This window comes from Microcebus murinus, chromosome X, assembly GCF_040939455.1.
Source record: "Microcebus murinus isolate Inina chromosome X, M.murinus_Inina_mat1.0, whole genome shotgun sequence".
NCBI lineage: Eukaryota > Metazoa > Chordata > Mammalia > Primates > Cheirogaleidae > Microcebus > Microcebus murinus.
Window position 1 is genome coordinate 79,810,665 of NC_134136.1, and position 71,466 is coordinate 79,882,130.

General features: G+C 53.3%; 1 protein-coding gene across 1 annotated transcript; it reads right to left on the reverse strand.

Moving 5' to 3' along the window:
- Window positions 1-18,132: 18,132 nt before the first annotated feature.
- CRLF2 (cytokine receptor like factor 2) lies at window positions 18,133-52,786 on the reverse strand. Its single transcript, XM_012763651.3, has 8 exons — window positions 52,607-52,786; window positions 32,937-33,039; window positions 31,276-31,436; window positions 28,908-29,041; window positions 25,486-25,648; window positions 24,408-24,522; window positions 22,833-22,917; window positions 18,133-19,700 (listed from the first exon to the last, which is right to left on the reverse strand). The coding sequence occupies exons 1-8, from the start codon at window positions 52,692-52,694 to the stop codon at window positions 19,434-19,436; spliced, it is 1,116 nt and encodes a 371-aa protein (XP_012619105.2). The 5' UTR covers window positions 52,695-52,786; the 3' UTR covers window positions 18,133-19,433.
- Window positions 52,787-71,466: the final 18,680 nt, after the last annotated feature.

Genomic DNA, 71,466 nt, shown 5'->3' on the forward strand with positions numbered 1-71,466 from the left:
CGGCTGCGGGGCCACAAAACCGAGGGCGACCTGCAGACACGCTGTGAGTCACCAAGGAGTTTGCTCAGAGCAGCCCAACACACCCCAGAAGGGCCAGGAGACGGGGGGCGCCTGGAGGAGAAACACAGCAAGACGCGCAGGGGCTCGGGGCCCCGGGTCTGTGACAGAACTGTCACGATCAAGCCAGCCCTGGCCACGACGCTCCCCTCTCCCCTCCCCGCCGCAGGGCTCAGACTCCGGTTCACGGATGTTTCCAGAACGGCAGGGGGCAGTGTAGACCCGTCGGGAAAGCCAGACTTTAAAAAAAAAAAAAAACAATTTAAAAAGTTTAGAAATCATGATCCCACCGCCCGGATGCACACAGAGAAAATCTCGGGGTGGAACACAGAGCTCCCCGAGAGAGAGAGAGCTCAATTGCTCGGCTTCCGGAAGCTTCCACAGCCGGGCGCATCCCCCTCTCTGATCACCCCCGGTCGGGCGGGTCAGATGTCTCTCTACCGTATTTCTTCTTGCTTTAGAGAATTCTCCGTGCACGCCTGGATCACTGTTTTTTTTTTTTTTTTCTTAGAAAAAAAAAATTATTTGATGGTTTTATTATTTGCAGAATTATTTGACTTTCCCTCGGGGGAGGGGGTAATTTTGCAGGGCGATTTTATTTTATTTTATTTTAGAAGACACTTAATCGTCCTATCAATTTAAATCCATTTTTTCCATTTATTTTTAACAACAATTATAGTTAATCACAATCATCGAATTTCAAATATAATTCCAGAGGTGTTGGAATTTATTTTTTTATGTTGCAAATTCTAAGGCTTTTTCTTTATGTTGCAAATTCTAAGGCTTTTTCTTTATGTTGCAAATTCTAAGACTTTTTTTGTCCAAATCAATGCATCCATACAAGATAATTCCTAAACTACAGATGTAAGTGGTTTTGCTAAAGCTAATTTGCACTCCCCGTAATCTTTCTTAATATCTCCCCCATTGAAATTGAAACTGCTCTTAGAAATTCTAAATTGGGATTGAACAGGCATGTCTGATTATCTGTGATGATGTAAATTATAATGATTTTTGATTTTACAGTTCTCTGAGAGAAACGTGTGTGCGTGTGTATGCAGAGACCCTGACCCTACGGGGCAGTGGGGCCTCACGCCCCTGCTGTGACTGGCATCCCAAGAATGTCCCCAAACTGCAGGAGGTGGCAGAGACTTCAATGGGATCAAAGTGGGTCTGGAAGCTACACAAAGCCTGAGTGAGGGAGGCCTTAAAACACCCCTAGGGGAAGCAGAACACACAAAAGTGAGACCCTTTGGCAGAGGGATTGTTGAGCGGAAGACAATTGAGAAATTGTAGGCACAAGGAACTTGTCGCCACCCCGATTTAGCCAAGTCTGGTCACAGCTTGTGTCTCACCAATGACTGAGGCAAGGCAGAAGGGCCTGGTTTGGGGTCTAGAGGGGAAAACAAACAAACAAAAACCCCATAGGTTCTTGTTTGGAATGGAAAGTCATTATAAAAGCCAAAGGGACAAACTGGTGCATACCTCTATGCAAAGTGACATGGAGATTCCTCAAAGAGCTACAGGCAGAATTGCCACTCCATCCAGCAATCCCGCCACCGGGCATCTACCCAAAGGTAAAAAAGACATCCCATTAAAAAAAACGGCATCTGTAGTCCACAATTCACAATTGCAAAGATGCAGAAACAACCCAGGTGCCCATCCATGCATGAGTGGGTTAACAAAATGTGGTCTATGCACACCATGGAGTTCTACTCAGCCACGAAAAACAACGGTGATCTAGCACCTCTTGTGTTATCCCGGATGGAGCTGGAGCCCATCCTACTAAGCGAAGTATCCCAAGAACGGAAAAACAAGCACCACACGGACTCACCAGCAAATTGACCAACACGTAACGTGCACGTATGGAAGTAATAACATTCATCGGGTGTCGGGCAGGTGGGAAGGGGGGAGGAGGGGGTGGGCAAATTCACAGCTAACGGGTGCAACGCACACTGTCTGGGGGACGCACACACTTGTAACTTAGACTCAAACGGCACAAAAGCAATTCAGGAAACCAAAATGTTGGTGCCCCTGTAATAGTCTAAAATTTTAAAAAAGAAGAAGAAGAAAGAACAGAAGAAAAGCAGAGGGAAGTGCATTAACGTGTGCATTTTACACGTGCGTGCAAGTTGCCCAGGGAATGGGCAGTTCTCCTGCAAGTGGCTTGGAATTCCAGCTTCTACTGAGTCCAAAGCAAGGAACGGGCGATGTTTAGACCAGTGACAAGATAAAGGGAAAGGACTTGGAGCCTCCAAGGACCAGCACGGTGGGGGGAGGTAAATTATACAGCAGAGAAAGGGTGCTCAGTGAAGCTTGCGGATACTCCACCCTCTGGGACCATCATCTCCAAGGGGATAAAGTCCAGAGCCGCCTTCCCGGGTTAACCTTTGACGCCCCGCGTTGGAGACGGGGCCCGGGCACCTTCTGTCTCTGTGAATGCAGGTCCTGCTTTTAGGCAAACGGAGACCCGGGGCGCGGGTCTCTTTGGAGGCTTTGCGAGTCGCTCCTGCAGGTCCTGAAGTCACACAGCACACACGTGTCCCGGGGTGGCTCGGCTCTGATGAACAGACTTCCCTGTCTTAACGTGAAACATCGAAAGCCTTCAGACAAACCTTCACGCGTTCTTTAACCGACGACAAGTCTAAAGAGTCTTTCAACCCACCTGTAACCTGTAATCCGCCCCCACTTGGAGATGTCCCGCCTTTTTGGGGGCCAAAATCTATGTCCACCTCCCACGGATCGATTCCTGACTTCACCTGTGACCCCCCGTCTCTCCCCGAAACGTGTGAGACCAACCTGTGACCCGGCCACGCCCAGTCCACCTGCTCAAGGCTTCCTGGGCGGTGGCTCCGGGCCACCCAGGTGCTCGGATTGTGCTCGGAATAAACCTGCGTAAATTATTTTACAGCGTGTGGCTTCTTGGCTTTCCACCGGCATGCCCCACAGTGGAGGAAATGAATTGAGACCTCAGTCAGTCGGGGAAACTGAGGCTCGTGGGGGGTGTCCGCAAGAAGAGGGTCCAGCGATTCTTGGCGTCTCTAAGCGCCGGCCTGGGCCCTGCCTCCGTGACCACCTGTGACGTCCCACGCCCCGCAGAGAGGGAAGAGTTGGAGAGAAATGCTACAAGCTCAGGCGAAGGCAACCCCAAAATGGGCCACTTTGGCAGAAGCATTGCTCGGAGCCGAAGACAAGTGAGGAAAAAAAAAAAAAACAGAGACCAAAAAAGCTCTCTGTGCTTCCCACCGCCCATTTGCAAAAACTCAGGACATAAATTTTAAACGTGAGTTTTCCCTCCCGCCCTCCGAGGGCACCAAGAAAGGCAGAGTCCGTTCGGCGGCAACCGGGCAGCAAGCTTGAGCTATTCAATAACCACACTTTGTCGGCTACAGATTTCCTTTCCTGCCATCTGCCCTGCAGCCGGAGACTCGGTGTCCCTTTCCCGTGTCCTGTCACTTCCCCCAAAAAAGGGAGCTTCAGATGCTACAGAAGCTGGAATTAAAAGCTGCCTGGCTGAGCCTGGCCCGTTCCCCCGGGCGTCCCGCGTGTGCTCAGAGAGCTCACGCGTGCGTTCAGCTTCTGTTTGTTTGTCGCCTTGTTCGTGTCTTGCAGGGGGGTCTGCAGGCGTGTCCACAGCCCCTCTTCTTCTGGGTGGGCGTTGCCGGGGTGACTGAGATCCGGCCGAACACCCGTGCCCGGGAGGAAGCCGGGTCCCCGCGGGCGCTGGAGCTCAAGTGTCGCTCCGTTTTGTTCTCTGCACGGGAGGAAGTGAAATGAGACAGGGGAAGGCTGGGCGTCCACGGCTTAGCTGCAGCGCTGAGCTCACGCCTGTCTGCTTCCAGCAGCCTCTCGGGGGCAACCGGCATCCGTGGGCTTCCCTGTCTCCGATCTTTGTGGCTTCCGGGATGGCCACAGCCAGGAGACAGAGCGTGAGCCGTACACCCTGCAGGGGCAGGGAGCTTGTTTTTCTCTCTGCCCTTCTGAGTCCTCAGCTGTGACAGACCACGTCACGGCCCGCCTGAAAATCGAGAAGAAGGGAATGGATTCTGCCGGCACCGTGGGTGAGCTCACAAGTGGGTTGTCACCTGCACCTTCTAGCAAGGAGCCCGGCCCCCGGGGACACCTGGATTTCACCTGCATGGACAGAGCTTGAGTGGAGATCCCGGCTCAGTCTCGATGTGGCTGTGCATACCTGCTGGGGAAACGTGAGATTTAAAGGGGGGAAAAAAAAGAAAGAAAGAAAGAAAGAAAAGCTGAGTTGTCATCAGATGCTGGTAAGTTGGTGGCTGTTTGTTACGCAGCTTAGCTAGCTGATACAAGGCTTACCTTGCAGTTTGCGTGCAAAAATGTCCAGGTGGGATAGACACCTGCCGGTCAGTAGGAAATGACTTAGACTTTTGGGGAGGAAATAGGAAACTCTATGGATGGCATTGGAATGCAGAAAGACTGTTTAAACATAGAGCAGAAGTTCACTCTAGGCCAGGTGTGGCGGCTCACGCCTGCAATCCCAGCACTCTGGGAGGCCGAGGCGGGAAGATTATTGCTTGAGGTCAGGAGTTCGAGACCAGCCTGAGCAAGAGCGAGACCCTGTCTTTACTAAAAATAGAAGCAATTAGCCAGGCATGGTGGTGCATGCCTGTAGTCCCAGCTACCCAGGAGGCTGAGACAGGAGGATCGCTTGAGCCCAGGAGTTGGAGGCTGCAGTGAGCTAGGCTGATGCCAGGGTATTCTAGCCTGGGTGACAGAGTGAGAGTCTGTCTCAAAAAAAAAAGAAAAAAAATTTCACTCTGTATAGGGAAAGGCACTTGCCAGGCAAGGTTATATCACAGTTTCCCCAGATTTCAGGAACTTAGACCTTGATCCACCTTCTAGAGAAGGCAAATTAGTCTTAAAAAATGTGTGTGTGTAGATACCGTGTTTCCCCAAAAATAAGAACGCCCCGTAAAACAAGCCCCAGCAGGATGTCTAAGCATGTGCACAATAGAAGCCCCACCGCGAAAATCAGCCCTAGTGACAGGCATGGCTATGAAAATCAACCCTAGTGGTGGGCGTGGCTATGAAAATCAGTCCTAGTGATGGGCGTGGCTATGAAAATCAGCCCTAGTGATGGGCGTGGCTATGAAAATCAGCCCTAGTGGTGGGCGTGGCTATGAAAATCAGCCCTGGTGATGGGCGTGGCTATGAAAATCAGCCCTGGTGGTGGGCGTGGCTATGAAAATCAGCCCTAGTGGTGGGCGTGGCCATGAAAATCAGCCCTAGTGATGGGCGTGGCTATGAAAATCAGCCCCGGTGATGGGCGTGGCTATGAAAATCAGCCCTAGTGGTGGGCGTGGCTGTGAAAATCAGCCCTAGTGGTGGGCGTGGCTATGAAAATCAGCCCTAGTGGTGGGCGTGGCTGTGAAAATCAGCCCTAGTGGTGGGCGTGGCTATGAAAATCAGCCCTAGTGATGGGCGTGGTTATGAAAATCAGCCCTAGTGATGGGTGTGGCTATGAAAATCAGCCCTAGTGATGGGCGTGGCTATGAAAATCAGTCCTGGTGGTGGGCGTGGCTATGAAAATCAGCCCTAGTGACGGGCGTGGCTGCGCAGCGCGTCTGCACAACCCGTGCGTGTCGTCGTGGAGCGGGAAAGAACACGAGCAGCCCTTCTCATCCGCCCCATCGTGGTGACAGCTGCTGTCCCAGAGGTGACCGGGAAGGTGCGGCAGCCCCACCTACAAGGTCGGCTCCCCCCGTCAGGTCCCGGCCGTCCCGTGCGTGCTGCAGGCTGAAGCTTGAGGGGAAAAATGACACATCCCCTGAAAATAAGCCGTACTAGGGTGTCTTCTTGAGGAAAAATAAATATGAGACCCTGTCTTGTTTTCGGGGAAACGTGGTGTATACGTGCATGTATTCCATCACTCGGGGGCAGTGGAGGCCACGGGTGCAGGTAACCAGTCAACACCGTGCAGATTTTATGTGCGAGAAATTCCAGAGCCGGGCGTGACCGCCACAGGGTCCCTAAGACAGGGAGGGTGCGAGATGAGGTCTAATGACCCGCAGAGAAACACAATCTTCCTATGATGGATTTTATGACCCTTTCCCGCCGCCACCGCCACCACCAAGGGGTTTCGGACGTAATCGGGAGCCCACGGGCCACACAGACGCCTAAAAGGGTCTCCACGTCTCCTGACCCCCAAACCCCGGCGGCAGGCAGGGCGGGAGGCGGCCACCCAGATTCCAGACGCCGGCCCGGTCTGCCGGCCCGGGGGGCTCAGCCCCTCTTAAACCGGCCGTGTTTCTGGCAAGCGTATGAACGCACGCTGCTGCCTGGCCTCTACCCGTTCTTCTCGTGGGACTCCTGTTTAATTGAAGAACTCGTGAGAAAGGAGGAGGTGGTGATGCAAACGAAATGTAGGCTCTTTTGTTGTTGCTTTTTGAGGCAGAGTCTCGCTCTGTCACCCGGGCTAGAGTGAGTGCCGTGGTGGCGTCAGCCTCGCTCACAGCAACCTCAGACTCCTGGGCTCGAGCGATCCTCCTGCCTCAGCCTCCCTCCCACGTAGCTGGGACATACAGGCATTTGCCACCACACCTGGTTGATTTTTTTTCTATATATGTTTTTAGTTGGCCAATTAATTTATTTCTATTTATAGTAGAGACGGGGTCTCGCTCTTGCTCAGGCTGGTCTCGAACTGCTGACCTCGAGCGATCCTCCCGCCCCGGCCTCCCAGAGTGTTGGGATGACAGGCGTGGGCCACCGCGCCCGGCCTAGATGTTTTTACAATGTCGTTTTCCGTAATACCAGGAAGCACCTTGCAATGCCTGGCAAGTGTCTGCACGGAGTATTATTATTATTATTATTATTATTATTATTATTGAAACCCTACTTGTTTCTTCGGTGTGATTTAAGCCTCCACACAAAGCGGCTCTCCCTGCTTTTGCCTTGTGCGGACCGGGGCAGATTTCGCCTCTGAAACGCGGAGGCTGTTTTTCGTTAAAACGAGCACTGATTTGCCCTGGGCTCTTTCTGAGCGTCAGGCCTTCAGGGCTCAGTCCTGAACTCGCCTCCGTGCTCGGTGACTGCAACGCACCAGGGCGCCCTCGTTCCGAAGCCACTCTCGGCGGACTCCGGGGTTAAGCTAACGAGGGGATTTTTAACCGGGGGGTGCCGGGAGCCGGGTTTCCCGTTGTGGGAAAAGGAGAGCAAACGCACGGGAACCGGGAAGGGGAGAACGTGCCCCGGGGTGACTCGGGCTGGAAACGGGGCCGTTATCGGTGTAAGGAGGTTCCCGGGGCTGCTGTGGCCACGTGCCGCCAGGCGGGAGATTGTCCTCTCCCGGTCTCCGTTTGTCTGCTGCCCGCAGGCCGTGCAGGGCCAGGTCCCGGGGGCAGTGCCGTCCTTGGCATTTCCGTGCAGCCGTGGAGCACGGGGCACAGCCCGCCACGGCCTCCACCTTCAAGTGCAAATCTCCTTAGGAAAGGAAAACTGACCTCCAGGTTGAATCCGATAGTTGTGGTAGGGCCCAGGGCCTCAGACACCAGGCTCACGGCTGAGCATGAAAAAAAAAAAACCCAAAAAATTCTGTCGGTATTTTACACAAATGGAGCCCTATGACACGTGACCTTTTACATCTGGCAGGACCTCGAGCCTCATCCCTTTTCATGGCTGAGTAATATTCCACTGTGTGGACGGACTGTGTTCCATTGCAGCAGGTGTCAGAGGGTTTTTTTCCTTTTCCTGGCTGCATAATATTCCACCGTGTGGACAGACTGTGTTCCATTGCAGCAGGTGTCAGAGCTTTTTTCCTTTTCCTGGCTGCATAATAGTCCACTGTGTAGATGGACCATGGTCCATTGCAACAGGTGTCCGGGCTTGTTCCTTTTCCTGGCTGCGTAATATTCCACTGTGTAGATGGACCATGGTCCATTGCAGCAGGTGTCAGGACCCCTTTCCTTTTCCTGGCTGCATAATATTCCACTGCGTAGATGGGCCGTGTTCCATCGCAGCAGGTGTCAGGGCCTTGTTCCTTTTGCTGGCTGCATGATATTCCACTGTGTGGACGGACCACATTCCATTGCAGCAGGTGTCAGGGCTTGTTCCTTTTGCTGGCTGCATAATATTCCACTGTGTGGATGGACCATATTCCATTACAGCGGGTGTCAGAGCCTGTTCCTTTTCCTGGCTTCATAATATTCCATTGTGTGGATGGATCACTTTCTGTTGCAGCAGATCTTGGAGCTTGTTCCTTCTCTTGGCTGCATAATATTCCACTGTGTGGGCGGACCATGTTCCATTGCAACAGGTATCAGAGCTTGTTCCTATTCCTGGCTGCATAATATTCCGCCGTGTGGCCCAGACCACATTCTGTTCACCTGTTCATCCGTCCATGGACACTAGGGTTGCTGCCACCTGTTGTCTACTGTGAATAACACCACCAGGAAGGTTCATGCACAGGTGTTGGCGGGTTTTTTTTTGGTCTTTCTTTCAGGGCTTCATTTGTTTTTTTTATTTCAGCACATTCCAGGGGTAAAAAATATTTAGGTCACGGGTATATCGCCTTTGCCCCACCCGAGTCAGAGCTGCAAGCGTGCCCAATTCCCCCAGACGGTGCACACGGCACCCGTTAGGTGTGAATATACCCGTCCCACGCCCGGGAGCGAGGACCCAGGAGGAAGCAGCCCTGAGACACCCGGATCTGGGACTTGCAGCCTGCAGGGTGGCAGAGAATAAATTCTGCAACGTTGTCAGAGGGCGTTTCTCTTTCACATTGAATGTTTTCATCCCCCCCAAAATCCACGTGTCGAAACCCTCACCCCCGGGGAGATGGTGTTGGCAGGTGGGGCCTCTGGGAGGTGACGGGGTCCTGAGGGTGGAGCCTCACGGATGGGACCAGGGTCCTTATAATAAAAGGGGCCCCAGAGAGCTCCCTCGCCCCTTCCACCACGTGAGGACACGGCGAGAAGGCGCCGCCGTCTGTGAGCCAGGAGGTGAGTCCCCGCCAGACACGGCCCCCGCCACGCCGGGATCTCGCTCTTCTGGCCTGCAGAGCTGCGAGCAATCAATGTCTGTTATTTAATCCACTCAGGCTGTGGTGTTTTTGTCACAGCGGCCCGTAGGATGCAAACGCATGTGTCCAGCCCAGCGGCGACTCCGGGGCAGACTTCTTCACCCCGAGTGGCGAGTGTCCAATCCGGCAAAACCCACTCGCGGCGTCTCTCGGGAAAGCCTGACGCCTGCCCCGTTTGTCGGTCTGGATTCTGGAGAATGCTGCCTTCTCTGCCTGACCTAAAGTCGCAGAAGGTCTCGTGAAGGAGGCGGAGAGGCTCTGTCCACCCCGGGGACGGGAGCCAGGGACCCCAGCCGCCCGCACGGCTCAGGAAAAATACCTCCGCGACGCTCCCGGCCGAGGCCCCCAAGCACGAAAGGCAAACTGAGCAAGAGGAAAGCATCCCCACTTTTGCTACAGAGACACTTATTTTATCGGGCGTGGGCAGCTTTGGGAAGGGGAGGAAGCGCTGAAGCAATGGGGAAAGCTTGCGTTTTTACGCTTCCGGTGACCGAGGCGTCCGGGACAATTTTCCGCTCCCTTCCTTAACGGCGGCGTGACTGCAAACTGGCGTGGACTGAGCCACAGCGGGGCGGCCTCTGCCTAGATTTCCGTTGTCTCGTGCACAAAATGCAGAACGGCGCGACTAAGCGACCGTTGAGTAACGGGCGCCGGCCCGGACCTCACTCACGTGCAGACGTTGTAACCATTTGCTTCTGTGACATAATATAAAAAAAATAATAATAAATTTTTAAAAAGCCACCAGGTTGCGAGCCCCGTCTTGCTCGGAATTTGGAGGCGAGCCCTGTCTCGTGAGCCTGTTTTGCAGTGGTCCCCGTGGGAAGTGTGATTGGAAACACGGGGCGCCATCTCAGGGGAAGGGCCGGGGTTAGGGGGGGAAACAGAGGTCCCCGAGGTGCCGCCCACAGGCTACCGGCAGCAGCGGCATGCCTTGGAAACTGAGGCAGGGGGATTTTCTCAACTCCACCCCCCCTGCTCCCCTCTGCACCTGCTGAGTCAGAGATTCAGGGGCGGGTGGACGCCCCTCCCACCCCCAGGGACCCAGCGCGGTCCAGAGCGTGACAGGCCGTGCTCGGGGCCCCGGCGCACGCGGAGAAGAGAAACAGGCGTGATTCGAAACGCCACAGCTCTGTTCGGGAGCGAAGAAGAGATGAGAAAATGAATGAAATAAGTACCACGCCCTGGGCGTAAAAAATGACAGCTGCGAAGGAAGGGGCTCCCGCTGGCGTTTTGGGGCAGATTTTTCTCTCGAGGCTTGTGGGCGATTTTTGAGGCTTGGCAATTGCTCGTTCAGATAGGAGGGTGCATGTTAGCGACCCTAAAGGCAACGGAAAACCCCCGAGATTCCCATCTCTGCTACGTTCAGGCACAATCAGCCACGGATTTGGAGACGGCGTCCGCACTCCCAAGCTACTGCCGAGCAAATACTTGCCACACGGCACCGCTTGCAAATCACATCACACACATAACAGATAATGGCAGACATACGTGCACACGGCACATATGAAATGCACGCCGCGTGTAACGGCAAAAGGTACAAAGTGTCTCGTGTGTTGCACGCTGTACAGCTCAGCGCCGCGTGGGCTTACCTGTTTCATTGTATCCGCAAGTCGAGTTTATTATTAACAACGTAGCGTTCTGCAAACAGAGAGTGAATGTTTCCTTTTGTAGGCGTGAATCTGTGGGTTCGGAAACGGATTTTATCTTACAGAACCTACGGGGAAGGATCCCGACTCACCCCCACAGCACGGACCGGGCACCGGCTGGAAGATCGAGGGATTCGGTGACAACTTGCGGCAAAGAAATGAGGATCGGACCGGGCTCCGGGCAAAGGGCTCTGCAGATGCACGTGCCCGTTTAACCCGAGACCACGGGGGCGCCTGTCTCCTTTCCTGCCTCTGGCAGCTCCCAGCGGCGGTACATCTGCACACGTGCCCAGAGCCCAGGGGCTCAGAGAGGTCAGGACGCCGCCAGAGGTCACACAGCGCGGCGGCGTGCAGCGGGGGTGAGCCTCGGGTGTGCGCCTGGAACGGACCTGGGAGATTTTTCCACCTGCCTTTTCAGACGGACGGGGCTCAGGGCCGGGCACAGGTGCAGGCTGCCGGCTGGGGTTTGCAGCTGCCGGCTCTCACATCCGATCGCCGCAGATGATTGTCACCGGGGGGCATGGCAGGGACCCCATCTCGCCATCCCTGGGGACAGGCGCCCCGAGGGAGGAGAGGTACCATCGGTGACTAACGCCTCCTGGGCTGCGGCCGCCGGTCTCCACGCATCCGAAACTGCACTCCGCGTGCAAAACACACCGGGGGGAGGTTCCCCGGGATGCGTAGACGTCACAGCCGGCGAAAGCCCACGCTTTGGAGCCCCCGGCTGGTTTTCCGGTCCCCTGGCTCTCTCAACTTCCTCTTCAGAAATTCGGCGCCCACGGGACGCCGGGCAGGAAGCCCCCCTGTGAACGGCGTGCTCGGGGCGGAGCTCTGCGGACTCTGGGTGTTGCAAAGGGTTTGCCAGCAGTGGGGGGCTCAGTGATGTCTTAGGCAAGCCCCGAAACGGCTGCCCGGTCACTCTGGGCATTCGGGCAAAGGTCACGGAGGAGGAAGTCCCGAGGGGGGCTGCCCCCTCTCTCTCTCTCTGAGACCCCCAGGGTTTTCCACCCAGGGAAGGCGGGTGGGGGGTTTTAGGAAGCCGGGACCCTCCTAGAGAAAGTCGGGGTGCCCCTGACAGATGGGTGCTCTAGCAAGAAGCCGGGCACGGTGGCCCAGGGTAACCGCCCGTTCAGGTTTCCCAGGACGGAAGGGCTCCAGGTTCCCCCAAACCCCAGCCCCCCAAGAAGCTGTGGGGACGTCTATCCACAGAGCATGTGCGTGCAGCCGGCACAGATCTTCCTGGGGGAGATCTCCCAGCCCCATCTGGACCTGGGCACTGAAAGAAGTTAATCTGGCCGGGCGCGGCGGCGGCGGCTCACGCCTGTCATCCCAGCACTCTGGGAGGCCGAGGCGGGAGGATCGCTCGAGGTCAGGAGTTCGAAACCAGCCTGAGCAAGAGCGAGACCCTGTCTCTACTAAAAAAAAAAAAATAGAAAGAAATTAATGGGCCAGCTAAAAAATATAGAGAAAAAATGACCCAGGCATGGTGGTACACACCTGTAGTCCCAGCTACTCGGGTGGAGGCTGAGGCAGGAGGATTGCTTGAGCCCAGGAGTCTGAGGTTGCTGTGAGCTAGGCTGATGCCACGGCACTGTAGCCCGGGCAACAGAGTGAGACTCTGTCTCAAAAAAAAAAAAAAAAAAAAAAAAGAAAGAAAGAAAAGAAAAAAAAGAAAGTTAATCTCCGGCCCCAATGAGGGTGCTCCCTGGACCCCCAAGAGCAGCCCCTCCCCCTGAGACAGTGGTGCCCACTGTGCCATCACTGAGGCGTGTCCCGTGGCTGTCTTGACTCGCAGCCCCAAACTGGGTGGTTTGAGCGACAGAAAAGATTCTCTCACCTCTCTGAAGGCTCCGGGGTTGGGGAGCCAACAGCCGACAGCTCACCCACGAAGACTCAGGTGGGCCCTTCCCCTGGAACATATGGAACTCGCCTGGTGCCGGGCACAGCTGTGCCCGGGCCGGGATCGCAAGAGAGAATTGAGCGAGACGGTGTTGCAACATGCACGGGGCTGGCGGGTGGACAGCTGCAGCCGGGGTCTTCCTGCTGCCGCGGCCAGAGGGTGCTAACGGTGGCTAAGCCGCTGAGGACACGGCCGTGCATTTTTGCAAGCATGTGAGCATGCGTGTGCATGTGCGTGCATGTGTGTGCGTGCATGTGTGTGCATATGTGTGCATGTATGTGGATGCACGTGCAGGTGTGCGTGCATGTGTGTGCGTCCATGTGTGTGCATGTGTGCGTGTGCATGCGTGTGCATGCATGTGCGTGTGTGTTTGCACATGCACATTGCACACCCCTCAGTCCCAGGCATTTGGACAGCGGAAAAGGGGTCCTCAGAGCTTTGCCACCTCAGCCGAGCCACCTGGAGACCTTGCGTCCATTCCGTGTGCAGCTTCCACACCCTTTTTATTGGAGGGGATGGAAGGGAGCCAAAATTGTCCCCCAAACAGCCCCACGCCCTGCACCCCTCCCGCGGAAATGCACACGCTGTTTGTACTCACTTCAAAGGCCGTTTCCCCTGGTGCAACAAGCCCCACACACGCCGGGATCTCACCTGCGCGGAGCCGCGCCCGGCGTTGGAAGGCGGGCGCCCCCACGCCTCGGTCCACGCCCGCACACGCTGGGCTGCCGCCGGGCAGAGGCGCCGAGCGCGGCGACCGGGAGAGTCTCGGGCTGGGAGGGAAGGGCGGGCTTGTGCTCAGGGAGCTGGGCGGCTCACCGCAGCAGCAGGGCCGGCCCCCTGAGCCTTCCCTGCAGGGGGGACAAATGCCGCCCGCTGCCGCCTGCGTCCGGTTTCCTGCTCGAGTTGGCGTCTCCCTCCCTCCCCTGTGAAAAGTGGCGTTCGCGGCAAAACGAGAGGACTGGGAGCAGAGCACGCGTGTGCATGCACAGACAGGCATGTGCTCCCTGAGGCCGCGTGGTCCCGTGACTTCAAAGTGCATTTCTCACTGTCGCCCCGCCTTGTGACTAAGCAGAAGCCGTCACGGGCTGAACTGTGGCCCCTCAAATGTGCAGATTGGAGCCCGGACTCCCAGGATTTCAGAGGGCGGCCGTGTTTGGAGGCAGGTCTGTCTTTAGAGAGGTGATTGAGGTAAACTGAGGCCACCAGGGTGGGTCCCGCTATACAACAGGACCGGTGTCCCTATAAGCAGAGGAGACAAGGACACAGTCACAGAGGTTTGGCCCCGTGAGGACACAGGGAGGGGACGGCGTCTACACGCCCAGGAGAGAGGACCCAGGAGGAAGCAGCCCTGAGACCCCTGGATCCGGGACTCCCAGCATCCAGGACTGTGAGGGAACAAACGTCCGTAGTTTAAGCCGCCCGGTCTGCGGGGCTGTGTTCTGGGCACCAGAGCTGACTATTATAATTTTTTGTTTGTTTGTTTTTGAGACAGAGTCTCGCTCTGTTGCCCAGGCTAGAGTGAGTGCCGTGGCGTCAGCCTCGCTCACAGCAACCTCAGACTCCTGGCCTCAAGCGATCCTCCTGCCTCAGCCTCCCCCCGAGTAGCTGGGACCACAGGCATGCACCACCACGCCCGGCTGATTTTTTTTTATACATATATATTTTTTTAGCTGGCCAATTAATTTCTTTCTATTTTTTAGTAGAGACAGGGTCTCGCTCTTGCTCAGACTGGTCTCGAACTCTTGACCTCGAGCGATCCTCCCGCCTCGGCCTCCCAGAGTGCTAGGATGACTATTCAATAGCTGATCACAAAAACAGAGGTCAAACTATAGATCGTGGTGGGTGGAGCAATGGACGGGCAGACCCGGCAGGCCTCAGCCGGAGTGTGGGGAGCTCAGAGACCGGGAGCGGCAAAGCCGGAAGGGGTCTTGGGTTGCACTTGCACCGTGCCATGCCTGTCAGGCTTTGCTGTTGCCGTGAGTGATGAGACAGAAAGCTCCCAACACCTGTGCACAAACCAGCTCTGCACCCGGCAGGGGTATGCATGCCTTCGTCTCCAGGGCAGCGCCTGGCATCTCTGTCTCTCCAAAACGGGGTGACCCCAATGCCCACACCTCTCCATGGATGTGGAAAAGACCAGCCACTTTTCAAACACCCCACACGTTGCGTTTCCCTACTAAGCCCCCCCAAGGCTGGGGCTGAGGCTGTGATTATATAATGGGCACTGCAGGTTGCAGATATTTAAAATAGAACTCCGCAAATCCATCATCAAGTGAGCCAGCCGCTAGCTGGGTGCGGTGGCTCACGCCTGTGACCTCAGCACTTTGAGAGGCTGGGGTGGGAGGATCGCTTGCAGCCAGGAGTTTGAGACCAGCCTGGACAACATAGCAGGACCCCATCTCCACGAACAATTTAAAAAGTTAGCCAGATGTACTCGGCAGCAAATTGGTATTAAATGATCAGCACGAAAGTGGACACATAGGAATTACATTTATTGGGTATTGGGCAGGTGGGAGGGGGGCAGGTGTACACATACATAACAAGTGAGATGTGCACCGTCTGGGGGATGGTCACGCTTGAAACTCAGACTTGTGGGGGGAGGGGGGCAAGGGCATTATACGCAACCTTAAAATTTGTACCCCCATAATATGATGATATTTTTTAAAAAGTTAGCCAGGTGTCTTGATACACACCTGTAGGGGCAAGGGCATTATATGCAACCTTAAAATTTGTGCACCCATAATATGCTGAAATTTTTTAAAAAGTTAGCCAGGCGTCTTGATACACACCTGTAGTCCCAGCTACTCGGGAGGCTGAGGCAGGAGGATGGCTTCAGGCCAGTTTGAGACCAGCCTGGACAACATAGCGAGACCCCCATCTCCACAAAAATTTTTGAAAGTTAGCCCAGCCTGGTGGCGCCTGTGGTCCCAGCTAGTGAGGTCTCTTCCCCTGTTTCCATAGTTCCTGCATAAAAATCTCCTTTTACGGCGTTGCTGCCCGGCTCTGCCTCTCCTTAAGAATCATCTACTCGGTCTGTGAGCCCCAGGCCCTTCCTTCCACAGGTGTGTCTCGGGCGGCCGCTGAGCACACGAGGAACTGCCGATATTTCGAAGGATTTCTGAATCCCGGTCTCAACGAGACTTCCGACTGCGTTTAAAGCGCTTTGCTATGGAAAGGTCAAGGCCACCCTTTTCCTGAACTATCTGCAGGGGAGGAAAGATTGCATTTCCTCACCTGTCGCCAGGTCTGCAGCGGAGGCCCCTAGAGCAAAAGGCAAGAGCGGAAAGCACGCATTTGTGCGTTTGGTAGAAGTTTCGCACGACACGGAGGCCTCCCAGGGAGGTGAAGGCCCAAAGGGAAAGGAAAACTATGCATTTTTGTGCTCCTTGTGGCAGAGTGTGGACAGTCATGCAGAAGTGCCATTAGACTCGGGGCGCCTGAGCTCGCGGGAAGGACCGTGGGGGCCCCGGCCAGGCCTGTGTGGGCAGACTCTCCGTGTCCCGGGTCCCCAGAGATGAGAAGGCCCCTCTCTCCGGGTGCAGGGAGGGAGGCCCTTCTCTGGGGAGGGTCTCGTGGCAGCTTCCGGGCAGGGTCCGAGCGCCCCTCCTGGGTGTTCCGGCCTCCTTAAGGGAGAAGGTCAGGGGACCTCTCCTGTTTCTGCCTTTCTCTCAAACGCCAAGGCACCATCTCTGGGGTGGTGAGTCCTGAACCCCGTTAATTCACTGCCACGGAACGGGTGCACCCACGGCCAAGCCACTTTCCCGAAACGGGACTCTGTGAAATGTTTGCAGGGCACAGAAAAGACACGTCCTGGGTCCACATGTGCCGCCTGCCCAGAAAAATCCGCTTCAGCGAGCTGTGCTCCAGGGTGCCCCCCCTCAACACCTTCTGGGACTCGGTTTGACCTAAAGGCACAGCCCGAGGGGGACCCAGGCGCCTCTGGTGGCCGTGGAGCCAGGCGTCCGGGCTGATGAGGGGAGGCTTGTGGGTGGCCCGTAGCGGGGTGCTCGGGGCAGGGAAACGCCAAGGGGAGCCTCCTCCCCAACTCCACGTATGCACATATGCACACATGCATGCATATACACATGCACAGGTGAACACATACATGTACATACACAGTGCATTGGTGCACACATGGCATGCACGGGTGCACAGGTGCACACATGTGCACATACACGCATGCATGCACATGTACACATATATGCATGTACTTGTACACGTGCATGCCCACACATGCACCCACCCACTTGTACACATGCATTCACATGCATACATGCATGAACGCACATGCACAAACACACGTGCACATGTACATGCATGCACACATATACACACGTGCACATGTACATACACACGCACATATACGCATGCATGCACACACATGCGCACACACAATGCACATGCATACATACACACATGCACAAACACAAGTGCACACATGTACACACTCATGCACACATACACACATGTATGTATGCACACAATGCACATCCATACACACATGCACAAACACACGTGTCCACATGTACACACTAGTGCACACATGCACTTGCACACACACATGCATACATGCCCGCACACGCGTGCATGCATACATGCATGTGTACACATGCATGCATACAATGCACATGCATGCATACACACATGTACACATGCACATAGCCATATTAAGGCAGATCCTGAGAACGCTTCTCCCATGTCTCACAACCCGGGCACGTTCCCAGAGAACCAGGAAGCCGCCTCCGCAGTGTGCTTACAATCCCTCATCTGCCACTCTCCCAGGACTCACGCTGGCATCCGGCCCCACGTCGCAAAACCTAAATCCCAAAGATGCGAGAAGACGAGCAGTCTCTCCCTGAGCACATGGACGGCACGAGTGGTCTCCACCCGGCCGCATAAAAGGGTGCAGCCGTCTCAGCCGACTGCCCGGAGGAGGGGCGGGGGAGCCCGGTTTCGTGGCGTCTTCAACGACGAAACGTTTTCTTTCTCTCCCACCTTCGAGGCGGGGTTATCCGGGTTGGGGAGCGGTTCTGTGTTTCCTCCTATTTCCCCAAGGACAGCACCGGCTCACCCACAGGGGGGCTGCTCGAGCCCCAGCGATCGCAGCCGCAGAGGAGAGAGAGAGAGCAGTCAGCCCCGCCCCTGCTCAGAGAACCCAGATCTCCATTGCCCAGAGACCCTCAAGTCTCGGGGTACGGGGGGAACTGCCACTTCGCGCTATCTACGGGGGCGCCAGTAACCCACTTAGTATCTCCAGGTAGTATCTCAGGGGGGCGCCCCCTCTTCTCTTCGCGTCAACCACAGTGACACAAAGCACAGGGCCGGGGGGAGAGGAGTTCCCGGTAACCGCAGGGAGAGTTTTCAACCTCGAATATTCCGCCAGGCACAGGGCGACCTTACGCACCTGGACGTAGGAAGAGAGAAAACCGAGCCACCTGAGCAGCACGCTCGGAGCCTAGCGTGGACGCAAACACCCAGACTCTTAAACATTTGAAAGAGGTTTATTCTGAGCCGGATGGGAGGGCCACGGCCCGGAGCCACGCCCGGGGATGCCTCCAGCGAGGGTTTTGGTTTCACAAACGTTTCAGGGAGAGACGGGGGCCACAGGGAAAGTCGTGGATCGATACACGGAAGTTGCGTGTGGGTTTGGCCTCAAAAGGGGGCACGTCTCGAAGTGGGGGGCTTACAGGTTACAGGTGGGTTCAAAGACTCTTTGAGTTGCAGTTGGTTAAGGACATGCAGCTTTGTCTAAAGGCTTGGGGATGTTTTAAGATAAGGAAGTCTGCTCATCAGAGACAAGCCACCACCGGACACGCATTTGCTGTGTAAACTGAGGACCTGCAGGAGTGGCTTGCACGGCCTCAGCCGGTCACTGAGTCACCGAGGATGTCCCCAAGAAGGGAGGGGCGAGAAGAGGCAGGTCTGACCTCCCTCCTCCTGGCCAGCGACTCGGTTTTAGGGCGTCCCCTTGGCCAGGAGTGGGGTCCACTCAGGCAGTTTTAGCTGCAGCTCACGGCCCCGATGACCCCCATCTACGTTGTCACTTCCGCCCGGACAATTCCCTTGAGCCGTCTCTCCTGTGGACAAAAAAAAGGACACCCCCCCCCAACCCCGGGCCCCCCGGATTCCTGTTCCCGGGCAGAAATGCAGCCTCTAGTTCCCAAGAAGCGTGGGTGAGGAATTCACGGCACGACTTGTAATGTGTTTCGCCCCTTTTTCTTTTCTTTTCTTTTTTTTTTCTGTTTTTTTTGTTTTTGTTTTTGTTTTTTGTGTTTTTTTGGAGACAGATTCTCACAATGTTGCCCAGGCTAGAGTGAGTGCCGTGGCATCAGCCTCACTCACAGCAACCTCAAACTCCTGGGCTCAAGCGATCCTCCTGCCTCAGCCTCCATCCTGAGTAGCTGGGACTACAAGCATGCGCCACCACACCCGGCTCATTTTTTTCCTATATATTTTTAGCTGTCCAATTAATTTCTTTCTATTTATAGTAGAGACAGGGGGTCTCGCTCTTGCTCAGGCTGGTCTGGAACTCCTGACCTCGAGCGATCCTCCCGCCTCGGCCTCCCAGAGTGCTGGGATGACGGGCGTGAGCCTCCGCGCCCAGCCGTGTTTTGCCCCCTTTTTTCGACTCTGGTCTCTGAGGATCGCGGGCTCGAGCATCCTCCGTCCTGGAGGGGGGCTGGGTCCGCCCGTCGGTGGCTCCTGGGGTTCCTGGGACCTCCGGGCAGGTCCCCACACATCCACGCGTGTGCCGGCGTGGGCCCTGGGCACTGCTGCATACCCTGATTCACAGCATCACGTAGGAGCCGTCACTCATCACAAACTCGAAGCCCCCCAGAGAGACCACGGGCCCACTCTGCGGGGGCCGGCGAAAGAGCTGGGAGCACCCTCCGGGGGGCTGTCCCTCCTCCGAGCTCCGGCTCAAGCTGTCCAGGGCCGTGGCGGTCTTGGCCACCTGCACGACCAGGGCCTCCTCGGGGCCGCAGTCCAGCTCCCCGCCGCCGCTGCCCGTCCTGGGCAGGTGGGCCACATTCTGGGCGTCTTTCATCCACTCCTGCCGGGAAGAAAGGTTCCGACTCAGCCCACCCCGGGGGGGGAAAGACGCAGGGCGGAGAACCCACCCGGGCTTCCCTCCGGAGCGGCCGGCCCCAACCTCTGGGGCACCCGGGGGACCCGCATCGCGGAAGACCGGTTTTCCGCGGGGTGGGGCGTGGCGGGCGGTTTCAGGCACGTCCGTCCGCGTTTACGGAAGCAGCCAAACCTCTCCTCTAAGGGTCGCCCGGATTTTTGCAGCTGCTCCCCAGCTCCACCTCGGATCACCCCCCACCCCCACTGGCTGACGGAAGGGACCCCCTCGTGGGCAAAGGAATATCTTAGAGCAAAATTGCCTGCCAGGGGGAGGGAGGTCAGACAGGCCTCATCATGCCCCCCTTCCCTTCTTGGGGACGTCCTTTGTGACCGATTGATTGACAGGCCTAAGGGTTTGCAAGAGGCACCTTGCATGGTCCTCAGTTTATGCAACAAACGGTGGCTTACCTCTGGTAAACAGTTTACGTTAAAACATCCCAAGCCTCTAGACAAAGCTTCACGTCTTTAACCAATTACAATCCGAAGAGTCTTTAAACCCACCTATATATAACCTGTAAGCCCCCCACCCTGCTTCGAGATGTCCCACCTTTTTGGGCCAAACCAAGGTCCGCCTCCCACGTATTGATTGACGGCTTTACCTCTGACCCCTGTCTCTCCCTGAAATGTATAAAAACCGAACCGCGACCCGGCCACGGCGAGTCCGCTTGCCCAAGGCCTCTTGGCGGTGGCTCCGGGTCTCGGTCCTCACATTTGGCTCGGAATAAACCTCTTTAAAATTATTTTGCAGAGTTTGGCTTTTTTTTTTTTTTCCCGTTGACCCAGGCATTAGATTCTCATAAGGAGCTGGCAACCTGGAGCCCTGGCGTGCGCAGTTTGTATAGTAAGTAGGGTTCGTGCTCCCCTGAGAATCTAACGAGCAATAAGAGGCGGTGGTGTGGGTGCACAGGAGCCGCTGTAAATGCAGGTGAAGGTTTGCTCACTCACTGGCCACGCACAGCACAGTGTTGACTACAGTCGACAGCCACAGACAAACGCGCACAGCCCAGTGCCGGCTGTAGTCGACAGCCACAGGTGAATGCGCACAGCCCGTTTCTGCTATAGTCAACAGCCACAGATGAACCTGCATGGCCCGGCATCGACTGTAGTCAACAGCCACAGATGAACCCACACAGCCCGGCGTCGACTGTAGTTGACAGCCACAGATGGACACGCACAGCCCAGTGTTGACTGTAGTTGACAGCCACAGATGGACACGCACAGCCCAGTGTTGACTGTAGTCGACAGCCACAGATGAACCCGCACGGCCTGGTGTCGACTGTAGCCGACAGCCACAGATGAACCCGCATGGCCCTCCGTCGACTGTAGCCGACAGCCACAGATGAACGTGCACAGCCCGGCATCCACTATAGTTGACAGCCACAGATGAATGTGCACAGCCCGGCGTGACTGTAGTCCACAGCCACAGATGAACGTGCACAGCCCGGCATCCACTATAGTCGACAGCCACAGATGGACACGCACGGCTGCTTTAGCCGACAGCCGTGATATGACTTTTCTAATTTTTCACTTACCAAAATAAAATTGTGAGCATTTAAAAACAACGTCATGAAAACATGCATGTCTGTGTTACCTGTTCTGATATTTACATGACAAGCAAAGCTGCCTGTAAAGTGAAACAAGCTTCCGGTGCTTCCAAGCTTCCCTCATCACACAAGAGCAAGACGGACGCGTCGTCCATGCACAGCACAGACCGCCGTGCGGACTGCGAGTGCCGGCCGTGGGCGAGGTTTTGTGGTGGCCAGTGAGCACCGTGCCCAAAGGAGTTAATAGACAACCTCAGATACCCAGTATTTCCCCCAAACTGACCCCCGTCCTAAGCACAAACAGCCTTTCTCTTTGTCTAGCCTCCTCTTCCCACTTCACTGCCCTTTGTTGAAATGATCTATGAGGCTCAACCTTCTGTTTGGAATTCCACTTTTTCTTTTTTTATGTGAGGGCACACAACATCAATCTTTCCCCCCCTGTTAATCTGTCTTTTTGTCCATTTAATTAGCAGGCCCCAGTCACTGAACCTAAGAGGGCAGGAAAAAAGGCAAAGGCTTTGTTTTGTGTTCTCTTTTTCCTTCCCCTGAACTTATTTGGAAAAAGGGGTCATTGAGGATGTAATTAAGTGACGGGTCTCAAGACGAGACCGTCCTGGATGAGGGAGGGCCCTAAATGCAACGACAGGTGTCCCCATGAGAGATGGCAGAAGGGACGCAGACGCGGAGGAGAAGCCACGTGGAGGCAGACGGAGGAGGCAGAGGCGGGAGTGAGGCTGCAGCCACAAGCCCGGGGACGCCTGGAGCCCCCGGGAGCCGGGAGAGGCGGGAAGGAGCCTCCCCTGGAGCCCGTGGAGGGAGCGCGGCCCCGAGACCCCCGCGTCCCACACTCCCGGGCCCCGGGACCGGAGTGGGCAGGAGGACAAACTCCTTTTGTTTTAAGCCCCCCCTGGTTTGTGGCCATTTATGAAGCAAGCCCAAGGAAAGTCAGAGGAGTTGATTGACATTGCAGTGTGCGGGCCACGCCTGGGTCTCCCTGCCCTGGGAGGCTTCTGGGCGCTGGGCCCCTTCCCCACTGGGTCCCCCCAAGACAGACTCCAGGCCTCTCTGCCGGGTCTCCCTGCGTGAAATGAAAGAACGCCGTGGACGTGGAGGTGGGCGGTCCGTTCTCAGCCGAGCAACAGCGGAAGCTCAGCTGCATCAAGACTTCCTGGGGAGATGGGCTGATAAGCCGGGAAACCCCGAGATGCGGGGCGGGCCGGGGGGTCCGATCGCCGGGGCTGACTTAAGGCGAAGCCCCCGAGATGCACTGAGACCCTTGTGGCTCCTCTCTCTCTCTCTCTCTCTCTCTCTTTCTCTCTCTCTCTCTCTCTAAACAACGGACAAAACCGTGAAGCTGCTCCTTCCGTATAAAGGCAAAGCTCGCAGAGGTCTAAAGGTGCAGCAGGCAGGGTGCGCTCTGTGCTGCGAAATGTTCCCGGGCCGGGGGTGGGGGGGACAGGAGGGCGTGACAGGTGCACCTGCTTGGTGCAAGAGGCACAGGAGAGGGGCGTTACCTGGAAGTTTCCTTGGTGCTGCTCGAAGAGCCCGGAGAAGGAGGACTTGGGGTCGGGCACGGTGGGTACCAGGAGATTCCTCACTCTGCAAGACACGAGGGCGGCGGGCTGCTCGGGTGGGCTGCAGCCCCCCGGGGCAGGACCTGTGTCCCCAACCCCCCAAGTGCCTCGGGGACCGGCCTCCGGGTCCACATGGCGGCCCCCGCTGCTAACCTCCAGGAGATTATGGGGTGACGGGGTCAGAGCCACGCCGTTGGCATGATACTGGCTGTCACTGCACCCCATGCGCTAAACCTGCTCCTTCCTCCCGTCCCTGAGGCAACCCCATGCATCGGTGACTCGCATCTCAGCTGGTTCGAGGCCCCGGCCTCGACTGGGAGGAAATCAAATGAAGCGTCTCTGAGCCGTGTCAACCTATGACGGGGCCACCTCTGACATGGCTTAACGCGGGGGCTCAGCTCAGACCCCCCAGCCCCGTGCCAGCTCCGGACGGGAGGTCCCGGCTTCTCGCTGCCTCACTCCAGCCGTCGCTACGGAAACCTCATCCTGAGCAAACAAAAGTGGTACCCACCAGGCACCTCTGGGCACCCAGTGCCCGGGCGCAAATTGGTTTCCGCAAAGATGGGATTCGAGGTGGTGAAATTGTCGTGTGGGAGGTTACCGGAAGAAGCTAGGTTTGGAAAGCCGTCTACCACCTCAGAGAATATGATTTTATTTTATTTTTGCTAGGCCTACAGGTGGATTTATGAAGCTAAACATCCAGGTATAGGTCTAACAAAGACGGTGTTAAATCTTGCGCTATTATTCTCACTGTCCTCGCCATATCGCCTGGGTTTTAACGGGTCTTGGTGAAAGTGAAAAGGTGTTTTTGTTTTTTTGTCTTTTTGAGACACAGAGTCTCGCTCTGTCGCCCGGGCTAGAGTGCCGTGGCGTCAGCCCAGCTCACAGCAACCTCAAACTCCTGGCCTCAAGCGATCCTCCTGCCTCAGCCTCCCGAGTGGCTGGGACTATAGGCATGCGCCACCATGCCCGCCCGGCTCACTTTTTCTATATATTTTTAGTTATCTGGCTGATTTCTTTCTTTCTTTCAATTTTTTTTTTTTTTTTAGTAGAGATAGGGAGTCTCGCTCTTGCTCAGGCTGGTCTCCAACTCCTGACCTCGAGCCATCCTCCCTCCTCGGCCTCCCAGAGTGCTGGGATCACAGGCGCGAGCCGCCCGCCGCCGCGCCCGGCCTCAAGTGAGAAGGTGTTTCATGCATCTGTTGCCCCCACGATGCCAGACTGATGCCACGCGGCTCAACGGGGGTCTTCCCGGGCCGCGAGGTGGGTTTCCATGGCAACGTAGCGCGTGCAGAAGCAACTTTTCCTAGCGAATGCTCCGGGCATCTCTGCACCTTTTGTATCACGTCCTTGTCGAGTTTCGTGCAGGGTGTGTGGCTGGCAAAGTGGACATTGCCAGTGGGGGCGGCCAAGGCTGGGGAAGTGACCGCAGGGGGGTGACTCCCTCTCCTCCCACTTGGGAGACCCGCTTAGCGGCCCACGCGTGTGTGGCGTGGCTACAAGGCGTGTCCTTACCTCCCCAGCTTCCACAGGGACAGCAGGACGAGACACAACGTCAGCAGGGCGACCAGGCTGCAGATTAAAATAAATCTGGGGAATCCGGGGCTGAAGGGCACGTCCGGGCACAAATCTGAAACGGAACGGAATGCCTGCCGTCACTTTTCGGCGTGGTGTAGTAGACGCCACGCCTACTCACACACACCCAGGTTTTTTGTTTTTGTTTTGTTTTTCCACTTTGTGAATGCCGGTGTCAGCAAAACTTTTTTTTGTTGTCGCTTTTAATTTTTTTTTTTATTATTTCAGCATATTACGGGGTGCAAAGGTTTAGGTTGCATATACAGCCTTTGCCCAGCCTGAATTTATTGCAGTGAGAAATATCCTGGAAAGAGAAGCAACGTCTCTGGGCAGGAATGCGTCCTGCAGCCACTGCCAGGGGGTATGGAGGGCTCAACACACACACACACACACACACACACGCACACACACACACACACGCACACATACACACGCTGCCCCTGGGAGCTCCAGGTTGCCGGGGGGGTCTTTGGGGAATATCGGGGCTTCGTTTTGGTTATCAGTGGCTTTGCACGTTGCATTGCTTCCTCCCCCCTCAAAAAGAAAAAACAAAAAGGGTATGTCAAAGTCCTAAATCTGGAACCCGTGATGCAAACTTATTTGGAGATAGCATCTTTGCAGATACACTTTAGATGCACATTAAAGTGAGACCATCCCGGATCAGGGAGGGCCCTAAATGCCGCGACAGGCATCCTCTTGAGAGACACGGCAGACGTGGAGGAGAAGCCACGTGGAGGCAGACGGAGGAGGCAGAGGCGGGAGTGAGGCTGCGGCCACAAGCCCAGGGACGCCTGGAGCCCCCGGGAGCCGGGAGGGGCGGGAAGGAGCCTCCCCTGGAGCCCGAGGAGGGAGCGCGGCCCCGAGACTCCCGCGTCCTACCCTCTGCGTCCAGCCCCCCGTTCCGGGAGAGACGCCCCCGCCGGGGACCTCGGGAAGTCTCCCGTGTTCTCAGGCAGGACCCCGCCCCATCGCCCCCTAAGCTCAAGATGCCACGCCTGGGACATGGGACGACCCTTACCACTGGGCAGGCCTCCATACCAGCAGGACACCTCCGACCAGTCCCCGGGGTAGGAGTCGGGGCCGTAGGCGGCCTCCATGGTCTTCACCCTGGCCCGGAGGCAGTAGCACTTCTCAGCATCCAGACCTTCTATGTGGACATTGCAGGTTTCCTCCTCCTTGGACTGGGGAAAGACAGGCACACGCGTGCGCAAGCGTGCACGGTGATTAGTGACTCAGTGACAGCGTGCAGACTTTGTACCTTAGACGCCCAGGAGCTGGCTGAAGTTCCCTGGATCCGGGCACTCACAGAACATTCCCCGCTCTGCCCAGGTCTTTATGCCAAAAAACGGCGATGGCGACGGACTCAGCAGCGAGGCAGACACAGGTGGCATGGGAAGAGGAGGGGAGGATGCAGACACGCATGGGGAGGAGAATGGCATGACAGGCTCTCACACCTACAGCCCAAGCGATGCCAACTCGAGTTGGCATCTTGAGTTCAGACTTCTGGGTTCCCAAACTGTGACAGCGCGAAACCTTGCATTACCTTAAACCACCTACTATGTTTCCCCAAAAATAACACAGGGTCTTCTATTTAGTTCTCCTCAAGAAGACACCCTAGTACGGCTTATTTTCAGGGGATGTGTTTGTTTTTTTTTTAAGGATGGTGCAACCTTCTACATTTATTCAAACAGAGTGAAGTCGTCTTCTTCTGGAACATCATCCTCACTCTCCAGACCCCGAATCCCATCCTGAATGTCTTGCGACTCTGTTTCCTTTGGAGCCACCGGCCCCGATCTCTCCTGTGGAGCACTAGAGCTCTCACGGGGCGGATGAGAAGGGCTGCTCGTGTTCTTTCCCGCTCCGCGACGACACGCATGGGTTGTGCAGATGCGCTGCGCAGCCACGCCCGTCACTAGGGCTGATTTTCATAGCCACACCCACCACTAGGGCTCATTTTCACAGCCACGCCCATCACTAGGGCTGATTTTCATAGCCACGCCCATCACCTGGGCTGATTTCCATAGCCACACCCATCACTAGGGCTGATTTTCATAGCCACGCCCATCACTAGGGCTGATTTTCATAGCCACGCCCATCACTAGGACTGATTTTCATAGCCACGCCCACCACTAGGGCTGATTTTCATAGCCACGTCCACCACTAGGGCTGATTTTCACATCCACGCCCACCACTGGGGCTGATTTTCATGGCCATGCCCATCACTAGGACTGATTTTCATAGCCACGCCCAGCACTAGGACTGATTTTCATAGCCACGCCCATCACTAGGACTGATTTTCATAGCCACGCCCGTCACTAGGGCTCATTTTCACAGCCACGCCCAGCACTAGGGCTGATTTTCGGGGTGGGTCTTCTACTGAGCACATGCTTAGACATCCTGCCAGGGCTTATTTTATGAGGAGGTCTTATCTTGGGGAACCACGGTAGTCAGTGAGGAATTGATACAGCAGCCTCTGGAGAGCCACACAGTTACAAGGCCACAACAGGTGACATGTCTTGTTGTGTCCTTGCGTCTCAAGGGGAGTTATTAGGGCCTGGGTCCCCTCTGGGTGGTTTGAGTAAAATCCATAAGCGGAGCTTGGAAACACATGCCTGAGTCTAGCGCCCTGCTGGGATGCACCTTCCCCGAAGGATGTCCCTGCCCTAGTTACCGTCCCCATGGGCCACCTGCCTGGGAAACAGCTTCCCAAACGGCAAGGTGCCTTTTCCCCGAGCTCCTTCCCTCCACGAGTGGCCGGTTGTGTCCCAGAGGAGGGGGGAGGCAGGCGGCCGAAATCAGAGGGAGTGAAACGTAAAAAGAGGCGAGATGCTTGAGCAAACTGCAACCTGTCCCCCGGAGCTCAGGTCTCCAAGAAACGGTCCCAGGTGACTTGCAATTCACGCCGACAGCTTTGTAGGGGGTGGTGCCCACACAGCAGACCTGACTTTCGGGTGGGTTTCTTCTTCTCCATGCACGACCCACACTTGCCTTCCAAAGCCGAGGACTCTGCCTTTTGCGTAACTTGAGTCGTGCAAAACCAAACCCGTGCCAGACACCCAGCGAGGGCAGGCTGGGCCGTCCGTACGTGGACAGAATGAGGGTCTGTCTGTGGAGAGCTGGCAAGCCTGGACCACAGGTCATGAGGCTACCCCACCAGGCAGTAGGTGAGGACATGAGTTCAAGATCCCTCTGGTCCGTGATGCACTGCTTACGTGTGAACACTTTGAGTTAGCTTCCTTAATGGTATCACAAGAGCTCAGGGCATGCCAGCACTCCACTATATAGGGAATCAACATCTCCCACAAGATGGAAGATGTAGGATGATCACAAATATGCACAACCTAGCTGGTGTTAGGACTTGAAATACAAGAGGATCCAGTCGCAGTAGACCGGAGGAAATGGGTCCAAAGAGTGAAAGAGAAAGCATAACCCTTACCCTAACCCTAAACCTAGCCCTAATCTTATCCCTAAGACTAACACTAACACTAACCCTAATCCTAACCAGAACCCTAACCCTAACCCCAATGCTGACCCTAACCCTAACTTTAGCTCTAGCCCTAACCCTAACGCTAACCATAACCCTAAGCCTAAGCCTAACCCTAACCTTAATCCTAAACCTAACTCCGTTATAACCACTGGGGAGTGTTGTATTGTGTGCAGCCAGTCAATGGCCAGATATGGTTGTACAGTGTGTGACTCTGTGTGTGTGTGTGTGTGTGTGTGTAGGTAGAAAGATACATAAGATAAAGAGACAGAGAGAAAGAGAGATAGAGAGAGAGACAGAGAGAGAGTGGCAGAGAGACAGACAAACTGAGAGAGTGAGAGAGACAGAGAAACAGAGAGAGTGAGAGACAGAGAGAGACAGAGAAACAGAGAGAGAGACAGAGACAGAGAGACAGAGAGAGAGAAACAGAGACAGAGAGAGACAGAGAAAGAGACAGAGAGAGATAGAGACAGAGAGACAGAGATAAAGAGACAAAGAGACAGAGAGAGACAAAGAGAAAGAGAGATGGAGAGAGAGACAGAGAGAGAGGCAGAGAGACAGACAGAGAAACTGAGAGAGCGAGAGAAAGAGAGAGACAGAGAAACAGAGAGAGTGAGAGACAGAGACAGAGAAACAGAGAGAGAGAGACAGAGAGACAGAGAGAGAGAAACAGAGACAAAGAGAGACAGAGAAAGAGAGAGATAGAGACAGAGATAGAGACAAAGAGACACAGACAAAGAGAGACAGAGAAATACAGAGACAGAGAGTGAGAGAGAGAGACAGAGAGATACAGAGACAGAGAGACAGAGAGAGAGGGGACGGGGGACCGGAACGCAGGCAGGCAGGCAGACATGGAGAGGAAGCCGCAGCCGTGGGCAGCGCCCGCCCCAGCGCTCACACCCCGGGGACCCCCACTCCCCCCGGTGGCCCTGAGCGCCGCCCGACTCCCGACCCACCTGCCAGGCGGCGTCGAAGTTGCTGCGGAGCTGGACCTCGTAGAGCAGCCCGCCGTGGGCCAGGCCGGGGCAGGTGACCGCCACCTTCTCCTGCTGCCACTGGAAGCTCAGGTTCCTCGGGGCGCCGGGCTTCACTGAGAAGGGGACGGGGCGGCGCGGTCAGTCACCCCCTGCCGCCGTGCCTGGCGGGGTTCGGGGTTGGTGCCTCCCCTCTCCCCCCCCAGCCGGGGCGGAGGCGGGAGGAATGTCCCGGGGGGCCCTGAGGTCACACGGGGTGCCACGGACAGAAACCGCGTGGAAAACCCGTGTGTCTGCCACGGTGAGACCTGTGTCCCCCTTATAAGAAGAGCTGCGTGTGTCACAGCTCTAACTCCCTGTATCTCGGAATATTTAGAAATGGGGTCCGCTGGGCACCCTTGCTGGTGGGAATGTCTTCGCCGGAGACTTCGAGAAACGTGTCGGTATAAATTCTGACACTGGACCGGCTTGGATTTTCTGGGGGAACCCCCTACCCCCCCATAAAAAAAAGCTGTTATGGCCGGGCGCGGTGGCTCACGCCTGTAATCCTAGCTCTTGGGAGGCTGAGGCGGGCGGATTGCTCAAGGTCAGGAGTTCAAAACCAGCCTGAGCAAGAGCGAGACCCAGTCTCTACTATAAATAGAAAGAAATTAATTGGCCAACTGATATATATATAAAAAAAAAAAATTAGCCGGACATGGTGGCGCATGCCTGTAGTCCCAGCTACCCGGGAGGCTGAGGCAGAAGGATCACTCGAGCCCAGGAGTTTGAGGTTGCTGTGAGCGAGGCTGACGCCACGGCACCCACTCTAGCCTGGGCAACAAAGCGAGACTCTGTCTCAAAAAAAAAAAAAAAAAAAAGCTGTTATTAGAACACTTTCAGGAGAATTAGAGAAACACGGGTATTGCAACGGAAAAAATAAATAAATAAACAGTGGCATGCAAAATGGTGACTCTTCACTAAAAAAATGCCGGGTGATAATATTATAGAGTACAATATCAATTTGTAAACTATGTATGTTTATAGAAACAGTTTTGTAAACTAAATATGTTTATAAGACAGAATATATGTTTTATGGGTCCTAAACAGGCCCATGAAACCTTACTCTTTTTTTTTTTTTTTTGAGACAGAGTCTCCCTCTGTTGCCCAGGCTAGAGTGAGTGCCGAGGCGTCAGCCTCGCTCACAGCAGCCTCCAACTCTTGGCCTCAAGTGATCCTCCTGCCTCAGCCTCCCGAGTAGCTGGGACTACAGGCATGCGCCACCATGCCCGGCTAATTTTTTGTACATATATATTTTTAGTTGGCCAATTAATTTCTTTCTATTTTTCGTAGAGGCAGGGAGTCTTGCTCTTGCTCAGGCTGGTCTCGAACTCCTGACCTCGAGCGATCCTCCCGCCTCGGCCTCCCAGAGTGCCGGGGTGACAGGAGTGAGCCCCTGGGCCCGGCCAAAACCTTACTCTTTAGCAAAGTTTTAATGGTAGCTCTCTCTGCGGCTAGGAAAATGTAAATTATTTTATTTTCGTGCTTATGCCTGTATACACACACACACACACACACACACATATATATGCACTTATTGTGTTGTGTTATTTGCTGTTCCCTGTCTGTTTGAAATATTGCATAATAAAAATAGCATGTGGGAATATGAGCGCTCTCTGGGATTTCTACTCAATTTTGCTGTGAACTTAAAATTGCTCTAAGATAAGTTTTATTGGAAATATATAAAAAATAAAAAATAAATAAAAATAGGATCATTAGGGGCGTGATGAGTTAAGGTGAGATCAGTGTCGTATCAGGAAAACAAACCCCTCAGGCAGATTTGTTTAGAACATCCAACGGTTAAAATGGATTTGAGGGCGCGATGGGTCGTACTTGTGATCCCAGCACTCTGGGAGGCCAAGGCAGGAGGAGGATCACTTGAGGCCAGGAGTTTGAAACCAGCCTGGGCAACATAGTGAGACCCCCATCTCTGCAAAACATTAAGAAAACTTCGCCGGGCGCGGTGGCTCGCGCCTGTAATCCCAGCACTCTGGGAGGCCGAGGCGGGAGGATCTGTTGAGGTCAGGAGTTGGAGACCAGCCTGGGCAATATATCGAGACCCCCGTCTCTACCGAAAATAGAAAAATCAGCCGGGCGTGGTGGTGCATGCACCTGTAGTCCCAGCTACTCGGGAGGAGGCTGAGGCAGGAGGATCGCTTGAGCCCAGGAGTTGGAGGCTGCTGTGAGCTGGGATGACACTACGGCACTCCAGCCTGGGTGACAGAGCCAGACTCTTCGTAGTCGGGGCCAGAGAGGGGGACCCCCGTTTCCGTGGCGCCCTGGGGGAAAGAGCTGGGGCCTTGGCACTTACGGTAGAAGCTGGCCCACTGGCTGTGCGTGAACAGGGCGTGTGTTGCATTCCTGATGGAGAAGTGCAGTACTCGGTCTTGGAAGTCCAGGATGCAGCCGGCAGTGAGGCCGCGCCGAAGAATGTAGTGGGTGCATTGGCCGTACGCCTCCCCGCTGTCAAATCTGGGGTACAACACACGACCGTTGAGCCACAGGGCGGCCTCCAGAATAGCATCTGGACGCGTCCGACGGCCACCCCGTTCCCCCCACGTCTGTGGCACAGACTCGGGTCCGGGTCCCTCCTAACTGCCTTGAAGGCTCCTTCCTTACAGCCCGAGCAAGGCGTGGCCCTAACAGAAAAGCGTCCCCTCTTGCAAATGCCAAACCCCCGGCATGTCTCCTGCTGTGGGTGGCACGGTGGCCCTCCAAACGGCATGCCCCAATCCCACGGGGGACTTTATTTGGAAATAGGGTCTCTGCAGATGGGATTAGTGAAGGATCTAGAGATGAGACCACCCTGGATTGGGGAGGTCCCTAAATGCAGCGACAGGTGTCCCCGTAAGAGACGGCAGAGGGGACGCGGACGCGGAGGAGAAGCCACGTGGAGGCAGACGGAGGAGGCAGAGGCGGGAGTGAGGCTGCGGCCACAAGCCCAGGGACGCCTGGGGCCCCCGGGAGCCGGGAGAGGCGGGAAGGAGCCTCCCCTGGAGCCCGTGGAGGGAGCGCGGCCCCGAGACCCCCGCGTCCCACACTCCCGGGCTCCGGGACTCGGGGAGGGGGTGAATCTCCGCGGATCTAAGCTGCCTACTTTGTGGTACTTTCACAAGCAGCTTTGGCAAACTAATACAGGTGTGATTTAGTCTGCAGAGGAACGGAATCTCTGATTTAGGGAGATTTAGGGAGAGGGGCAGGACCTTGAACAGGGACATGCCAAGATCATGCATCCTTCTACTGCTCCTTTGCAATACTGAGAAGCTCAGCACCGGCCCGAGACCGGCTTCCGAAGCAGCACTCACAGCCAAGCGGGGACTGGCCACCAACACTCGCCCACGTTGCAGAAGAGAAAACTGAGACTTGCGAAGAGCTCAAGTGAGTCGTGTGTGTGTGTGTGGCCGGCTGGAAAATGCAGCACTTTCTTTTATCTTTTTCCCTGCTGTGGGTGTTATTTTCCGAATGCGTTCATCTTGAGATCGCCCTGTGCTTTTTTCCTCTTTCCGGTTTATCTCCCATGCTATCAAACTGACCACGCACGACACAGCTGCTGTCTGCAGAATCCGGAGGAAACCGGCTGGGGAAACCCTCACCCCCACGTGCCGCTGGGGGGGGGTGCAAGGCAAGGAAAATAAGCCCACATGAGGCAGACACACGTGGCTGGATGGTGGCCGCCCGTACACACGTGGCGTGAACGTGTTGCTCCTGCCATGTTGCAGACGGCTCCGGCTCTCCGTGGACACCCTGGAGAGACCCCGGCTGAGCTTGAGGGCGGCTCAGGCGTCTCTCACGGGGGGGGGGTGAGAAGGTTTGGGGAACCGTGGCCGTGGTTGAGGTGAGATCCGAGGACCACACAGAACTCACACGTCCGCACTCCCCGGAGTTCCGGCCACTCCCGACGGCTCACGTCTCCCCCCCAGGGAGAACTTTCCCTGCACGGGGGCGCCGGGCCCGCGTGAGGAGGCCACTTACGTGTAGAAGAAAGTGAGGTTCTCCCCGGAGGGTTCGCTCGCGTTCCACGTAACCCGCACGGTCTCGAAGTTGAAGCAGATGATGTGAACCTGCAGCGCTTCTCCTGGGCGGGAAGAGAGGCGAGAAAGTCTATGCAGAGGCCACGCTGAAAAGAGCGGGGGGCGAGGTTTCTAGAGTGAGGTCAGGTGCTCTGGGTGCAAGAACGAGAGCGGAGTGCTGTCAAGGCATAGAGGGAACCAAGGTTTTCGCCGACTGGTTAGTCAGTGATTGCTGCAGAAAGAGCCACAGGGTATATGGCGAGGCTGTTGAGAAAACTCAGTTTCCCTGAGAGGTCATTCCGAGGGGCAATTGCAGCTTGCACAAGGTCATCGTTCAGTGCGATTCGCAGATGTGAGCTCCCACCGAGTGTCCAGTGACAACCATCTTCTGTGGGCCCATAAAGGGACGCAGGGCATTGTCCCCAGCGACCCAGGTCACTGTCTTCCTCAGAACACCACGCTTGCACCCGGGAGAGCATTTGAAGGACCAGGGAGACCTTCCGTCTCTGCTTCCCAAGTTACTCGGATTTTAATAGGTTTGATCTTCCGAGAGACCCAGGCGTATTGGTTAGTTAGTGGGTATATTCTAGGGTTGAGCAAATACGTGCTGATCATTTAGGATAATGGCAGCCAAGTGTGTCGTTGTCAAAGAAGGGAGTTACAGATTTGGAAACAGGGAAGGCCGGGATGAACCTTGTGGAGGCGGGTTAGAAGAGGAGGTCTCGGGGTAGAAGGATACAGGTGGACATGATGGTTACAGATACAGAGAGATATGTTAATAGATAGAATGGTGGACAAATGGATGAATGAATGGATGGATGGATAGATGGATGAATAGATAGGTGGATAGATGGGTGGATGGATAGGTATATGAATGGGTGGATGGATGTGTAGGTGGATTGATAGATGAATGGATGGATGGATGGATGGATGGATGGATGGATGGATGGATGGAGAGATGGATGGGTGGATGGATGGATGGATGGAGAGATGGATGGATGGATGGATGGATGGATGGATGGAGAGATGAATGGGTGGATGGATGGATAGAGATGGATGGATAGGTGGATGAATGGATGGATGGATGGATGGATGGACAGATAGATGGAGAGATGAATGGAGAGATGGATGGATGGGTGGGTAGTGGATGGATGGATAGACAGATGGATGGATAGATGGATGGATGGATGGATGGACGGACGGACGGACAGACGGATGGATGGATGGATAGATGGGCAGATGGATGGATAGATGGGTGGATGGATGGGTGGGTGGATGGATGGATGGATGGATGGATGGATGGATGGATGGATGGATAGGTGGATGGATGGACAGATAGCTGGATGGACAGATTGTTGGATGGATGGATGGATGGATGGATGGATGGATAGATGGAGAGATAGGGAGACAGAGATGAGATAGATTAATGATATGAAAATAGAGGTATCTCTACACACACATATATACATATACATATGCACAATTTCTAATTCTGGCCATTCAGAGGACCCCACGAGGAATAAGCATGCATTATTCATATAGTTATTTCTAAACACACTTCATGAAAAGGGATTGGAGCCTCTGGCTGGAATGGCTAATCCAGGGCTGGCCAGGGAAAGTTCAAAGTGAGCCTGTGACATCTTTTTCTATCTAAGGAATTGCTCAAATAATGATGGAAACATGTTAAAAAGAAGCAAGAATCAGTATGCATCACCCAAATCTAGTGGCCAACTCGGAGTATCAACAAAATAATAATAGTGATAGATGATAATTCATAGAACAAAGTAGGAAATGATGAATGTAATATAAATACAACCTTGATATAACATACTGGTGTAAGTAAATGGATGAATAATGCAGACTGGCACTAATATAAATAAGTTAGTGAATAAATACTATTATATGATAGGATATATAATATAATATGATAAGATATATAATAGCTACATTATCTACAAGAGCCCTATTCCTCACCATATGTAAAAATTAACTCAAGATGGATTAAAGACTTTATTAACTGTAAGGCATGAAATCATAAGAACTCTAGAAGAAAATGCAGGGAAAAAATCTCTTCTAGACATAAGCCTAGGCAAAGAACTTATAAATCAAGTGTAGAGTGCAGTAGAATTAGTAGAAAACTGCACACCCTGACCCCAACTCTTGAGGGAAGGTCTCAGAGCTGGATGTCTTACCCTCAGGGTATTTATGGGGTGACATCCCATCTCCTGGTCTGGGATTAACCATGTTTCCCCATCGTGGCTCCTCAGCCATCTATATTTAACCCATTTTCAATCCATGAGTGGACTAATAAAATGTGGTCTATGTACACCATGGAGTTCTACTCAGCCACAATAAACAATGGTGATCTAGCACCTCTTGTATTATCCTGGATGGAGCTGGAGCCCATTCTACTAAGTGAAGTATCCCAAGAGTGGAAAAACAAGAACCACATGGACTCACCATCAAACTGAAACCAACCAATCAGCATTCATGTGCACATGTGGAAATAACACCCACCAGAAACCAAGCAGGTGGGAGGGGGAGGTGGGGACGGGTAAATTCGCACCTAACAGGTGCAATGCACACTGCCTGGGGGATGGGCACACTCACAACTTTGACTCAAACAGTAAAAAAATCAATTTATGTAACCAAAACATTTGTACCCCTGTCATATTCTGAAATTACAAAAAAGAGAGAGAAAAACAAATTTAACCCATTTTCCAGAACCAACCTCATGTTCCACGAAAAAGCCTTTCCCGAGACCTGCAGGCGATACCCCTTTTTCCCTTTCTGTTCACCAGGCCAAAGACCATCTCTACTGTGGACGCCAGCAGAGACCACCCAGACGGGAGCAAGCAGAGGACGCCCAGTCAGCAGTGGCTCTACCCAGGGCCTTGGCCACTGTCACTGGCATTTGGCAGAGACCCAAAGGCAGGCAAAATGTTGAGAACATTTACTGAGAAGACGCGGTGAGCTCCCAAATGGTTGCAACCAGGTTGTCAAAATGTAGGGTATCGAGAGACTGAATATACGGAGAAACAGCTCAAAAAATAATAAAACCATCTGCAGCCACCAGCCCAGGGCACCAGTCCATCATCTTTCATGACCAGCCCAGGAGATCTGCCCATCATCTGCAGCCACCAGCCCAGGAGACCTGCCCCTATCTGCAGCTAACAGCCCAGGAGACCTGCTTGTCACCTGTAGTGACCAGCCCAGGAGACCTGCCGATCACCTGCAGCCACCAGCCCAGGAGACCTGCCCATCACCTGCAGCCACCAGCCCAGGAGACCTGCCCATCACCTGAAACCACTAGCCCAGGAGACCTGCCCAGAAGACCTGCCCAGGAGACCTGCCCATCACCTGCAGCCACCAGCCCAGGAGACCTGCCTGTCACCTGTAGTGACCAGCCCAGGAGACCTGCCGATCACCTGAAGCCACCAGCCCAGAAGACCTGCCCATCATCTGCAGCCACCGGCCCAGGAGACCTGCCCACCATCTGCAGCCACTAGCCCAGGAGACCTGCCCATCATCTGCAGCCACCGGCCCGGGAGACCTGCCCATCATCTGCAGCCACCAGCCCAGGAGACCTGCCCCTATCTGCAGCCACCAGCCCAGGAGACCTGCCCCTATCTGCAGCTAACAGCCCAGGAGACCTGCCCATCACCTGCAGCCACCAGCCCAGGAGACCTGCCCATCACCTGTAGCCACCAGCCCAGGAGACCTGCCTGTCACCTGTAGTGACCAGCCCAGGAGACCTGCCAATCACCTGAAGCCACCAGCCCAGAAGACCTGCCCATCATCTGCAGCCACTGGCCCAGGAGACCTGCCCCTATCTGCAGCCACCAGCCCAGAAGACCTGCCCATCACCTGCAGCCACCAGCCCAGGAGACCTGCCCCTATCTGCAGCCACCAGCCCAGGAGACCTGCCCCTATCTGCAGCCACCAGCCCAGGAGACCTGCCCACCATCTGCAGCCACCAGCCCAGAAGACCTGCCCATCACCTGCAGCCACCAGCCCAGGAGACCTGCCCCTATCTGCAGCCACCAGCCCAGGAGACCTGCCCCTATCTGCAGCCACCAGCCCAGGAGACCTGCCCACCATCTGCAGCCACCAGCCCAGGAGACCTGCCCACCATCTGCAGCCACCAGCCCAGGAGAGGAAGTGTCAGATGTGCCCAGAGTGACCTGTTGGGGTAGGGAAGCTGGAAGTGGCCCCCTAGGAATGGGGTGTCCTATGGGATTGGTTAGGGAGAATATTTGGTTTTCTCTGGCTGGTCTCACTTGTTGGAGGCGGGGATAAAAATTAGGGAAGGTGTCAGTTATTTAGTCACGTCCTGGCCTGTTGGATTGATCATTTCAGATGTTGTTATTTGGCTTCCTTGGTTATCACTGGAGACAGCAGTCTGCATTATAATAGGCGGGTCTCCTGGGCAGGTCTCCTGGGCTGGTGGCTACAGGTGACAGGCAGGTCTCCTGGGCAGGTCTCCTGGGCTGGTGGCTGCAGGTGATGGGCGGGTCTCCTGGGCAGGTCTCTTGGCTGGTGGCTGTAGGTGATGGGCAGGTCTCTTGGGCTGGTGGCTGCAGGTGACAGGCAGGTCTCCTGGGCTGGTCACTGCAGATGATGGGCAGGTCTCTTGGGCTGGTGGCTGCAGGTGACAGGCAGGTCTCCTGGGCTGGCCACTGCAGGTGGTTTTATTATTTTTAGAGCTGTTTCTCTGTATATTCAGTCTCTCGATCCCCTACATTTTAACAACCTGGTTGCAACCATTTGGGAGCTCACCGCGTCTTCTCTGCACCCTTCACGACCAGTGTCCTTGCTCTCGTGTTCTTCCTCCAATGTGGTGGACATCCTGAACCATCCCCCACACCCAGCCCTGCTCTGAGCATGGGAGAAATGTTCACAAAAGACACACTGAATGGGGAAAAAATGGGAAAACAAGGGTGCATGGAGCTCTTTGGTCAGGACCTCCTTATGAGACTCTGGGTCTATCCCAAGTTCTGGAATCTGAGGGTCACATGGGGGGGTGTATATATTCTTTGAATGCATAAGAAGAAAGTCCTTCTGGGGGCCTGAGGTGTATGTGCCGGCTATGATTCACAACACGCCTGACCACGAAATAGACCGTATTAAGCTTGAGCCGCACCTCTCTGACGTAGGGAGTGGAGCTATCACCGAGAGGATCCCAGAGTCTGGAAAGTTCTGGCCTTTCGAAGAGGAACTTAGTCTTATGTACCCCTCATTGTGCACGCCCACCAGGCTCTGGAGGAGGACGGGGGTTTACAGCTCAGCGAGCACCGTGTCATATCTGTGGAAAATGTCAGAGAACATCTCATCGATAAAGCATGACAGCCGTGTGCTCCAGCAAGAGAGCAGAAGTGTTCTTGTGGTTAGATGTCTCCCCCGCCACGATGAGTCAGCAGCTGGGGCGGGAGGCAAGTCACTCAGACTTTAAAGAGAGAAAGAAAAGGAAGTGGCTGGGGTCCCTGTTTTTTGCTTTGCTAACTGCTCAGAATGGACTCAGCCATTTCTGCTGAGCCATTTCTGCTGAGCCACTGATGTCCACGTGGAGTGGCATAGGTGAGGAGCCACCGATGTCCACAAGGCTTGGCATAGGTGAGGAGCCACTGATGGCCACATGGAGTGGCATAGGTGAGGAGCCACTGATGTCCACATGGAGTGGCATAGGTGAGGAGCCACTGATGTCCACATGGAGTGGTATAGGTGAGGAGCCACTGATGTCCACATGGCTTGGCATAGGTGAGGAGCCACTGATGTCCACATGGAGTGGCATAGGTGAGGAGCCACTGATGTCCACATGGCTTGGCATAGGTGAGGAGCCACTGATGTCCACATGGCTTGGCATAGGTGAGGAGCCACTGATGTCCACAAGGCGTGGCATAGGTGAGGAGCCCCTGATGGCCACATGGCTTGGCATAGGTGAGGAGCCACTGATGGCCACATGGAGTGGCACAGGTGAGGAGTTGAGGAGTGTCATTGGGGTCCTGAGTTGCACCATTGGGGGGAGGATGGGAGCAAAGGTTTGCAGGGCTTCCCGCCAAGGGTACAAGAAAACACTTTTAGGTAGCACAGTCTTGATCCCGCCGGGACCCCTGTCACAATCGGGCCCCAAAGAGGGTTGGAGATTACCAAGGCACTTGCACGGGTCCAGGTGCCGTCCAGGACGCGGAAGGGGCGTGCCTACTCACCCACCTTGCCCTCACCCCTGCCCCGCACCTAGAAAATCAAAATCCACAATAAGAGGCTTAGCTCGCCCGGCTACAAACAAGGGGAAAGGCCTTTTCCCCCTCCGTTTTCTTGGAGGACTTATTTTAGAAAACTCGTCGCTGTAATTACTTTTTCTGCATCACTTAGGAATGTCCGGTCAGTCCTTTCAACAGTTAAAAACCTTTCGCCGGATTTAGAGCCCTGCAACGTCTTTCTCTGGGAACTAGGGACCTGCCGGGCATGTCGGGGAAGAGGGGACCCCACCTCCCAGTTCCTGGGGGTGAGACCTCACTCAATTGGACCCCGGTTCCCAGTTGTGAGCCCTCCCTTCACAGAGACAGACGCCTGGTCTCTCATTTGTAGAACGTCAACTAGTCCCCGCAGTCTGTCGCAAGGGTGACCAGGGGAATGTAGGATGAGCTACGCGGGACAACGGGTTGACAGGTCCCTTTAGGTAAGGACTAGGTAGCGTTTACCCTGAAACCATGAATGGGAAGGGCTGTGTCTGCTCAAGCTGTCCGAAACGGAGAGATTTCTCTCTCTGGCGGGTCACCCGTGGCGAGCACCCCATTCTGTTGTGATGCTCACATTGAAGCTTAGGACCGAATCACAGCCCCCAAATCCGGCTTCATAACGCCAGCGTGCGCCACCCCAAAATATGACGACCGGGGAGCAGGCTACGCCCACCACCCCACCCCACCCCGGGTAGACCTTTCCGACGTATTTTGAACCGGCTATTCTGAGAAACTGCAGGCAGAGGAGCGGACCGGAGGAGCCCTCCTCTCGCAAAAGAAATTTGTATCTACAAAGGAAACCGACATTCGTGACATTATCTGTATCAGGAAGGGGACAACTTTTTGTTTCCTGAGAGACTGCTCATGTGCAGAGCGAGGAAAGTCTTAGTCACCGTGTAAGTCCACCCCTGTCCCTTTCCAGAAATCGTGTGCACCCCCAGAAGCTAGTTCTTGCTGTCCTTTTTCTGTGGCTCGGGATGTTATTTATGGAAGCTTCAGTCCCCTGGCCGGTTTTTTTCAGGCTCGTGTATTAGTGGGAATCCCAGCTGCGTGCACGTAATTAAAACAGGTGTTCTCCTGTGAATATTGGTAACGGCGATTCAATCTGTAGCCCCGGCAAAGGACCCAGCAGGGGGGAGGGAAGCTGTTTTTTGGGTTTTTTTTTTTTTTTCTTCCCTACACGTATTGGACAATAAATTTTTTTTTCACTTTCTCTCTTCTACCTTCGCGGGGAGGATTTCTAGGTTTCCAGGAGATTTCGCTTTGGATTCTCTTTCCCCCGCGGCATAGGAAACACTCCCGGCTGTGTAGGAGTTACCCATCCCCCTGGGCTGCCCTAGCCGCCTACAGGGTGTCAGCATCCCCGGGGGTGACATGCCCACGGAAAACCGCCGCCTGACTCGGGGCTTCCACAGTGCCCGTCTTTGAACCTCAGCTCCTCTGTGAGAGGAAGGTGGGTCGCCAGACCGGGTTCTGCCCGCGGGGCTTGGGGGGTCCCTCGGAAAGCTCCTGTCGATTCTACTGGACGTTAGGAAGTCGTTTGGAAACTTTTAGGGGTGGAGGTGTGAGTGGCAAATGGCACCAGGAAACCTGCAGCCCAGCACAGTTCTGGTGGCAGAAGCTGCCAGAGGGGAGAGAGACAGAGACACAGAGAGACAGAGAGAGACAGAGACAGAGAGACAGAGACACAGAGAGAGACCAGACACAGAGAGAGAGACACAGAGTGAAGGACAGAGAGACAGAGAGAAATACAGAGGCAGAGACACACAGAGAGAGAGACAGAGACAGAGAGAAAGACAGAGACACAGAGAGAGACAGAAACAGAGAGAAAGACAGAGACACACAGAGACAGAGAGAGAAAGACAGAGACACAGAGAGAGACAGAAACAGAGAGAAAGACAGAGACACAGAGAGACAGAGACAGAGAGAAAGACAGAGACACAGAGAGACAGAGACAGAGAGAAAGACAGAGACACAGAGAGACAGAGAGAGAAAGACAGAGATAGAGAGAGACCAGACACAGAGAGAGAGAGACAGAGTGAAGGACAGAGACACAGAGAGACAGAGAGAAATACAGAGGCAGAGACACACAGAGAGAGAGACAGAGACAGAGAGAAAGACAGAGACACAGAGAGACAGAGAGAGAAAGACAGAGACAGAGAGAGACAGAGACAGAGAGAAAGACAGAGACACAGAGAGACAGAGAGAGAAAGACAGAGACAGAGAGAGACAGAGACAGAGAGAAAGATAGAGACACAGAGAGACAGAGAGAGAAAGACAGAGACAGAGACAGAGAGAAAGACAGAGACAGAGAGAAAGATAGAGACAGAGAGAGACAGAAAGAGACAGAGATAGAAACACAGAGACAGAGACAGAGAGAGACAGAGACAGAGAGAAACACAGAGACAGAGAGACAGAGACAGAGAGGAAGACAGAGACAGAGACAGAGAGACAGAGAGAAAGACACTGACACAGAGACAGAGAGAGACAGAGAGATAAAGACAGAGAGACAGAGAGTAGAGACAGAGAGATTGAGAGAGACAGAGACTGAGAGAAAGACACAGACCAACAGAGAGAGACAGAGATAGAGGGAGAGACAGAGATAGAAAGGAAGACAGAAACAGAGAGAGATAGAGAGAGATAGAGACAGAGAGATAGAGAGAGACAGTGACAGAGACTGAGAGAAAGACACAAACCAACAGAGAGAGACAGAGATAGAGGGAGAGACAAAGACAGAAAGGAAGACAGAAACAGAGAGAGATAGAGAGAGACAGAGACACAGAGAGAGATAGAGACAGAAAGAGAGACAGAGATAGACAGAGACAGAAAGACAGAGAGAGAGAGAGAGAGAGAGAGAGAGAGAGAGAGAAAGTAGAATGGTGGTTTCCAGGGGCCGGAGAGAAATGGTTTGTTTGCTGAGCACAGAATTTCAGTTTTGCAGAATAAGAGGCAGGCGCTCTGGAGACGGTGGCGGGGCCGGCGGCACGACACCTGAACACGCCTCCCGCCGCTGAACCTCGCCCTGAAACACGGCGGCTAAGCAGGAAACCCTTGCACCGCGCGCACGCCATCGCAATTACTTTGACAAGCGTAAGCCGCGCCGTTTTGCTTTCTCAAATCGTTATTTAGAGACAGGATTGTGTCGTGCGTGGGGAGACACCTGCTCGCACCCCGGACTTGGGGGTGTTAAGAAACACGCTAAGAGACCGTGGAAATGCGTTTTCCCGCCATCCGAAAGTCGTCTCTGCGGGGAAGCAAGACGCGACCTGTTCGTCCGTGGAATATCACGCAGCCATGAAGAGGCGGGAGCTCTGGCTCCCGCTTTGACGTGGGCGAACCCTGAATAGGACACCACGCTCCGTGACAGCAGCGGGACTGCCGCAGGGCCACGTGCCCCGAGTGGGGCTCCCTTTCTCCCGAAAGGCCCGAGGCCGGCAGATCCACAGACACGGAACGCGGGTTCCTGCCTTTGAAACCGCCCTTTGTAACACGGGCAGAGGCCCACGCGGTGGGAGCGTCGGTTCTGCAAAAGGCGCGGTGGCGCGGCCAAAACACCCGTGCCACCTGCCACCCAGCCCCGGCTGGCCGTCCTGCAGCTGAGGAGCCTCGAGCTGATGTTCACGGAGAGTCTCGGCCTCCTTCCTTGCTCCCACGGGTAACGCCACCCTCGCGGACCCCGAAACCGGCTTCTTAGGTCTCTTCTAGAAACCTGCGTTTCGGTGCGCCAGCCGACCCGCCCGGCGCAGCGGACCCTACCAAGGAACCGACTTAGCGCGAGCGGACGGTTTCTGCCGCCTGACCCGCTGAGCTCACCCCTGCCCGTGGGCTCACGGGACTGCCTCACCCCCTTTTCCCAACGCCGCCGCCGCCACGGGGCTGTCTTTGGAAATCCCTTCTTCTTCTCCCCAACGCCCGGGGAGGCGGATTCGAGAGCTTCCTCCCCTGGGTCTCACGTGGCACCTGTGAGACGAAGCCCTTTCCCTGCTGGGACGTTTGTCGGCTTCCTCCGGAGCTGCGGGGAGGAGGGGGCCTGGCCCTGCGGTCTCCCTGGAGGAGGCGGCGGGAGGGGGTCTCCTTTGGGGGCGATGAGAATGTTCTAGAACTAGGGAGAGGTTGCGGGAGGGGGCAGGGTTGCACCGCTCCGTGAACACAGCAATCACCACCAAACGGCGAGTTTCAAATGGACGGATCGTGTGGTGTGGGAATTTTAGCCCGATGCACCTGTCGCCAAAAAAATAAAGATAAATTCACCTCCTGTTTTACTGGTTATTCCTACCCTGGGTTTTTGTTGACGTTTCACTCCTAACACAGACTTTGTCTTCTTGGGGGTAGTTTTTGGTTTTTTTGGTTTTTTTTGTTGTTGTTGTTGTTGTTGTTGTTGTTGTTGTTTTTGAGACAGAGACTCACTCTGTTGTCCAGGCTGGAGTGCCGTGGTGTCAGCCTCGCTCACAACAATCTCAAATTCCTGGGCTCAAGCAATCCTCCTGCCTCAGCCTCCCAAGTAGCTGGGACTACAGGAATGCACGCCACACCCGGCTAAATTGTTCTATATATATTTTTAGTTGGCCAATTAATTTCTTTCTATTTTTAGTGGAGACGGGGGTCTCGCTCTTGCTCAGGCTGGGTTTGAACTCCTGACCCTGAGCGATCCTCCTGCCTCGGCCTCCCAGAGTGCTGGGATTACAGGGTTGAGCCACCGCGCCTGGCCTTTTTTTCTTTCTTTTTTTTTTTTTTTTTTGAGATAGAGTCTCACTCTGTTGTCCGGGCTGGAGTGCCGTGGCGTCAGCCTAGCTCACAGCAACCTCCAACTCCTGGCCCCAAGCGATCCTCCTGCCTCAGCCTCCCGAGTAGCTGGGACTACAGGCATGTGACACCATGCCCAGCTAATTTTTTGTATATATATATTTTTTAGTTGGTCAATTAATTTCTTTCTATTTTTACTAGAGACCGGGTCTCGGTCAGACTGGTTTCAAACTCCTGACCTCGAGCAATCTGCCTGCCTCGGCCTCCCAGAGTGCTGGGATTACAGGCGTGAGCCACCGCCTCCAGCCATTTTTTTTTTTTTTTTTTTGAGACAGAGTCTTGCTCTGTTGCCCAGGCTGGAGTGAGTGCCGTGGCGTCAGCCTCGCTCACAGCAACCTCAGACTCCTGGGCTCAGGCGATCCTCCTGCCTCAGCCTCCTGAGTAGCTGGGACTACAGGCATTCGCCACCACACCCGGCTAAATTGTTCTATATATATTTTTAGTTGGCCGATTAATTTCTTTCTATTTTTAGTGGAGACGGGGTCTCGCTCTTGCTCAGGCTGGGTTTGAACTCCTGACCCTGAGCGATTCTCCCACCTCGGCCTCCCAGAGTGCTGGGATGACAGGCGTGAGCCACCGCGCCCGGCTGAGACTGTATGTTCTAACGCTGACACGCAGGCTCGTAACTGTGAAAACAGAGGCTGCCGTGGGCAACATCTCGGCATCTCACGGGTTCACACACAGGGAAACCTCCGGCCTTGTGTGAAAAATGTTTTTCATTCTGTAACTCTCTCCTCTTCTCTCTCCCTGTCTCTCTCTCTCTCTTTCTGCAAAACAGGTCGGTTGCAGGAATTTTGGAAATGAACAAACTTGCATGCTGTGGGTGTCAGATACAGGCAGGTGCATCATTTCAACACAAGGAATTTCCTTCTAAATTTAAATATGTTTAAATATCTGCGTGTGTGTGGGCCAGGCACGGTGTCTCACGCCTGTAATCCTAGCACTCTGGGAGGCTGAGGCGGGCGGATTGCTCGAGGTCAGGGATTCGAAACCAGCCTGAGCAAGAGCGAGACCCCGTCCCTACTATAAATAGAAAGAAATTAATTGGCCAACTAATATATATATATAGCAAAAGATTAGCCGGGCATGGTGGCACATGCCTGTAGTCCCAGCTACTTGGGAGGCTGAGGCAGGAGGATCGCTTGAGCCCAGGAGTCTGAGGTTGCTGTGAGCGAGGCTGACGCCACGGCACTCACTCTAGCCTGGGCAACAAAGCGAGACTCTGTCTCAAAAAAATAAAATAAAATATTTAAAAAAATTTTAAAAATAAAACAATAAAAAAAAAATCTGTGTGTAGAACAAGTGATTAATCACAGTAATTTTTCTTTTTAACAAGCTTGGGAATGCCAAGAGACTGTGCACCCCAGCAGTGTTGGGTATTTTGGTGGGGGCAGGGGGTATCTCGGCGTGAGGTCACGTCAAAGTGCTCCCCGGGAAAAACCACAGAATGCACGAGCTATGTCATTTCATTCTGACTCCCCACGTCCCTGCATCTCCTCTCAGGATGAGACGCCTTAAGCAGCCTTTGCAATGACACAGAGAACAGGAATATCTCTGAATCAAACCACGGGCTTCATCCAGTCTTCAATAGCTGAGCAGCACCAACTGGACGCCCGGGTCCAGACGGAGGGAGCTAAAAATGGGAACTGTGAGGTTTTCTTCCCGTACGTTCTCTTTCTCCTTGCGTCCTTCTCTCCTTCCCGACCGGAACTGGGTGACCGAAATGATCGCCACGGCGACGCCATGGTGGCTCTGCCCAATCCTTGTCGCCACTTATCTGCCCGAGTTTGGCAGCCGGGCAAGCCCTTCCTGGGCACCCAGCCCCGCCGTGAGGGTCACGCGGAACATACCAAGGTTCCCCGAAAGTAAGACGGGGTCTTCTATTTATCTTTCCCCAAGAAGATACCCCAGGGCTTATTTTCAGGGGATGTGTTATTTGTTCTAAGTACTGTACAACCATCTACATTTATTCAAATATAGTCGTCTTCTTCTGGAACATCATCCTCACTCTCCAGACCCCGAATCCCATCCTGAATGTCTCAGGACTCTGTTTCCTTTAGAGCCACTGGCCCCGATCTCTCCTGTCGAGCACTAGAGCTCTCACGGGGCGGATGAGAAGGGCTGCTCGTGTTCTTTCCCGCTCCGCCACGACACGCATGGGTTGTGCAGACACGCTGCGTAGCCACGCCCATCACCAGGGCTGATTTTCATAGCCACGCCCATCACTAGGGCTGATTTTCATAGCCACGCCCATCACCAGGGCTGATTTTCATGGCCACGCCCATCACCAGGGCTGATTTTCATAGCCACGCCCATCACCAGGGCTGATTTTCATAGCCCCGCCCATCACAAGGGCTGATTTTCATAGCCCCGCCCATCACTAGGGCTTATTTTCATAGTCACGCCCACCACTAGGGCTGATTTTCGCGGTGGGGCTTCTATCGCGCACATGCTCAGACGTCCTGCTAGGGCTTGTTTTAAGGGGAGGTCTTATTTTCGGGGAAACATGGTGCATCAAACTCCAAGTAGATCCTATAAGGAGGTGTGAGTCTCCCCGGGCTGTGGTAACAAGCCAGCACAGACTAGGGGCTAAAATAATAAGAACGTGTCCCGTCCCGGTCCCAGAGCCCGGGAGTTTGGGACGCGGGGGTCTCGGGGCCGCGCTCCCTCCACGGCTCCAGGGGAGGCTCCTTCCCGCCTCTCCCGGCTCCCGGGGGCTCCAGGCGCCCCTGGGCTTGTGGCCGCAGCCTCACTCCCGCCTCTGCCTCCTCCGTCTGCCTCCACGTGGCTTCTCCTCCGCGCCTGCGTCCCCTCTGCCGTCTCTCACGGGGACACCTGTCACTGGGTTTAGGTTTCACCCTAACAACCTGAGCTTGACTCATTACATCTGCAAAACCCGTCTTTCCAAATAGATCGCACTGGGGTGTTCCAAGAGACATCATCTGGGGGGACAGACCCAACCCAGCCAGGGGTGCTCGGGATGGGGGCAGACTCACCCCCAGGGCTCCCTGCCAGGTGGGGACTTGGTGCTCAGGGTGAAAGGCCGGGTCGAGGGGAGCCCTCTCTTCCTCCTGCCGGGGTGGCTGCAGACCTCCCGGCATTTCCCTCGGCGCCCAAAGCTAACTCCAAGCAAGGGACCTCGTTTAAGAAGCACCTGAATGCAACCTGCGGAGACGCCACCGTCACCTGGGACAGGTGTCTCCTCCCCACCTGGAAGGCCGTTCCGGCTCCACACCCCACCGCTCTGGCTATCCACACCCACGCCGGCCTCCCGGGGAAGCCGAGGGCTGAGTTCTCAGGGGGTCCTGGTGGCGGTTCCCGCCCTGTGACCCCACACACACACACACACAACCGTCCTCCCCTGCAAACTCTGACGGGCTCGGGACATGGGACGCCCCGAGCTGGGTCGCCTTGGCATTTGAGAAAAATAGAAGCTGGAAAGTCCCCTGACTTTGCCCCTGAAGTATGCCATGCACCCTCCCCTGCCCTTTTCTCTTTTGAGGTTTTCTTCTCTTCCCCCGGGTCAGGGGTAGGTGGAGGGAAAAGGCAGTTTTCTCCCCCCGGGTGTTGCGATCGATCATCTCAGAGGCAGGGATGGTAGTCGCCTACGTTTTGCAGCTGGGCTTTGGGGACCCAGTCAGATCCCCGAGATCACAGAGACTCGGGCAGGTGGTGGCTCCCGGCTTGGGCCGGGGGGCAGGGGGGTGCTGAGCTCTAGAGCTCCCAGCTCCCGGGAGAAAACACCCCCCCTTGCTCAGCGTGCAACGCCCTCAGGCTCTGTGAGTGCCGGCAGGGTCCCCCTGCCCAAGCCTGTGCCATCTTCTGCTCCCACCTTGTCCCTATTAATAACATACCCGGCCGGGCGCGGAGGCTCACGCCTGTAATCCCAGCACTCTGGGAGGCCGAGGCGGGAAGATCGCTCGAGGTTAGTAGTTCGAAACCAGCCTGAGCTAGAGTGAGACCCCGTGTCTACTAAAAATAGAAAGAAATTAGCTGGACGACTAACAATATATAGAAAAATTTAGCCGGGCATGGGGGCGGGTGCGTGCCTGTAGTCCCAGCTACTCGGGAGGCTGAGGCAGGAGGATCGCTCGAGCCCAGGAGATTGAGGTTGCTGCGAGCGAGGCTGATGCCACGGCACTCAACTCTAGCAGAGTGAGTGACAGAGTGAGACTCTGTCTCAAAATAAAAATAAATAAAAATGACATACCCGCCTGCCCTCATTTCTGGGGGGTGCCCCTTTGCAAAGCGCAAACGCAGGGACACCAGACCACAAGCCAACACCGGCGGCCGCATCCGTGAGCGTGGATGGGTACTTGGAGAAGCCGGTGGTCTGAGCCTGAGATGTGGCCGCTCCTCCCCTCCCTGCTCCAGCCTGCAGTCTGTGACTGCCCTGATCCCCTCTCTCCTCCGAGGTTCCCCCCTGTTTTTATTTCCACGCCAGCCCGGCATGCATTCACGGCTCGCTTTGGGCGAGCACCTCGCCGGCCGGACAGAGCGAATGCCCAGGTGGGAATATTTGGGGAGGGGCAAGTGCGGTCACTGTGTCTACACTTCTGTCCGGCTGGAAATAGGTCCATTCTGCGGGGCCCCCAGGCTCCGGCCGGCTACACCGTAGGCCGGCTGTTCCCCGCCCCACCCCACCCCGGGGTGATGCATTTGTGGGTTTAGGACGGGCACCCCAGGCTGAGGGCAGGGCCGGGACTTTTCTTAGGGACTTTTTTTATTTAGGGCCGTGAACCCTCGGGACCTGCTATTCCTGGGTGCTTAGTGCAAAGCGGTTTTCTCACCTCTAATGACAAAGTTCTGTTGAAAGCAAAGCAAACAAACCACAAAACCCTTTCATTAAAAAAAAAAAAAAAAAAAAAAAAAAGCGACCTGCAGTGTTTTTCTAAGAAGTTACTAGAAAGTCTTGGAGGGGCTCGGGCCGCCTGGCGGGAAGTCCCGATTTGGAGGCTGAGTTTTATGTCCGTGTCTGCTGACCAATTTGGCTCAAGCGGGTCTGAATCCAGCGGCGGTCTACACCGCACGTTCCCCGATCAAATTGCGAGTTGGGCAGGATGAATAACTAGACGCTATAAGGAGCTTGAAGGACTCAGTCGGAAAAAAAAGAAAAAACCAAATAATCCGGTTAAAAAATGGGCACGGGATCTGAATAGACATTTCCCAAAAGAAGATGCACAAACCGCCGACAGGTCTGTATAAGACACGCTCCGGGTCCCCAGACATCAGAGAGACGCGAGTCAGAACTGCGGTGAGATGTCGCCTCGCCCCAGGTAAAACAGCTTTTGTCAGAGAGACAGGTGTTAAACAGAAGGCTGCAGAAGGGGGAACCCTCGTACGCTGTTGGTGGGAATGAGGACCAGCGCGGCCACCGTGGGGAACACTATGGAGGTTCCTCAGAAAACTGAAAATAGAACCACCACGAGACCCAGCAACCCCACTGCTGGGGGCTCCCCAAAGGAGAGGGACTCGGTGTGTCACAGAGACGCCTGCACTCCCGGGTGGATTGCAGCACGGTTTGCAACAGCCAGGATTGGGGGCCACCTAAGAGTGCATCAGTGCGTGAATGCGCACATACGCACGGTGCAATGTTGTTGATATGCAATGTAATAACAATATATCATCAAGATGCAATGTAATAACAATATATCATCAAGATGCAATGCAATAACAATATATCATCAATATGCAATGTAATAACAATATATCATCAATATGCAATGCAATAACAATATATCATCAAGATGCAATGCAATAACAATATATCATCAAGATGCAATGCAATAACAATATGTCATCAATATGCAATGCAATAATAATATGTCATCAATATGCAATGTAATAATATATCATCAATATGCAATGTGATAATAATATATTATTAATATATAATATAATGATATATTTTATTAATATGCAATATTATAATAATACATTATTATTATGCAATGTAATAATAATGTTATTAGTATGCACTATAATTATATGTTATTAATATGCAAAATAATAAGATATTATTAATATGCAATGTAATAATATATTATTAATATGCAATATAATGATATATTAATATTAATATACAACATAATAATATATTACTAACATGCAATGTAATAATAATGTTATTAATACACAATATAATAATATATTATTAATATGCAATATAATAATATGTAATTAATATACAATATAATAATATGCTATTGATATACATTATAATGACATATTATTATTAATATGCAATATAATAATATATTATTAATATGCAATGTAATAATAATGTTATTAATATGCAATATAATATTAGTAGTATGCAATATAGTAATACATAATAATATACAATATAATAGTATGCTATTAATATGCAATATAATGATATATTAACATGCAATATAGTAATATATTATTAATATGCAATATAATATTAGTATGCAATATAATACGAAATAATATACAATATAATAGTATGCTATTAGTATGCAATACAATGATATATTGTTAACATGCAATATAGTAAAATATTATTAATATGCAATACAATAATAATATCTTATTAATATGCAATGTAATAATGATATATTATTAATATACAGCCACAAGAAAGAACGAAACCCTGCCGTTGGCAACAACTTGGACATGGAACCAGAGAAGGTCATGTTAAGTGACATAAGCCAACTCTCACGAGTTCTCACTCACACGTGGGAGACGAGCATTGAAAACGACGCTGGCATGCAGACAGGGAGTGGAACGAGGCTTAGCAGAGGGCAGGGAGGGTATCAGGGATCGCGGGAGGGGATGGGATGGTTCACAGGTGCAAAAATATGCCCCCATAGTCAGACAGAACGAACAATATCCGATACAGCACAGCCAAGTGACTGTAACCAACATTAACTCTGGGTACACTTTAAAAATCACTAAAAGCGTGGAACTGGAATGCTCCTAACACAGAGAAACGACAAACGCCCATGGCGGTGGACACCTCGGTCACCCTGCTCTGATGAGTGCACACGGCTTGCCTGTGAGCAGCCCTCACATGCACCCCATAGAGACACGCAGCGGCTTTGTACCCATAACCATTAAAAATAAAAAAAATAGGCCTGGCACGGTGGCTCACGCCTGTAATCCTAGCACTCTGGGAGGCCGAGGCGGGAGGATTGCTCGAGGTCAGGAGTTTGAGACCAGCCTGAGCAAGAGCGAGACCCCGTCTCTACTAAAAATAGACAGAAATTAATTGACCAACTAATATATATATAGAAAAAATTAGCTGGGCATGGTGACGCATGCCTGTAGTCTCAGCTACTCAGGAGGCTGAGGCAGGAGGATCGCTTGAGCCCAGGAGTTTGAGGTTGCTGTGAGCGAGGCTGACGCCACGGCACTCACTCTAGCCTGGGCAACAGAGCGAGACTCTGTCTCAAAAAATAAAATAAAAATACACAAAATTACAAGTTGGGATTGTCAGGGAGGGAAGAAAAGGGAGTCAAGAAATGGTCTGCGATCCGTGCACGCTAAGAAGCTCCGATGGGGGCTGAATTCCTCGTCTGTCGGCTTCCGCGGCTGTTGGACACACCACGTGTGTGCCAGTAAAGCTAGCGTGGATTGTGGAGGTGCACCCCAGGGGTACCCCACACCCGGGCTCCCCGGCTCAGCTGTGGCAGCCGGAATCCAACTTGCAACCTGGGGACATCGAGCCAGAGGGGTGTCCGGGGAGCCCCCTAGGCCGGCAGCTGTGGGCAAGAGCCCGGCCCGGACTGCCAAGGTCAAAGGTGCATCGCCATGGACACAGACAGGGGGGTGGCGCGAAAATGTCCCCAACGCGCGCGTGCTCAGCTTGGAAGTGAAATCCCAGAGCGGTCGAGGGGCGAGCCCCGCTCTGCCCGCCGGCCGGGAATGCACTTTTCCCTCCTCGCTTTCTCCTCTGGGACGTTTCTAAGACGGCTTCACGCCGGAGCAGGGAGCCCGGGCACGGCTCTCTGCAGAAACCCCCGGAACGAGGCGGTGAGCACAGCCAGGTGGGTGTGCAGTCCTTCCCGGAGAGCCGGGCACAGAGACACGCCTGGCCAGGGCCCCCGCTGGCTCCTTGCGGGGTGGACCTCACCCTTCCACGCCCTCCCCCGAGGCCACCGTGCGGTGACCCCCTCCTGGCCCAGGGGCCGCTCTGCCACATGACGTGGCCACAGAAAACACCAACATTGACTTCAACAAAAGCCTCCCACCTTTCGGAAGCCAGAAATCCCCGTGAGCGGCTGGAACAGGGCGCCCACCTTCTCCATGCGGCCCAAACGCCCTTTTCTTATCCTTTTTTTTTTTCTTCTTTTTTTGTCTTACTGGATCTGATCCTGAACTCAAGCGTAAAACACAAAAAGGCAGCTTGCGATAGGCTTTTATCTGATCGGAATTCAGGCTCGTTTGTTAGCAGAGACTGAGAAACCTCCCGAGGGCACCGGGTGACTTTTGCAAAGAGGACAGCAGCAAGGGTGCAAAGGGGACCCCCAAACCAAATGACCCGAGGAGGGGCTGTTAAAATAAAAGACATTCCTGTGAGCACGCACGACCGACCGGCCATGTCCCCAGGTGTTGGTTGCCTTACCTGTTCCGGCCGTCCCCAAAGCCATCAGGCGTCCCAGTAGACAGACAGCGGCTGCAGCGGCAGCCCAGGGCAGGAGGGACCCCCGCATGCTCGGGGAGACGGGAGGAAAGCTAGACAGAGCGAGTCAGGGACCCAGGGCTCACGGCCGCAGCGAAGCGAAGCGATCTAGCTTCATGACTCATCTGCAGAGGTCAGCCCCGGCTTTAAAAAGGCAGAAAGGAAGCCGGGCGAGTGATGACAAGCAGGAAACTGAGTCATGCTTGTTTCTTTTTTTAAAAAAAAAAAGAAGATGACATTTATCAACGAGAGGGAAAAAAAAACCTACGAGGATTCATATCTGCACACACCCTGCTGAGCGTTGCCAGGAAGCGTACGAGATAGTGACTTTCTGCAGCCAGGGCTCTGGCTGTCTGGCGGACGGTGAGAATTGGGGGCGTTCGTGCAGGTGGTGCATGGTGGGAGAGCCGGGGTCCCCCCGTTGCCGAGCTGGGCTGCCCGTGCAGAGGTGCTCAGGGTCTTAGGTGGCTTTGGCACACCACAAACACCGCCGGTGGGCACACCCTGGACAGAGGACACTCTAGTTTCAAACCAGAGAGAGAGAGAGCTGACCGCAAAAGGCACGAAGGCTTTCCAAGATCCGGGCTCATGGCTGGAGGATCCCCCTCGGGCAAATGCACAGTGCTCGGGGCAGAGCCAGGGGGTCCTCCCTTGTTGACCCCAAGCTCCCTCTTAGAAGCCAGGCAGAAGGGACAACAGCATCATCTGTAGGGGACATGGTGGCTTGGGGACTTCCGGAGGACAAACGGAGAACCGCATTGCAGGGCGTCACTGGGGAGAGTGGTTTTAGGTGTGGTTTGCCCGAAGGTGGGAAAACCCGTATTGACCTTGAAATGACATTTCTGTCCACGGCCGGGGTCCCAGGACTGGGTGCCCAGCCACCCTCGCTAAGAAAGACAATGCCGATGGCAACTTGCGCTTACAAACGCCACGGGTGTGCCCACTTGCACAGGCAAAGTCTGCACCGATATCTCCGCCGTGCAGACAAAAACTGGGGCTCCAAACAGCTGAGAGGGAGGGGTCCCTGCAAATTGCCCACGGAGTGCAGGGGAGACCCGGGTCTTTCCCAGCTCCAGCCCAGGAGCCCTTCCACCTGGGTTCCCCCTGAAGCTCAGACATCCAACTTGGAAAACACAGGTCCACCTGTCCGAAAATCAAGGTGTCAGCAGGGCTGAGTTCTTCCAGAGGTTCTGGGGCTTGGCACCTGGTCTACTGTCATTTCTATCTTCTAGAAGCCACCTGCAGACCAAGGTTTGGAGACTCACATTCCTCCAACCTCTGCTCCCATCCTCACCTCTGCTTCTCAGGCGCTGACCCTCCCGCCGGCTTCTCATGGGGACCCTGGTGAAGGCATTTAGGACACACTTGAGTAATCAGGGGTAACGTGGCCATCTCAAGACCTTTCACTGAGTGATTTCTGCAATGTCCTTTTCCCAAGTAAGGTCAAGTTCAAAAGTTATGTAGATCAGGACGTGGACATCTCTGGGGATGTTATTCTGTTTACCACATGGGATTAGGATGTGTACATCTCTGGGGACATTATTCTGTCTAGCACATGGGATCAGGACGTGGACATCTCTGGGGAAATTATTCTGTCTACCACATGGGATTAGGAGGTGGACATCTCTGGGGACATTATTCTGTCTAGCACATGGGATCAGGACGTGAACATCTCTGGGGACATTATTCTGTCTACCACATGGGATTAGGACGTGGACATCTCTGGGGAAATTATTCTGTCTACCACATGGGATTAGGACGTGAACATCTCTGGGGACATTATTCTGTCTACCACATGGGATTAGGACGTGGACATCTCTGGGGACATTATTCTGTCTACCACATGGGGTTAGGATGTGGACATCTCTGGGGACATTATCCTGTCTACCACATGGGATTAGGAGGTGGACATCTCTGGGGACATCATTCTGTCTACCACATGGGATTAGGACGTGAACATCTCTGGGGACATTATTCTGTCTACCACATGGGATCAGGACGTGGACATCTCTGGGGACATTATCCTGTCTACCACATGGGATTAGGACATGGACATCTCTGGGGACATTATTCTGTCTACCACATGGGATTAGGACGTGGACATCTCTGGGGATGTTATTCTGTCTACCACATGGGATTAGGACGTGGACATCTCTGGGGACATTATTCTGTCTACCACATGGGATTAGGACGTGGACATCTCTGGGGACGTTATTCTGTCTACCACATGGGATTAGGACGTGGACATCTCTGGGGACATTATTCTGTCTACCACATGGGATTAGGACGTGGACATCTCTGGGGACATTATTCTGTCTACCACATGGGATTAGGACGTGGACGTCTCTGGGGACATTATTCTGTCTACCACATGGGATCAGGACGTGGACATCTCTGGGGACATTATCCTGTCTACCACATGGGATTAGGACATGGACATCTCTGGGGACATTATTCTGTCTACCACATGGGATTAGGACGTGGACATCTCTGGGGACATTATTCTGTCTACCACATGGGATTAGGACGTGGACATCTCTGGGGACGTTATTCTGTCTACCACATGGGATTAGGACGTGGACATCTCTGGGGACATTATTCTGTCTACCACATGGGATCAGGACATGGACATCTTTGGGGACATTATGCCCTCTGCCACATGGAGATTGGGACACTGGCAAATTTGGGGGTGGGTATTTTTTATTCTGTCTACCCCCTCCACCCCGAGGCAAACTCTGGAGGACAAAATCATTAATATGAACCTGTCTTTACCTGGCCGTGGTGCATGCTGGGAAACCCCAAAGCAGGAAGCAGAAGACCCCGGGTGCAGGGCAGGGCAGGGTGGGGTCTCTGATGGAAAAGGTTGGGCCGGTCCCCTCCTCGCAGGGTGGGACAGCAAATGCCTCTTAGTTGCTCCCTAGCATTTCTGTGGTTTTTGTGGGATGAGTCACCCACCCCAGGCCATCATGCGGTGGTGGCAGTCCATGTCAGTGACTGGGAACTAGCAGTCCTAGAGAAGTTCTGACGTCCAAGTCTGAGGACTCTCCTGCCCCGGGGGACAGGGCCACCTCACATCACATCTGGCCCTGAACTCTGCAGACTCGTGACCACAGCTACCCACGGCCAGGGCTGCTCCAAGATGCAGGCCACCAGCGGCCAGCTCACCCAGGAGAGAGAACTTGCCCTTTCGCCAGAATGCGTCAAGTCCCCGCCCTCAAGCTCTCGCTCACTCCTACGTTCTGGCCCTTCAGGAAACTCTACCAAGGCGCCGGCATTTGCCAGCCCCCAGAGCCTGGCCCAGAGGGCTGGAGGAGCTACAGAGGCAAGGAGGACCTCATGAGGTTCTTTGAGGTAGAAATTGCCGTGTCTGCTGCAGTATTAGAGAGCAGGTGACAAAGTTGAGGAGAAGCACCATATCTGGTGGAACCATCTAGAAAGCTGGGGAGGAGAAGGCAGGGTGAGTCTTATGTAGCACATCAGCCCAGGACACTCTACATCTGCTGCTCGTACAGATGGCAGAAGGGGCTTCCGGCAGCATTCACTCAAGACACGCACCTGTTGAGTGTCTCCTACATCCCAGGCACTGCACGGATGGTCCTGATAGCACCTAGCTCAGGTCAACGTGGGATGGAAAGTGCTGACACACATAAAGCACTGAGCAGGGCTCCGAGTTAAGCACCCAGCCCACGTCCACTCTTACCACTGGGCAGGAGAACTGCATGTGCTGGTGTCCAGGGGAGGCAAATAAGCTGTAGACACAGAAAGAGGTCACCAGACAGGCCCCCATGGACACCAGCAAGTGGAGGTGAACCACCCACAAAGCCTTGTGGCATGCATAGGGCCGTGGTGAGCTCTCTGAAGAAGACAGACCAGGAGACCAAGGGCCAGACCAAAGGCAGAGCCGCTGATGTCTGTGGGGTGGTCAGAGGGAAGGTTTTTCTGATCATGAACCTTCAGGAGTGAGGGAAGGAGTCTCCCAGCCCAGGCCTGGCCTCTTGTTCGCCCAGGGTTTCTCAGCCTCCACACTAGGGACACTTGGGCTGGATCGTTCTTGGTTGTGGAGGCCCCGTCCTGTGCACTGTGGGGTGTGAAGCAATATCCCTGGGCTCCACCCACCAGATGCCAGCAGCACCCACCACCCCAGGTGTGACAATAAAAATGTCCCCATTGTTGAGTGTCCCCTGGGCGGGAATGGGATTACGCTTGGTAGTAAATCTCTGCCTTAGATAGCAAGATAGATGATAGATGGATTGATGATTGATAGATACATAAATACATAGATACATACATACATAGTTGATGGACATATGATAGTAGATGATTGATAGATACAGACATACATAGTTGATGGACATACAGTAGATGATTGACAGATACATAGATGGCAGATACAAGCATACATAGTTGATGGACAGATGATGGTAGATGATTGACAGGTACGTAGATGACAGATACAGACATCCATAGTTGATGGACAGATGATAGATGATTGACAGATACAAACATCCATAGTTGATGGACATGTGATAGTAGATGATGATTGACAGATACATAGAGGACAGATACAGACATGGTTGATGGACATGTGATAGTAGATGATGATTGACAGATACATAGATGGCAGATGCAGACATACATGGTTGATGGACATGTGATAGTAGATGATGATTGACAGATACATAGATGGCAGATGCAGACATACATGGCTGATGGACAGATGGTAGTAGATGATTGGCAGATACATAGATGGCAGATCTATCAGCAGATGGTAGAGTATGAGAGGGCAAGACCAAGAGAATGACATAGAAAGAGAACCTCTCATGCTAAGTCCGGGTTTCTCAATCGGAAAACTGTTAGTAATTCAGGCTAGATCATTCCATGCTTTGGGGACTGTCCTAAGGTATTAGGCAATGTCTGTAGGATCTACCCATTAGATGCCAGGGGCATCCCCCACAAAGTCATGAGGACCAAAGGTGTCTCCCTACTCTTCCAAATGTCCCCCTGGGAGTGGGGGGAGACTCATCCTCCTCTCCCCTGCCACCTCTCCCTGCTCCCCACTGCCTCGGGGAACCAGACCTGCCAGCTCTTCCCCAGGGGGGCTCTCGCCTCCCTGGAGCCCTCTTTTCAGGAATTTTACATGTGAAAGGAAGAGATGCAGGCTGACATCAACAACACAGGAGAAGTGGCCCCACCAGAGAGGCCAACATGAGGTCCTGTTGCCTCTTCTCTGAGACTCTCAGGAATTGCAATGTGGTGACATGAGTGTTTTCTGGAAAGAGAAACGTGTGTTTCCCAAAAAAGGATGACTCCAACTATGCAAGTCTATTAAGTGTGAAAGAGTATTTGCTCTTAGGGGAAACCAACACCGCGGGACAAGAACTTTGGAATGTGGCGTTTTGTCTTGCATGGCCTTGTAAATTACTGAGAGGGTTTCGCCCACGCTTCACGGCCACTTACGCTAAAAGGCAGACAGGAAATAACCGATCCAAGAAGGGCAACACGGTGGGAAGGTCATGCTCGCTGGAGCAGGGCCAGCTAGATGAACTGCCGCTGAAGCTTGTCAGCTTCTTAAGTTCTCTGGTGCTTCCTTTTACAAGGGGATCAATTGGGGGCATCAGGGTCCGGGTGGATGGGCGGAGCCCTGCCTCTCTTCCGGACTCCAGAATGGAAACTAATGTTCAGTTTGCCTTCTGAGGGCCATCCTGGTCTCTCACGGACATGACACATACTCATCCGCCCTGACACCTTCTTCTTCTTCTTCACTTTCGCCATGCAAAACCACAAACCAATATCGTGTTGTGTGTGCTTCACAATAGCAGGCACGTGCAGTGAGTCACCCAGAAAGGGAGAGGGAGGAAGGAGGTTGTCAAATGTCCATGCGATTGCAGCTGAAAAATGTAGCTTCTTCTCTATGAATGCTCTCTTTATGTCTTCCACACAGCACCGTTTGCTGACCATGAGTGTGGGTGTTGGTTTGGGTGCCCACTGATGTAGGCAAGGAAGCTGGAGGCATGAAGGTCCAGCTGAGCAGCAGGCTGTGGGCATCATGCACGGTTCTGAGGGTGGATGGGACCCAGCTGAGCGGATCTTCTGCTGAAGGTGATGTTGGCTGGGGCTGTAGGCAATGGGAGCGTTGATTGGACAGGAACGTTCTAGGTGGCTCACGCACATACTCAGAAGCTGGTTGAATGACAGCTGAGAGCTAGACTTGGGCTGAATCTATCTGTAGTCTTGATAGTTCCAGAGCATTCTAGGTGGCTCACTCACATACCTAGAAGCTAGTTGAATGGCAGCTGAGAGCTAGACTTGGGCTGTGTCTATCTACAGGCTTGATAGATCTAGAATGTTCTAGGTAGCTCATTCATATACCTGGAAGCTAATTGAATGACAGCTGAGAGCTAGACTTGGGCTGTGTCAACGTGCAGGCTTAATAAATTGAGAACATTCTAGATGGCTCACTCACATACCTAGAAGCTAGTTGAATGTCAGCTGAGAGCTAGACTTGGGCTGAGTCTATCTGTAGGCTTAATAGATCTAGAATGTTCTAGGTAGCTCACTCACATACATGGAATCTGGTTGAATATCAGCTGGAAGCTAGACTTGGGCTGTATCTAATTATAGGCTTCATAGAACTAGAACATTCTACATGGCTCACTTACATACCTGGAAGCTAGTTGAATGACAACTGTGAGGTAGACTTGGGCTGTGTCTATCTGTAAGCTTGGTAGATCTAGAACATTCTAGGTAGCTCACTCACATACCTGGAATCTTGTTGAATGTCAGCTGAGAGCTGGAGCTGTAGGCAGCAGGAACTTTGATTGGGCAGGAATGATCTAGAACATTCTAGGTGGCTCACTCACATACCTGGAAGCTAGTTGAATGTCAGCGGAAAGCTCCACTTGGGCTGAGTCTATCTGCAGGCTTAACCTTTTGACAGCTGAGAGCTAGACTTGGGCTGTGTCTATCTGCAGGCTTGATAGATCTAGAATGTTCTAGGTGGCTCATTCATATACCACTCGCTTGCTTTTTTCTCATTATCCACTCGACATCATCCACACTCGACATCCGAGTGCAATAGAGGTTAATAGATCCAGAACGTTCTAGGTGGCTCACTCCCTTACCTGGAATCTGGTTGAATGTCAGCTGAGAGCTAGACTTGGGCTAAGTCTACCTGCATACTTGATAGGTCCAGAACGTTCTAGGTGGCTCACTCACATACCTGGAATCTGGTTGAATGACAGCTGAGAGCTAGACTTGGGCTGAGTCTGTCTGTAGGCTTGATAGATCTAGAACGTTTTAGGTGGCTCACTCACATACCTGGAAGCTGGGCTGAATGTTACCTGACAGCCCCACTGCCATTGGTGGGATGCTAGAACCAGAACATTCTAGATGGCCCACTCACACGACTGGCATGTCTACCACATTCTATTGGCCCAAGCCAGTTTCGAGGCCAGCCCAGACTCAAGGGGGGCGGGGAACTGGACTCTGGTTCTCCTCCGGAGGAGAAAGCATCTGTACCCATCTTTATACCTCCACAATAGCTACTTCCTTTCCATAAACTCTAGTGCTATCTCCAAAAGCCACACTTTGTCCTTACGTGAACTCGAGACAAGGCGTGCTCCCCGCAGGAACAACGATTCTGAAGATTGTTAACGCTTCACCCCCCCACACCCTAAATGCCAACCTCCTTCTGTATTTAATTGCACCAAAATGTACAGTGTGAGCTGAAGCCTTATCTTTAAGGCTTGGTGGGTTCTCTCTCAGGAGCTGCGTGACAGGCCGATGTGATCGTGGAGAGAAGTAGGGTGTCTCCGGCTGTGAGCGCTGTGGTTTGCTATCAGATTCAACCCCGAGCAAGAGCCCGTCGCCTGCACCCCAGCTGTGCTGAGGATTATATAACCCAGGCGTTCCCCCACGGCTAGCAGAGTGGCCGGCGTTTTGAGCTGTGGCTGTGGTATAGTACAGGACAATGTGGAGAGTCTCTCATTATTCCATGAGTTTGGGTAGAGATCTACTTGTGATCCAGAACCTGCCGGGGCACAGGGGGAGAAAGAGAGAGTTGGCCTCAGACACTGTAAGTGTGGACTTCGGTGGCTCTGTACGTGGCCAGGGAGAAGAGTGCCTTTTCCACAGTGTGTCGGGGCCATGCCTGCCCACCACGCTCTCTGAGGATGCAGAACGTTGCCGTAGGGTGCGGACCTGTACCCAGTGCCGATGTCACCAGCAAAGGAAAATACCAAGTCATGTTCCGTAAATAAAGAACCCATGGTTGAAGCGAGGCACTGCAGCTGCCTCCACCCCGGCTTCATGTCCTGCCCCACTCAGACCCACCCCACCCCTCGCCCAGCCTGGCTTCTCACGGAAGCATCATCGGGAAGGAATACAGTTGGTGACCAGGCTTCCCGGCGTGAATGGGAGAACCAGGTGGAACAGAATACAGTGGGATGAAGAGAAAGGTTTTCAATTTGTGATGTGAGAAAGTGTCATTCGTGGAGTTATGACTTGAAGTCTGGCTGAGTGGAGACTAAAAATAAATCGGCGGCGTGGCGATGAGGACTGTCCTATTTGGGCTTTATCAGTGTGGGTCTATTACCCCCAGGAGCAAGGTGTCTACATTGGAGATACACAGAGAATGAGTGAGCCTAGAAGTTGACAGAATGAATACATGGGCGTGTGGATGGGTGGAGAGATGGGTGGGTAGATGGGTGGGTGGATGGATGGGTGGATGGATGGGTGGATGGATGGGTGGATGGATGGGTATGTGGATGGATGGATGGATGCCTGGATGAATAGAAGGATGGATGGATGGATAGATGGGTGAATGGATGGATGGATGGATGGATGGATGGATGGATGGATGGATGGATGGATGGATGGATGCCTGGAGAGATGGATGGATGGGTGGATGGATGGATGGGTGGATGGATGGATGGGTGGATGGATGGGTGGGTGGATGGGTGGGTGGGTGGATGGATGGGTGGGTGGATGGATGGGTGGGTGGATGGGTGGATGGATGGATGGATGGATGGATGGATGGATGGATGGATATGTGAATGGATGGGTGGGTGGATGGGTGGGTGGATGGATGGGTGGGTGGATGGGTGGATGGGTGGATGGATGGGTGGGTGTATGGGTGGATGGATGGATGGATGGATGGATGGATGGATGGATGGATGGATGGATATGTGAATGGATGGGTGGGTGGATGGGTGGTTGGATGGATGGATGGATGGATGGATGGATGGATGGATGGATGGAGGAATGGATGGATGGATGGATGGATGGATGGATGGATGGATGGGGTATGGACAAATGGATGGATGGATAGATGGGTAGATGGATGGATGCTTGGATGAATAGGTGGATGGATGGATAGATGGATGGATAGGTTGATGGATAGATGGATGGGTGGGTGGGTGGATGGATGGATAGATGGATGGGTGGGTGGGTGGATGGATGGATAGATGGGTGGGTGGGTGGATGGATGGATGGACAGATAGATGCATGGGTGGGTGGATGGATGGATGGATGGATGGATGGATGGATGGATGGATGGATGGGTGGATGGGTGGGTGGGTGGATGGGTGGGTGGGTGGATGGGTGGGTGGGTGGATGGGTGGATGGGTGGGTGGATGGGTGGATGGGTGGATGGGTGGGTGGGTGGAAGGATGGATGGGTGTGTGGATGGATGGATGGATGGATGGATGGGTGGATGGATGGATGGATGGGTGGATGGATGGGTGGATGGATGGGTGGATGGGTGGATGGATGGGTGGATGGGTGAGTGGGTGGGAGGATGTATGGGTGGGTGTGTGGGTGGATGGAGGGATGGTTGGATGGATTAATGGGTGTGTGAGTGGATGGATGGGTGAGTGGATAAGTGGTTGGTTGAGGGGATGGATGGATAGGTGAATGTATGGGGGGTGGTTGGATGGATGAGTGGGTGGATGGGATAAGTGGTTGGGTGGGTGGATAGACAGGTGGGTAAGTGTATATGAATGGGTGACTAGGTGAGTGACAGAGGCTGTACCTGTGTGAGGGGCCAGGAGGTATATGAGAATTTCAGGTACTTTCCACTCAGTTTGCTATAGACCTAAAACTCTTGTAAAATATAAAGTCTGTTAAAAAACCGTGGACTTTACAGCGGTGAATTTCTTGTTATGTGGATAACAATAACTTTTTTAAGTGATACCTTTGTGTTCAAGTGTGTCCTGCCTACAAAAGTCATCCCCACATCCTAAGGAAACAGGGGGACGAAATCTCACAGATGGACCCCAGCGCCCAGGCCAAGAACCCCGGCAGCCTTGGCTTCCCAGAATCCACCCCACCCCACCCCTGCTCCCCTCTCCAGGGACTGCCTGGCCCCCGTTCCCACGGGTATTGCTATTGGGACTTGCAGCTGCAGAGATGATCTCTGTGGTTCCAGGACCACGCTAGGGGGCTGGCCCAGAGCTGGCCTCTCCCCTGCTCAAGAACATGCATGCTGCTGCTTGGGTCCGCAGACAGCCTCAACCCCGGCGTGGGCCCAGGTAGCACTCTCCGGGGGCCTCTCCAATATACCCCTGACACCCACGACTTTTGTTTTCAAAACCCTCAGACCCCCGTTTCAGACTGAGATCACCAAACCCCTCCACAAGCATTCTGAGAACCAGGCGCGAGTGGTCAGCGTCGTTCCTCCCGCCCACACCGTACGTTTGGACACAATTAAATGCAGAAGGGAGTTCGGCATTTAGGGCGGGTGGAGCCTTAACAGTACCCAGAATCATTGTTCTTGCGCCGAGCGCGCCTAGTCTTGAGTTCGTGCAAGAGCGAAGCGCGGCTTTTGGAGATAGCACCAGACTTTATACGAAAAGGAAGTACCTATTGTGGAGATATAAAGATATATATGTTCTCCCTCCCCCCGCCCCCAAGTCACCGCCGGCTGCTGTGTTTTTGGAAACAGGTGGAGAGAGCTGTTCACAGGACAACCTCCCCGGGGGGCATGTGTGCACATCATGAGGTTCTCCTACATCATGATGTAGGAGAAGGGATGAAGGGAACCTGTAGGAGTGGGGTTTCAAAAAAAAAAAAAACACAACATAGACTTTATTTTTAGAACAGGTTTAGGTTTACAGGAAAACTCAGCCGAAAGGACAGGGCGTTCCCATAGAAACCGTCTGCCCCTCACAGCTTCCTCTATTGTGAACATCTTGCCCGGGGCGTGGTCCTCCTACTATGTCCGTGAACTGATGTCGGCGCGTGATTATTAACCCAATAGTGGGTGAGAATTCACAGTGGGGTTCGCTCGCCGTGTTGCACATTCTACAGGTTTGGACGGGTGTACGACGATTGGTACATTTATTATTAACCCAATAGTTGGTAAGCATTCACCAGTGGGGTTCACTCGCCGTGTTGCACATTCTAAAGGTTTGGACAGGTGTACGACGATTGGTACATTTATTATTAACCCAATAGTTAGTAAGAATTCACCAGTGGGGTTTGCTCTCCGTGTTGCACATTCTACAGGTTTGGACGGGTGTACGACGATTGGTACATTTATTATTAACCCAATAGTTAGTAAGAATTCACAGTGGGGTTCGCTCGCCGTGTTGCACATTCTACAGGTTTGGACGGGTGTAGGACGATTGGTACATTTGTTATTAACCCAATAGTTGGTAAGAATTCACCAGTGGGGTTCACTCGCCGTGTTGCACATTCTAAAGGTTTGGACAGGTGTACGACGATTGGTACATTTATTATTAACCCAATAGTTAGTAAGAATTCACCAGTGGGGTTTGCTCTCCGTGTTGCACATTCTACAGGTTTGGACAGGTGTACGACGATTGGTACATTTATTATTAACCCAACAGTTAGTAAGAATTCACCAGTGGGGTTTGCTCTCCGTGTTGCACATTCTACAGGTTTGGACAGGTGTACGACGATTGGTACATTTATTATTAACCCAATAGTGGGTAAGAATTCACCAGTGGGGTTCACGAGCCGTGTTGCACATTCTACAGGTTTGGACAGGTGTACGACGATTGGTACATTTATTATTAACCCAACAGTTAGTAAGAATTCACAGTGGGGTTCACTGTCTGTGTTGCACATTCTACAGGTTTGGACGGGTGTACGACGATTGGTACATTTATTATTAACCCAATAGTTAGTAAGAATTCACAGTGGGGTTCACTCTCTGTGTTGCACATTCTACAGGTTTGGACAGACATATAAAGATTGGTACATTTATTATTAACCCAATAGTGGGTAAGAATTCACAGTGGGGTTCACTCGCCGTGTTGCTCATTCTACAGGTTTGGACAGGTGTACAATGATTGGTACATTTATTATTAACCCAATAGTTATTAAGAATTCACCAGTGGGGTTCACTCGCCGTGTTGCTCATTCTACAGGTTTGGACAGGTGTACGACGATTGGTACGTTTATTATTAACCCAGTAGTTAGTAAGAATTCACCAGTGGGGTTCGCTCGCCGTGTTGCACATTCTACAGGTTTGGACGGGTGTACGACGATTGGTACATTTATTATTAACCCAATAGTGGGTAAGAATTCACAGTGGGGTTCGCTCTCTGTGTTGCACATTCTACAGGTTTGGACAGGTGTAGGACGATTGGTACATTTATTATTAACCCAGTAGTTAGTAAGAATTCACCAGTGGAGTTTACTCTCAGTGTTGCACATTCTACAGGTTTGGACAGGTGCACGACGATTGGTACATTTATTATTAACCCAGTCGTTGGTAAGAATTCACCAGTGGAGTTTACTCTCTGTGTTGTACATTCTACAGGTTTGGACGGGTGTACGACGATTGGTACATTTATTATTAACCCAATAGTTGGTAAGAATTCACCAGTGGGGTTCACTCGCCGTGTTGCTCATTCTACAGGTTTGGACGGGTGTACGACGATTGGTACATTTATTATTAACCCAGTAGTTGGTAAGAATTCACCAGTGGGGTTCACGCGCCATGTTGCACATTCTACAGGTTTGGACAAGTGTAGGACGATTGGTACATTTATTATTAACCCAATAGTGGGTAAGAATTCACAGTGGGGTTCACTCTCTGTGTTGCACATTCTACAGGTTTGGACAGGTGTACGACGATTGGTACATTTATTATTAACCCAATAGTTGGTAAGAATTCACCAGTGGGGTTCACTCTCTGTGTTGCACATTCTGCGGGTTTGGACGGGTGTACGACGCTTGGTACATTTATTATTAACCCAATAGTTGGTAAGAATTCACCAGTGGGGTTCACTCTCTGTTTTGCACATTCTACAGGTTTGGACAGGTGTACGACGATTGGTACATTTATTATTAACCCAATAGTTGGTAAGAATTCACCAGTGGGGTTTGCTCTCTGTGTTGCACATTCTGCGGGTTTGGACGGGTGTACGACGCTTGGTACATTTATTATTAACCCAATAGTTGGTAAGAATTCCCAGTGGGGTTCACTCTCTGTGTTGCACATTCTACAGGTTTGGACGGGTGTACGACGATTGGTACATTTATTATTAACCCAATAGTTAGTAAGAATTCACAGTGGGGTTCACTCTCTGTGTTGCACATTCTACAGGTTTGGACAGACATATAAAGATTGGTACATTTATTATTAACCCAGTAGTTAGTAAGAATTCACAGTGGGGTTCACTCTCTGTGTTGCACATTCTACAGGTTTGGACAGACATATAAAGATTGGTACATTTATTATTAACCCAGTAGTTAGTAAGAATTCACAGTGGGGTTCACTCTCTGTGTTGCACATTCTACAGGTTTGGACAGACATATAAAGATTGGTACATTTATTATTAACCCAATAGTTATTAAGAATTCACCAGTGGGGTTCACTCGCCGTGTTGCTCATTCTACAGGTTTGGACAGGTGTACGACGATTGGTACATTTATTATTAACCCAATAGTGGGTAAGAATTCACCAGTGGGGTTCACGAGCCGTGTTGCACATTCTACAGGTTTGGACAGGTGTACGACGATTGGTACATTTATTATTAACCCAATAGTGGGTAAGAATTCACCAGTGGGGTTCACGAGCCGTGTTGCACATTCTACAGGTTTGGACAGGTGTACGATGATTGGTACATTTATTATTAACCCAATAGTTGGTAAGAAGTTGGGGTTTGCTCTGGGTGTTGCACATTCTACAGGTTTGGACAGGTGTACGACGATTGGTACATTTATTATTAACCCAATAGTTGGTAAGAATTCACCAGTGGGGTTCACTCTCTGTGTTGCACATTCTACAGGTTTGGACAGGTGTACGACCATTGGTACATTTATTATTAACCCAATAGTTAGTAAGAATTCACCAGTGGGGTTCACTCTCTGTGTTGCTCATTCTACAGGTTTGGACAGGTGTACGACCATTGGTACATTTATTATTAACCCAATAGTTAGTAAGAATTCACCAGTGGGGTTTGCTCTCTGTGTTGCACATTCTACAGGTTTGGACAGGTGTACGACCATTGGTACATTTATTATTAACCCAATAGTTAGTAAGAATTCACCAGTGGGGTTCACTCTCTGTGTTGCACATTCTACAGGTTTGGACAGGTGTACGACCATTGGTACATTTATTATTAACCCAATAGTTAGTAAGAATTCACCAGTGGGGTTCACTCTCTGTGTTGCTCATTCTACAGGTTTGGACAGGTGTACAACGATTGGTACATTTATTATTAACCCAGTAGTTAGTAAGAATTCACCAGTGGGGTTCACTCTCTGTGTTGCACATTCTACAGGTTTGGACAGGTGTACAACGATTGGTACATTTATTATTAACCCAGTAGTTAGTAAGAATTCACCGGTGGGGTTCACTCTCCGTGTTGCACATTCTACAGGTTTGGACAGGTGTACGACGATTGGTACATTTATTATTAACCCAATAGTTGGTAAGAATTCACCAATGGGGTTTGCTCTCTGTGTTGCACATTCTGCGGGTTTGGACGGGCATACGACAACACGGACCCACCACCGTGGCATTGTATGGAGCAGTTTCACTGCCCTAAAAGTCCCATGTTTGTGCCTCCCGCTCCCAACCCCGGATTTTTTTTACTGTCTCCAAAGTTTTGACTTTTCCAAACTATGTTACCGTCAGAATGGCGTTCTGTCTGTAGCCTTTTCAGATTATCTTCCTTTTTGTGTTTTTTGGGGTTGTTTTTTTTTTGAGACAGAGTCTCGCTCTGTTGCCCGGGCTAGAATGCCGTGGTGTCAGCCTTGCTCACAGCAACCTCAGACTCCTGGGCTCAAGCGATCCTCCTGCCTCAGCCTCCAAAGTAGCTGGGACTACAGGCAGGTGCCACCATGCCCGGCTAATTTTTTCTATATATTTTTAGTTGTCCCGCTAATTTCTTTCTATTTTGCTTTTGGTAGAGACGGGGTCTCGCTCTTGCTCAGGCTGGTCTCGAACTCCTGACCTTGAGCGATCCTCCCGCCTCGGCCTCCCAGAGTGCTGGGGTGACAGGCGTGAGCCGCCGCGCCCGGCCTCAGATTACCTTCTTACACGCTGTCACATGCATTTCGGTTTCCTCTGTGGTGTCTTTCTCCGGGCTTGACAGCTCATTTCTTTGCAGGACTAGCTCCCCGTTATTTGGACACCCAGAAAAACAGGTGTTCTATGCAGGTGAGCTCCCTCAGATGTGTCCCTAGAGTCTTTTCGGTCCCGGGTCCCGGGCCGTGGAAGCCCGTTGATCGTAGCAGCGGGTCTGAGGTTTAGGAACCAGGGGCTTCTCTTTGTCATCAGAGGGGCAGCAGTGACTTGGGGCCCTTCCTGGGGCTACGGTGCGGTCTGGGGGCCCCACAGAGAGTTCGGCTTCTCGAGTCCCCCCTCCAATAGGATCCGCCCGGTGTGATGGGCTGCGGAGCCCCCAGGGGCTCTGAGCAAACACCCGTCTAGGGGCTGCGGTGGGGGTACTCCCCCCGTGTGGTTAGGGCCCACGCTCAGTAGCACCGGGGCGGGTGGGCCGCGTCTCATCAGGTGACGGGCTCGGGAGCCAAGGGGCGTTTTGCCCAGAGAGGGAGACATTCCTTCCACCTGGGGCCCGCGTCAAGATCTGCCTCAGTTTCCAGCCTGCCGTCCTGACCTACGGGCTGTGAGCTTGGCGGCCACACAATAGTGTGAGCCACAGGGCAGGGGCATGGGCCAGGTGAGGGTCCAGATGAGGGTCCAGGTGAGGGGCCAGGTGTGGGTCCAGGTGAGGGGCCAGGTGAGGGGCCAGGTGTGGGGCCAGGTAAGGGACCAGGTGAGGGGCCAGGTGTGGGGCCAGGTGAGGGGCCAGGTGTGGGGCCAGGTGAGGGACCAGGTGTGGGGCCAGGTGAGGGACCAGGTGATGGGCCAGGTGTGGGGCCAGGTGAGGGGCCAGGAGTGGGGCCAGGTGAGGGGGCCAGGAGTGGGGCCAGGTGAGGGGCCAGGAGTGGGGCCAGGTGAGAGGTCAGGAGTGGGGCTAGGTGTGAGGCCAGGTGTGGGGCCAGGTGAGGGGCCAGGTGTGGGGCCAGGTGAGGGGCCAGGTGAGGGGCCAGGTGAGGGGCACTGGGCCCCGACAGAGGCCCCCGTTAGCAGGACCCTCACATCACATTGCTCTTTCATAAAGCAGAGGCGATGGAGTCTGCCAGGGCTTAGGTGGCGAGCTATTTGCCATGCGGACATACGTGCATGTTTCCGCTAAGAGCAATCACCCCACGTTTGCTAATTCCGTATTGGTGGAGACCTTCTAGAACACGACATCACCGTTAAGGAGGATTGACTGGAGGTAAGTGTTTCTGTGTCTTGCTCTCTCTGTCTCTCTGAATATATATATATATATGTGTGTGTGTGTGTGTGTGTGTGTGTGTGTGTGTGTGTGTGTGTGTGTATGTATATATATATATAGCTCCTGCTGGTTTCACTTCCTCGGTAAAACTCCAGCTACTGCTCTGAGCTTCTCTTTTTTTTCTTTTTGCTTCTTTAAAAAAAATTTTTTTTTGAAACAGTCTCACTGTGTCGACCGGGCTAGAGTGCCGTGGCGTCAGCCTCGCTCACAGCAGCCTCCAACTCTTGGGCTCAAGCAATCCTCCTGCCTCAGCCTCCCGAGTAGCTGGGACTACAGGCATGCGCCACCACGCCCGGCTAATTTTTCCCATATATTTTTAGTTGGCCAATTAGTGTCTTTCTATTTTTTAGTAGAGACGGGGTCTTGCTCTTGCTCAGGCTGGTCTCGAATTCCTGACCTTGAGCGATCCTCCCGCCTCGGCCTCCCAGAGTGCTGGGATGACAGGTGTGAGCCTCCACGCCCGGCCTTAAATTTTTTTTTAAATAGGCAACATTAATTTTATTTCATTATTTCAGAATGTCACGGGGGTACAAGCGCTTTGGTTGCATGTGCTGCCTTTGCACCAGCCATGCCATAGCTACACGCGTGTCAAACGTGACTCACACACATGGCAGTGGCACATACTCACAGGGTGCAGTGTGATATTTGGATACAAGAGCACAACACGTAGTGATCAAACCAGGGTTGTTAGCGCGGCCGTCTCCTCAAGCATTTCTCATTTCTTGGTGTTGCGAACATTCAAAATCGTCTTACATGGCTCACGCCTGTAATCCCAGCACTCTGGGAGGCCGAGGCGGGAGGCCGAGGCGGGAGGCCGAGGTGGGAGGATCGCTTGAGGTCAGGAGTTTGAAACCAGCCTGAGCAAGAGCGAGACCCCGTCTCTACTAAAAATAGAAAGAAATTAATTGGCCAACTAATATATATAGAAAAAATTAGCCGGGCGTGGTGGCGCATGCCTGTAGTCCCAGCTACTCGGGAGGAGGCTGAGGCAGGAGGATTGCTTGAGCCAATTAATTTCTTTCTATTTTTAGTAGAGACGGGATCTCACTCTTGCTCAGGCTGGTCTCAAACTGCTGACCTCGAGCAATCCTCCCGCCTCGGCCTCCCAGAGCGCTGGGATAACAGGCGTGAGCCACCGCGCCCAGTCTCAATTTTTGTTTAAAAAAAAAAAAAGGTAATTTTTTTCCCCTGAAAGTTTAAGAGAATGTTCTTTCAGGACGCAAAGTAAGGAGCAAGGTTGGCAACAAGGGAAAAACCAACCCACTGGTTGAACGAGAAGACACAAAAGTGGGGAAGAGGTGAGCTGACCGGGGACGCCCGAGCATCTTGACCTCTGGGGAGAGCCCCGGCGGTGACCTCAGGCCATCATGAGCTTTGCAGAATGTGTCAGAGCGGGACTCAGTCACCTCCCCCGCATGGGGAAGTCGCCCCCGGGCCCGGCCACGTGTGGGCTTTGCAGGTCCAGCCCAATCCGGTCCTCACGGCAGGGAGGCTGCCTCCCGTCCCCAGGGGCTGAGTGTCGTCTTCCAGGCATATTTGCACCGCCCAGGGAGCCCACACACTCAGACGTGATGAGGGGACCCCGTGAATCCCAGCCTGTGTGTGGGAGAAGGAGACATCCGTGCAGCCAGGAGCCTGCCCTCAGGAAGGCATCCAAATCCCAGCAGGAACCACAGCCAGACGCGGCCTCGCATCTGCATCTACGATCCCTTTGCCGCAGTCCGGGACGTCCGTGGTGTCTGCATGCTTCTGAAATTTGGCCACTCGTAGGTTGTGTTTTCTTGTTCCCAGAGATACCGCGTTTCCCCAGAAATAAGCCCTCCCCATAAAACAAGCCCTAGCAGGATGTCTAAGCATGTGCGCGGTAGAAGCCCTACCCCGAAAATCAGCCCTAGTGAAGGGCATGGCTATGAAAATGAGCCCTAGTGATGGGCGTGGTTATGAAAATCAGCCCTAGTGGTGGGCGTGGCTATGAAAATC

Excerpts from the sequence above, each read along its gene's own strand:
- CRLF2 (XM_012763651.3), bottom strand. The coding sequence starts at position 52,694 with ATGCGGGGGTCCCTCCTGCCCTGGGCTGCCGCTGCAGCCGCTGTCTGT. Across the intron at positions 24,523-25,485 it reads GTATGGAGGCCTGCCCAGTG|ATTTGTGCCCGGACGTGCCC; the intron begins GTAAGGGTCGTC and ends GTTCCGTTTCAG. Across the intron at positions 22,918-24,407 it reads TCCCTGTGGAAGCTGGGGAG|AGTGAGGAATCTCCTGGTAC; the intron begins GTAAGGACACGC and ends CGTGTCTTGCAG.